Source organism: Carex rostrata, chromosome 2 (genome assembly GCF_964058835.1).
Source record: "Carex rostrata chromosome 2, lpCarRost1.2, whole genome shotgun sequence".
In the NCBI taxonomy this organism is placed as follows: domain Eukaryota; kingdom Viridiplantae; phylum Streptophyta; class Magnoliopsida; order Poales; family Cyperaceae; genus Carex; species Carex rostrata.
In genome coordinates, this window is record NC_135919.1 from 7,377,046 (window position 1) to 7,449,134 (window position 72,089).

Genomic DNA, 72,089 nt, shown 5'->3' on the forward strand with positions numbered 1-72,089 from the left:
ATATGTACATTCAATTTGAAATCCAAATGTAACTATCTAAAATAGCTCAAACTAAGCGTAATTTTGACTAGCCATAATTTTTTGTAGAAAACTCTGTTTTGAGTGTTCTACCACTTTTCAGAAAGCTTGAGAGGAGGAGATATGAATTTTGAAGATAAACTAGAGTTTATCTTACAAAATACCCCGCTCACTCATAATTAATGAAAATTATCGTTTAGGGCTTCAAATTCAATTGAAATTTCCAAAAAATATTGATAAGTTATAAAATTGATTTCAATAGAAAAATGAATGTTATATTTATAATAAAAATAAACAAATTTGAAGAGAAACATAAAAAAAAAATTGCAATAAGAAAGGAACTTGTACTTGATAGATTAAAAAAAAATCATGGAACTTGTACTTATAAAAAAAATTATTGCATAAATAACCAAATTGTATTTGATCAATAGACAATTTTCTCGTAACTCATGAATCGAGAGGAAGTAAGTACCAGATCTTAATTTTTTTTTTTAAAAGGATATTGCTCAAACCATTGAGATTCTTAATTGTTGGTCCACTTTCTTTTTGGACCGTCGAGAATTATGATTGTTTTGAAAGAAAGTGAACCGCCAAGAATATTAATTGGCAGTTAAAGCATTTTTAAAAATTCTGAAAAATTGTGGAAATTTGTAGGCATTTCTGTATTTTTCTATTTAATGTTGGATATTAATAAAAAAATGGGAACTTTTTGTAATAGCAGCTACTAGATGTTTATATGATATAAATATATTGGACTGTAATATGCCGATTTTTTTATTTTTATCCAAAATATAAATTGAATTTTAAAAATTAACCGAACCGGTTGTCAAATTTTAAATCTACCCAAACCGGTTAACCGTTAACCGGACCAAATTTCCGGTTAACGGTTAACCGGACCCTTTGAAATAGTCCGGTTAACCGTTAACTGGAAATTTGGTTTGGGTTCGCTTAACCGTTAACCGGATTCGTTGGTTCGCTTAACCGTTAACCGAACCCGATTTTTTTTTTTTTTTTTTAAAACAGAAAATTTTAAATGTTTTTTTTCTATTGAAAATATACATGAAAATTCGTATTTAGATTTATCAAATTTACACCAAAAAAATTTGTAAATCAAATTTGAAATTTAAAATTATAGAAAAATACACATACACATACACATATACATATACATATTATATATGAAATTTAAAATAATATGTATATGTATATGTATATGTGTATGTGTATGTGTATTTTTCTATAATTTTAAATTTCATATTTGATTTACAAATTTTTTTGGTGTAAATTTGATAAATATAAATACGAATTTTCATGTATATTTTCAATAGAAAAATAAAAAAATTTAAAATTTTCTGTTTTAAAAAAAAGTAAAAAAAAAAAAAAAATTGGTTACCATATATTATTTATGTATATGTATACGTATATGTATATGTGTATTTTTCTATAATTTTAAATTTCATATTTGATTTACAAAATTTTTTGGTGTAAATTTGATAAATCTAAATACGAATTTTCATGTATATTTTCAATAGAAAAATAAAAAAAATTTAAAATTTTCTGTTTTAAAAAAAAGTAAAAAAAGTAAAAAAAAAAAAAAAATTGGTAACAGTATATTATTTATGTATATGTATATGTATATGTGTATGTGTATGTGTATTTTTCTATAATTTTAAATTTCATATTTGATTTACAATTTTTTTTTGTGTAAATTTGATAAATCTAAATACGAATTTTCATGTATATTTTCAATAGAAAAAAAACATTTAAAATTTTCTGTTTTTAAAAAAAAAAAAAAAAAAAAATCGGGTTCGGTTAACGGTTAAGCGAACCAACGAATCCGGTTAACGGTTAAGCGAACCCAAACCAAATTTCTGGTTAACGGTTAACCGGACTCTTTTAAAGGGTCCGGTTAACCGTTAACCGGAAATTTGGTCCGGTTAACGGTTAACCGGTTTGGGTAGATTTAAAATTTGACAACCGGTTCGGTTAATTTTTAAAATTCAATTTATATTTTGGATAAAAATAAAAAAATCGGGTAATATGTAGTGGATAGGCCTTTTTGTAATAATTGATAGGTATATGATATTGTACTAAGCTTGGGTTATTTTGTAAAGAAGATTACATCGCTGGTGTATTTTTTTTCTAATTATTCTAATCCAATGGTTTCAATTAAATTGGTGGATATCCCTAGGGCTGCCAAAAAGCTCGTAGTTCGTGATTCAATTCACTTCGATTTGAATTTTTTTCTCAAGTAACTCGTTCAATTGAAATTTGGTCTAAAAAAAATCAAACTTTATAGTTCGGTTCCAATCTTATTCAAACTCAAACTCAAACTGGGTATAGTTCGTTTGAAATTGTTTCATGAACTATTTATATTCAAATATCAAATTAACATGTATCGTTCAAATTAGACCAACCCCAGTGAGTGACTCAGTGCAAAATCAAGGTTTCATTTCAAATAGGCACAAATAAGTACTTGATATGATCAGATAAGATCTAATGCAATGCTTAATTTAAGGTATCTAATTTTCAAAATAATAATTAAGGGCAGTAGCTGTAGGGCTGTCAAAAAAAGCTCGTAGTTCGTGATTCGATTGACTTTGATTCGAAAAAAATTTACAATTAACTCGTTCGATTAAAGTTTGTTTTAAAATAAATCAAACCAGTTCAGCTCAAATCTTATTTCAACTCAACCTCAAACAAGGGTAACTTTGATTCGTTTGCAGCCCTAGATATCCCCCACTTTATTAAAAAAATAAAAAATAAAATAAAACATTGTTTATCTCATAATAAACCAATTTTTATGCGCTCATATGCAACCTCCCCTGACCTCAGCCTCAATTTTTTTGACGATGTAATTCATAGAAACTACCAAACTATAAAATAAAACAAAAATAATAAAATTACATCCAGTCTCTTCTTACATCCCTTCATGCCTACGTCAATTTGTCCATCCAAAATTTCATCCACGAAATGCTCTCACTAATACTCAGTGTTTTAAAATGTGATTTTGTTTATGCATGCGGAAGGCCACTGCATACCACATGCGGTATGTGGCCGCATATGCGAATTTGTATACGGAAATACATATGCGGTTTTACTATACTTTGTTAAAAAATATATATATAAAATAAAACTAATTTATATCTAAAAACTTGTTTAGTCTAATAGTTTATGCGCTTTATTATATTATAAAGGTTATAGATTTTAATCTCCTTCACGGCAAAATAAATTTTAGGTTTTTTTCAAGTCCGAATAGACCGTATATGTGTCCGTATATTTCAAACTGCATAAACTTGACTGTATGAGATTCCGTGTGCGAAAGACCACTACATAAGCATATATGGCTGCATATGTGATCCATGTGACCGCATTTTAAAACCCCGCTAATACTATCAACAAAATTTATTGAAGACAACACCTTATCTCTAAAGAACTTCTCATTACTCTTTACTTCCACACAAACCACATGGTTAAGCTAAACCAAACTATCTATTCTCTTTCATTTTTCCTTCCAACAGCTACAGCCAATTGCTTGGACCTCATACAAGTCTGTTCAATTGTATCTCCTAACACCATTAATTAGTCTATAACCCAACCGATTCCCAACAGAACACGTACTACACCAATATATTTCTCAGATCAAATATCACCTATTAAAATTATTGAACTAATGAACTGAATTGACTAAACAAAAACACTTTATTAATATATATCTCATAATTTACAAGTACAATGTGATGCATTATATATATAAATTTATAAGCTATAAGCCATTAATGCGATATCCGAATTTATCTAAAATGCTGTTGCATTTTTGGCTATATTTCATAATATCAGAAAAAGAAGAGAAAAGCTAAAAGACCGTAAAATCGCAACACATTATGCTAAAAAGACCCATTGTTCCCAGATTGAATATAAGCGGGAGTACCAATCCAAATGACATGTACCCATATCTGGCAACATCGACTATTCTTCAAATCCAGGGCCATTGTCATCATTTTCATCTCGTCTTTCTTCAAGCATCGATGACGTCGGTCTATTTTCATTTGTTGCGCTTGCGCCTGTCAGCCTTTGCACAAGGTCACGGAAGTCGCGTGGATGTACTTGGTAGAATTGAGGTGATGATCTGTGTAATTGTCTCCAAGGTTTTGCTGGAACCCTCTGCACAGTGTGCAGAGATGCTAATGGCAGTTACTGTGGCGGTGAAAGCGGTGGTGGTGGTGGTGGGGGTGATGGTGTGGTGGTGAGGGAGGATTACGTAAGTACGGATCTAGAAGCTCGGAGAGTGTTGGGTTGGACTGCTTTCCTTTGTTATTCTTCATTCTTTGTTGGGGTTCAGTTGAAACTGGAAACTGTATTTGGAATTGGATTGCTTTGTTATGGTGTTCGTAGGATCATATATAGGCTTTGGTTGAGGAGATTGGGATCTTCTATGGCCCTTGATATATATTAGTCTTTTTTTTTTAGTATAGATATATATTGAAGTCACTCAAATAGAAAAGCGCAGGTGACCTTCTGGAAGTCGAATGCGTATCCTCTGCATTAACTCAAAAGAGAATGTTGGGAGTTAATCAATCTCAACCGTTTAATTTTAAATAGAGTCAATCGTCACCTGCCTATAATATAAGGCGTCTTTTAATATTAGTGCATATGAGCATATCTGGTCTGCATGAATTATTAAATAAATTGTACGGTTGAGATTAATTAAATCAAAAGATTCCATTTTGAGTTAATGCATAGGATATGGATTCCTGGAAGTCCCTGTGTTGCATGATTGTCTCTAATTGAAAATAGAAAAGCACAGCGAAAAGTCATCTTTCACCTCGTCTCTTCGTAACATATTACATATGAAAGCGACTAACGGTGAAAACGATATAATATTCGATCTGTATATTTGATCTGTATATGAAAAATTTTATATGAATATTTGTGTGAATATGAATATTGATATGATTTTATGTTTCAGTTATTTGTAGGGTTGTTCATTGGGTCTGGTTTAATCTATTTTGAACCGAACCAAAGTAGTTTGGATCAAAAGGTTTGGTTCGGTTCGGTTTGGAACTTTCAAAATCGAAATAACTGAATCGACCGAACTTTTATATATTATGAATTTGATTCAGACCGTCCCAGTATATTTCTTAATTAATTGCTTTAAATACTTCTATTTATTTCTTAATATCCCAATTTATTTCTTAATACCCCAGTTTTTATTTCTTAATATACTTTGGTTTATTATAAATCAATTGTTTTAAATAAAATAAATAAATATATTTCGGTTTGAACCGAACAAACCGAAATAAAACTTTGGTTCGGTTTGGTTCGGTTGCAATGCTAAATCGGTTCGGTACGGTTCTATTTTTCAAATCGAATTGTAACTTTGGTTTGCTTAGTTCGGTTCGGTTTCAACCTAACTGAACCGATGAACACCCCTAATTATCCGTATTCAAATAGTAGATATATATTATGAGAAGGGATCAAGTTACAACAATTTTTGAGTTACAACAAGTTACCACAACCATTTTCTACATTTTCAAAGTCCAAATCATCGATCCAAACCGTTAGATGTGATATCTACAATAAAATGTGCTTGGAGACCAAATTTTACAGTTTTTGAAATTTTTTTACTATTTATTAAGATGGGTAAAAAATTCAATGGTCTGAATTTGACTAGTTTTTGTACCCATCTTAATAAATAGTAAAATAATTCTAAAAAATATAAAATTTGGTCTCCAAGCACATTTTATTGTAGAGATCACATCTAACGATTTGAATCGACGATTGGAGCTTTGAAAATGTAAAAAATAGTTGTGGTAACTTGTTGTAACTTGATCCCTCCTCATATATTATATATTTTAATATATATTACGAAATAATTATGTTATTCATCATTATAATTAGATAAATATTATGAATTTTAGTATTTTTTAAATATTTTTTTATATTATTTGAATAAATATTCGATCTGATTTGTATTTGTATTCATATCCGGATAATATTCGATTTATATCCATATTCTAAATATATCTTCATTCTTATATTATGTACGTAGTTGTCCTGATCCGCCAACGGCTGGCATTGAAAGATGAATTTTCGAATTGAATATCAACCATTCAATCACATAATTTGTCTTCTTTAGATTAAATACATCTATCTTATGTGTAGAAGTTTAAATTTAGTTAAAAACATATTCGCCACACAGACTGCTAAATAGTTTATCACATTAAAATTGAATAAATCTCTGGTGATCCGTTTCCTTATTTTTCCTTACAGCTATTTTCGATTCTTGCAATTAAATTATTTCCTTATTTCTCCATTTTCCTGTTTCATTTCTCCTCTTCCTCTATAGTTTTGACAATAAAAATGGAAACAAAAATATCTTTTTGGATTTTATTTAGGGCAAATGTATATTTGTGAATAGATGAATAGTAGATCTTTTGCTGATGGAAACAACGGCCATTTTTATTAATATCCCTAAAAAAAAACTTAATTTTAAAAATGCCCCTGTGTGCAACTTTTTTTTAAATATGCCCTGACCGCCTGGACTTCGTGCGGCCCAAAAACCCTGTGAGGCGCCAGGCCCTGGGGCGCCCCATAAGGCAAGTGAGGCGCCAGTTCCCAGGGCGCCCCATGGTGTTTTTTTTTTTTTTATATATATATATAGATCTTAGTATTTTGATTTGAAGAATTTTGTGAAGAAAAATGGATTAATCTGGACCGCACATCTTAATGGATAATTTGACTAATCTGGACCGTCGGTTAAAGGATTTTCATGCAATTGACTTCTCTGAAAATAAAATTCTCCGGGATAAACAGAGCGGTGCTTCGTAGCCTCAGACACCGCTCGCAGGGGGCTGCCGCCCCCCTGCCACCCCCCGCATACATACACATACACACATACACATATACATATACACACATACATATACATATACATATACATACACACACACACACACACACACACACACACACACACACACACACACATACTCATACACTTTTGCTTTAGTCCATACTACAATTATAATTTGACATATACATATACATATACATATAATATATACATATAATATATACACATACACATACACATACACTTTTGCTTTAGTCCAAAAAAAAAAATAAGAAGTTAAATCAATTATGCACAATTCATTGAAGAAATATATTTTTTAACTGAATATTGAAAAAATGTACCACTGATTCAGTGAACCAGATATAATTTTTACAATTAACAAGAGCCAACAACCATTATATTATTTTTGTTGTTTTTATTTATAATAATGCAGCGCACATACCAAAGAATTAAAACAGAGCACATATGGATAGGATCGATGACGTGTCATGCGGATAAGGACGAATCTGAAAAGACCCGAATGTCCTCGGCCCGTATACAAATAATATTCGTATAATTATTCTGAACAATTATATTTCTTGCGGTTGTTGATTTCGGTAACTTATACAACGTGTCCTGCACATTTATAAATTAACCGGTTAACTTTTATACAACGTAACGTGTACGTTTATAAATTAACCTTTGTTTTTGCTTTGTCATCCGTATGACATTTATATATTAATTATAACAAGTATAATTAATTATAACCATCTTACTATTGATCATAACCAATTTATAATCAATCACAATAAGATTCTCCGATTAACTCCTATATGGTGTGACCCAATCACAATAAGATTCTCCGATTAACTTCTATAATCATGAGCGGCATCTGGCAGTATACATCATGACCATCCAATTACACAGATTCTCCGATTGTCAAATCTCTTGATTAGAGGAAAGTCGATTTCCCTTCTATATCTCTTGGAAACAACCTCTTCGATTGAAATGCCTCTCCACCTCTTGGTTCACCTTGAACCCAAACAACAAACTAGCACACATCTTAGATAGATGGATGTGAAGTTTAGAGCTTAGATCTAACCACCTAGCAAGAAGAGATGAGAGATGAGAGCCTGCCTTCAAAGTTTCGGCCAAAGGGAAGGGAAAAACGTGGCTGCTCAAAGGGGCTGATTTTGGCAAGTGTTATAGACAGAAAATTAGCATATTTTTCTCCCAAATGAGCCCCCTTAAATAGGCAAAGGTTAGGGCAACCCTTTGTGTAAGGTTTGAATCAATTACACAAATGCCACTAGCCTTGTTTAGCCATCTCATGCTCTCTTTAATCTCATCTTATGGTTGGTTCAATAAATTAATTTATGAACAAATAATATTATTCATATTATTATATTATACAATATTTATATTATTCTTATAATGTATTCAAACATTATACCAAATAATATTTGCATAACTTCATAAATTTATTTATGATCTAAGCATGTCATTTTATGATATTTTATTTTAGCATTTCATCACATGTATTTTATCTTATACATCATTATGAAATGTAAAATACTTATTGTTTCTCTTCAGTTGGTGTGACCGTATAGAGGATCTATGTCATCTTGGCAATAATATAAAAATTTGTATTATTGACTATAAGAGGTTCTATTATTACATTATAGTTATCCAAACGAGGTTCCATTCATTTATTGACTATAAGAGGTTCTATCATTAGGTCATGTTCAATATATAAAATACACATTTTATATATTCATGTAATTAAATGATAATCCTTTATCAACATTTATAGAACTTCAATGTACTTTAATCCACATGACAATCTTCCTCGGTAATTAATGTTCCTCCTTAATTACCATGATTGTGAACTTATTTAGTGATTAAATGTTTCTCATCTTAGGAATTCTATGATTCAAGACCAAGAGCATCTTCTTGAATACTTCCAAAGATATAACATATAAATCTCAAGGAACAAGAATAATAATATTCGTAATAAAATCATGAACAACACATAAATTATTATTAAAAGATAACTTTCAAAACACACATCCTTCAATCACGATCCAGTAAACAATTTACTTGTGTCAGTTCTTTTGTCTCATAGCTATCAGATTAGTTTCAAGGTAGATGTGTGTCATCCTTGCAAACTTAATTTTTTCTTGATCTTGATCAGATTATCAAATATAATTACTCTTGTAATTATACTGCTAGCAGATAATCTTACTCTATCAAGGGGCCCAGTGATGCTATAGCTCATATAAAATACGATGGACAAATAGTATTCTTGGTAAACTATCACTTCCTCAGCTAAGCTATACATATGAAAAAGCTACTGTTATGACTGCTTTTTACGGATAGCGCTAGATAACAATCACACATATATATTTCTCAGTGGGAACGATAAATACCTCATACTTTAGAACCTGACACTGAATGAAAACATAAATGACACCTGAATTTCACCTTTTATTCAAAAATTAATTAGAATAAGGCAAGAAACCAGCTGTCCTGGAAAAGCAATTTGAGTCTTTGAACATTCAACATTTTTTTGGGAAAAAGGCAAATAGCCCAGTTGCATTACCAGTAAAGTAGTACAGCTCTTACAACAAATTCAATGAAACTTAAACCCAAGAAAACTAGGTACTGAAACACATCTGGCTGAGAACATATGCAGCAGCAAGGTTTCTTATTTTATTTTATTTTTTATCATTTGGCTGAGCAAATACGCACTCAATCTCTAATCCCTCAAACTTATTTTATTTTTTATGTATATGTATATGTATGTGTGTGTGTGTGTATGTATATATTATATATATATATATATTATACATATATTATAAAAACCATAATAAATGCCAAGTTCTTAATGTTATGTATGTGGGCCTGATTCTAGGAGTATGCCGGGGTGGCAGGGGGGCGGCAGCCCCCTGCGAGCGGTGTCTGAGGCTACGAAGCACCGCTCTGTTTATCCCGGAGAATTTTATTTTCAGAGAAGTCAATTGCATGAAAATCCTTTAACCGACGGTCCATATTAGTCAAATTATCCATTAAGATGTGCGGTCCAGATTAATCTGTTTTTCTTCACAAAATTCTTCAAATCAAAATACTAAGATCTATATATATATAAAAAAAAAAAAAAAAAAAACACCATGGGGCGCCCTGGGGGCTGGCGCCTCACTTGCCTTATGGGGCGCCCCAGGGCCTGGCGCCTCACAGGGTTTTTGGGCCGCCCGAAGTGCAGGCGGTCAGGGCATATTTAAAAAAAAGTTGCACACAGAGGCATTTTTAAAATTAAGTTTTTTTTTAGGGATATTAATAAAAATGGCCGTGGAAACAATCATGTTTTTTTTATTTGGAGAAAAAATGAAGAATATCTAGAACTTTTGTGTAGAGAAATTTCCATTGTTAAAATAATTTTTATCAAGAATATATGTGTAGAAAAAATTCTTATTTGAATCATTTAATTATATATTTTCTAATTTTGTTTCTTTACAAATCATTTCTCCTCTAAATTGTTTAATGACCTATTTTGCTTGTAGAAAAAATTAGATATTAAATTGCAATGATACTTTAAGAATTTTTTCATGTTATATTTGATTTTTTTTTCATTTGTTGTTGTATCTTTTATTATTATTTATTATTTGTATTTTCTTTTTTTCATTTGTCTTTTATTTTCATTTAAATATATATATTTTTTATTTTGTGTGAATGGCAAACCAAAAAATCTTTTTATATTCCATTCAATCTTATAATATGTCTCCGTTGCAACGCACGTGCACAATACTAGTATATATATATAGAGGAGGGATCAAGTTACAACATTTTTTGAGTTACAACAAGTTACAACAAGCATTTTCTATATTTTGAAAGTCCAAATTGTCGATCCAAACCGTTAGATGTGATCTCTACAATAAAATGTGCTTGGAGACCAAATTTTACATTTTTTGAAATTTTTTTACTATTTATTACGATGGGTAGAAAATTCAATGGTATGAATTTTACTAGTTTTTGTACGGTGACGCAACACATGAAATAAACATGAATGACTGGGATGACATCATGAATTCAACGGGATGGAATTGGATTTGGGTTCGTCAGACTACTTTCACACGGGAATTGAATTGAATTGATCCTTCCTTTCTCCAGTCCTCGTCCTTTCGTGTTACGTAGGGGCAGACGTCGTGAGAGAGCAAGAGTTGTGTCAAACTGGAATTAAGTCAATAGTTGTGTGTCAAATTATTTCCTCCTCAATGCACCTGGTCACATCTTCCTCACCACTTTCACGTGTGATATCTGAGTGAGTCTATGGTACTATGCATATCACGGGTTGTTACCGTGCTACGGCTCTATATTCGAGTTTTCAAATTCTAACGGTCGTTCCGAACCGTTCATCTTGTTCTCCATATTAATATGTGTTTGGAGACCAAATTTTATATTTTTTGAAAAAATTTTACTATTTTTTTAGATATTTAGAAAATAACTTGATCTGAAAATTCTGGGCCATCCAAAAACAGTGATTTTTAATAAATCTAAAAAATAGTAAAAAAATTTCAAAAAATGTAAAATTTTAACGAGGTAATGTTGTTGACTATGTTGATTTGATTTTTTTTTTTTTTTTTGCAAGCTTGTCGACTTGATTTATCACAAATAAAGGGAAAGACTATGTTCACTTTAGTGACACTAGAAAAGTGCATGCGCTTTCGTTTTCCGAAATAAAGAATGAAAAGACTGAATTTTTATTTAGAAATAAAATTATTTTCTTTTAAGAGACCTTTTTGTATTATTGAAGCTCTCTTACACCAATAACAATAATGGTGCAATTATTTTTCTTATTTGTAGGGTGTGTAACCGGGTTGAAAAATAGTGGCACTGAAGACTGAACCAAGTCAACCAACGATGCAGTGTAAGAGAGCTTCTTATGTTGATACAGCACCCATAATACAATGTCATCTTTTTTTAAGAAATTAAAGAGTCTTTTCTCTTTCAAGCATAAAATAAAATTTTATTTCTATATACAAAAATCCAAAAAGCTGCACCAATGATGATACTGTGTATCTATTTTTAGAAAAATAAAAAAATATTTTCTCTTTCCAGCATAAAATAATTTTTTTATTTCTATATGAAATAATTCAAAAATCCGAAGAATTATCCGGATTAAATAACAGCGTTCTCTGCCACTCGATCTTTGGGAAGAGAGAAAGAACGAGGGAAAACAGAGATATAAATAAGATCATTTTGAAGTCCCTAAATCTAAATGAGCGAGAGAATTGGGATGGCAGAATCAAAAGAAATCAACAGAAGACAACCTCTTCTCCTTTTATTGATACTAATTGTATGTTGCTATTCTCCTTGGCAGATAACATCAGCTCAGAAGAGAATCACAACTCTCCCAGGATTTGATGGCCCACTGCCTTTCTCTTTAGAAACTGGGTAAGCAATTAATGCTTCTTTTCCTTTTCAATTTAATTCCTCTTTTCCTCTTAAATAGAAGCAGCAAAAAATAAAGTACTCATCAATTATAGTAACAGGATAATTAATCATATGCAACTGTACCAGACGGGACCTAATTTTTTATTTTATTTATTTCATCATATACATCAATTGTGCATGATTGATGTATGCATCTGTTAATATTCTTCCCAGAAATTCATTCATTTCAGAAAATCTCAAATTAGTTACTGTTAATTTTCTTAATGGGCACATGTAATTTTAAACTTTTTGTTAGGAAGAATTGGAATTTGTGGCTAAAACTTAAATGTAGGTATTTGGAGGTGGATGAGGAGAAAGGGGTGGAATTTTTTTACTACTTCATTGAATCCGAGAGCAACCCAGAGAAGGATCCTCTCATGCTTTGGTTAACAGGAGGACCTGGTTGTTCTGGCTTTTCTGGATTGGTCTTTGAGATAGGTATATTATATGGCTGCATAATATATATATTAGAACATTTTTGTGTACAATTTTTAAGTGTGCAATAGACCATACAAGAGAAACCTATCTCGTGTTTAGGATGAGTCAGACAATCACTACCACTTGTTTCTATTATCAGGTATGCCAGTCAATACATTTACAATACAAAACCACTGATACTTGATCTACCCTATTAACCAACAAACCAAATGGATGAGATATGTAGGAAACTTACCAACAGACCCCTCTCTTTTCTTATTTTTACAAAAAGAAAGAAGCGGACGAAGTAAGTCTTTTCAATTGCCGGATTACTGTAGTCTTGTTTTTTCCTTTAATTTAGGTAGTTTTTATCATTTCCTATTTAAGGTCCTTTTAGCTTTTCAATTGATTCAACTAGGACAAGTTTTAAATTTTCTTAAGGTTATTTAATATGTGAAACACTTTGTTTTCATTAATGCAATACCTACGGGTTTTTCTCAAAAAAAAAAAAAAAAACAGAGTTTGCAGCTTAGCTAGGATAGTGAAAAATAAATGACCCAAGTACTGTCATCAGCTGTACCACATCCAAACTCAGCCCTCAAACTGTACTTAATCCAAAAAAGCACACTTCTCAAAATGCATGCCATGAAAAAACCATGTACACAGAACATCTTTAAACTATGGAAAATTTACAATAAGGCCCTCCCAGTTTAGGAATTGTGCACCAAGAACAATCCCTCCGGGATCCATTTCCTCCATCTGCCACACCCACAAAGAATGATTTCATTTTCTGATGTTTATTGGATGAAATTGTTATGGCTGTGCAGGACCACTTAGTTTTGATCTACAAGGATATAGAGATGGCTTACCTTCCATCTTTTATAAGGCCGATTCTTGGACCCAGGTAACTCAACCACCCTGTCTGCTCCCAAAAAGCTCTTACATTCAATTTTGGCTATTGTCACAATTCTTTTACTGTCATGCTGGCATTCTGCATTTAAATGGTATACTCTTCATGTGGCAACTGGTAAAAGACAGGTCTGGTTAGTTTTGGGTCAAGTTCATGTCTAGGTCAAGGATTCGCAGGGCATTCGGACTAGGGACATTTATCATTGTAATTTTTGTGGTAAAGTCAAATTGTCCATTGGGTCTGGCAAAAGTGTGGTGAATTTTTGGGGATAGATTTACTCTTGTTCTTGGGTGATTAAGTGCAATTTAATTCGGATTCTAGGGGTTTTGGTTCATTCACTTTTTTTTTAAGCAACAGTTCATGGACATGTTTTAAATTTTTTAGGTCATGTAAAGTATGCCAATTTTCAATTATACCCCATCCACCGAACACAGAACACACATAAAAACACCAGGACAATGGTGAGAATATCTATTACATACATTTAAATACATTTAGTTAATGGATTTGTGGGTTGCATGTAAACACATAAATGTTGGGAATTTAAAATATCACTTGAGGAAAATGTCTATTGTGTAATCAACCAATGAGAGAGATGAGTAATATTAGCACAGTACCAGTTGGTATTGAAAAGTTCAAAGTTAAAGTGCACAAGCCAAATTAAGATAATATGAGATCAAGCATAATCACAAATGGCATCAAATTTACTTGAAAAACCCTCAACTTGGAGGGAAAAAAATCACGGGGCACACCGGCAAATTTCACTATACCAATAGAAACGGGTACAATTCTTCTTCTCAAATTTAAACCCTAAACTGAGGTATACACATAGTAATAAAGATAAAATACAAGAGATAACATGTTATGGAGAAATATCTCTTTCAAACTCCAATTCCATTCAAACCCAAGCAAACTCTAGATTTGAGAAAACAAGAAATTCCTTTCTTACAGACAAGGAGAAAGTTGATTAAGATAGTAAAATCGGAGAGACTAACTTGCTCTTCGTTTTCTTCTTCTTCACCACCTTCTATTTTTCTCTCCTTCTACTTCTCTCTCTCTTTTCCTCTTTCTGCCTCCTCTCTGTGTTTCTCACGAAGCACACAGCAGCACAACCACGCCCCCTTTTTTATTTTCTTTCTTTTCTTTTCTTTTTCTTTTTCTTTTTCTTTTTTGTTTCTTTCGTTTGCCAAATGGGCTGGACCCAACGGCCCAACAATCTCCCCCTCCAGCCCACAGAGAGAAGCACGTCGATCTTCAAGTCATCACTTAGTATTCATGCTGACAAGCCAGCAACAAAGTTCAAGTTTGTCTTTCGGAACTATTTTCGTCAACATGTCTGATGGGTTCTTATCCGTGTATCAACCAATGAAATCTCACATTAATATGCTTAGTTCTGGAATGATATGTAGCATTATTGCTCAAATCTATGGCACTCATGGCTATCACATAAAACAATTGCATCTTCCTGTTGCATACCAAGCTCCAGGAGAAATCTAACCAACCACAATAGCTCCTTACTAGCCTCAGTTGCTACAATGTATTCTGCTTCTGTAGTTGACAAAGCCACACATTTATACAATTTGGACTACCATGACACGGCTCCCCCGTACAAAAAGTAAACACATAACCCGAAGTGGATTTTCTGTGATCCAGATCTCCAGCCATATCAGCATCTGTGTAGCCTTTTAACACAGGTTCACCATTTTCAAACCTCAAACACAAATTGGAAGTGTCTTTTAGATATCTAAGGATCCACTTCACTGCTTCCCAATGTTGTTTTCTTGGATTGAGAGGAATCTGCTTACCACACCGACTACATGAGCTATATCTGGCTTGGTGCAAACTATCGCATACATCAAACTCTCTACAGCTGAGGAGTATGGTACACTTGACATTTCATCCTTTTCTTTCTCTGTTGATGGGCACAACTTCTTACCCAATTTCAAATGGCTAGGAAGTGGACAACTTACTTCCTTTGCTCCTTGCATGTTGAATCTCTCAAGCACCCTTTCAATGTACTTCTCCTGTGACAACCAAAGTCTCTTGGCCTTTCTGTCATGAGTAATCTGCATGTCCAGTATCTGACGTGCTTGGCCCATGTCCTTCATGTGGCCAAGGCGTTGAGAGAAATACCTATTGTGTAATCAACCAATGAGAGAGATGAGTAATATTAGTGATGTGATTTTTACTACTACACAAGTAATAAATCCTAATTTACCCTCAATTCGGTTGCAAGTGTACAACCTTGTCAAGTAGTATTTAGGGATCGTCTCCACAGGGACAATTCGGAATATTAAACCTAACCTAACTAATTTAATTTAGTAAAAGGAAATAAAGGAATTTGTTTGTTTTCTATGATGGTTTGGTTTGTTGCTGATCAAATTGAATTAACTAAATTCTAGGTCTAAATGTGGTTTTAAACAAGAATGAGAAATTAGGGTCTCTTAGGGTTCCTATCCACTAATGTCACGATTAATTGATTTATTAAGGTTGTTCTTATAAATATGAAGGCACAGTCTAATGTTATCGGTATAAAGTGATATTTCTATGTTAATACCGTCTTTAAATTAGTATAAATGTCACCTCTCGGTACTTGGTTACACTAACCCAAAGTTATTAAGTCTTTAACTGTCCCAATTGGTATAGAAAGTTATTCGTCACCTCTCGGTACTTGGTACAATTTTCTAACCTATCGGGTTAAGCCCGTATAAGATGAGCGTCTCCTCTCGGTACTTAGCCTATCAAATACTCTTTTCTTTGTGGTCAGGACTAAATATTCAATTTCTCAATTGTAAATACCGAATCCTAGGGTTTCATGCAATTTCGCTTAAGTCATCACAAACAAGTAATATAAAGAAAAGATCATACCAAGGAACAAGTAAATATAATATAAAATCAACTAATCCATGACATAAGTTTCAAGTTCTAACCCTAATCAACCCTAGAAATAGCCTTAGCCAATCATGGCTGCAGCACACAAGAGAAATAACAAGTAAAAGAGTTCTAAGAGAAAGAAATCAATGTAACCGCTCGAAGAATTCGCTATCTTCTTCTCCCTTCTTTTGTCTCTCCTTTTTCTCCTTATTCTCCTGTGCTTTTCTCTCTTTCTAATGTCTAAAATTCGTCCCCAAAACAGTTATCCCCCTTTCAGAAATAAAAACAACTAATAATAGCAAAAATCTCGCTCTGGAACTGTTTATTGCGGGCCGCAATAACTTCCATTGCGGGCCGCAATAATAATAAAAATTTTCTGTTCTGCAAATCAGTTCTGACTAGTTGGTTGCGGCCCGCAATAAAATAATTGCGGCCCGCAATAAAGGTGAAAATTCGCCAGATTTGTGCTTTCTTGCTCCAGATAGCTCGTCTTGCTCCGTTAAGCTCCAAGCACTTGATTGCCTACAAAATAAACACAACTAGGGCAGTAACTTGAACTTTTAAACATTTATAACCTAATTAAATTCTAATTTCAACAAAACTCGGTTTAATTTACACAACAAACCCTATGTTTCAACATATATCATTTTGGCTTATCAAATTCCCCCAAGCCTAGTCTTTGCTTGTCCCAAGCAAGTCTAAACCCTCACAGGGATTCCCGGGTTTTGTTTATGTATTTCAAACCAAGTTATCTAAACTATCCTAAAGACTTAAAAATAAAATTGGTCAGTCAAAGCAATTTAGGGTTCAAACAATTCAATTCAAAGCATGAGTATGATTATGCGGGTTTCTTTCAATGATCTTCTTCACCTCACAAACGCACGTTTTGATTTTAATTAAGCAAGTTTATATCTATATGACACTTCAGAATTAGTTAATCCTAAATTTTTCTCCCCCCGTTCTACAAGTGACAACCAATTCCAGAAAATCTTTTTTTTTTTAAAATTTAATTTTTGTTAGGGGTATAGACTGTGCCTGATGCTTCGACTTTTTTAACTTGTGCATCTGTCTGTTTTCGGCTCACTCATTTTTCCACTCATTTTTATTTATTATTACATCATTATTATTATTTTTCCTAAATTTTTTTTTTTTTTTTTTTTTTATTATGCGGATATATCTGTCCTAAGGACTTCAATCCAACATAGCTCACTTTTTTCAGCCTACACCTTTGTTCAATTAAGTCCAATTAGAAAAGAATTTCTGAGTCTCGCGCAAAGTTTCCTACGGGCACCAAGCCTTTCGGTAACTCTTGGCATTGCGCGTCTGAGACTTGATTTTCAACATGTAGAGAGGTTCTAATTTAAGACCACAGGTACTAAAGTGTCATAAAACATAAATTCCCTAATTATTATGCTAACTTGCGCCATGTGGTTATACCATTGAAATTCCCACTTGGATTGTGACATTCTCTTCAAAACATTCAAATTTAATTATTTTAACCCCTAAATAGCACAGAACCTACCATTAACTTAAACCTAAGGTAAACCTAAGATACAATTCCTACAATTTTACCCCCCCAAGCCTAAACATTGGCACCGACCCGGTGCAATAAAAAAACTAATGAAAGGTAAAAAGAGGAGATAAAGAAACTCACAATGAAATCAGGCTGGTGGAGGTGGTGGAGGTGGCTGCGCAGTCCCCTGAGAAGAAGATGTACCAGTCGCTGATGGTGCTGGACGTGTAGGTCTGCGGCGCCGCGGTATCGGATCAGCAGAAACAAAGCCAGAGTCAGACATATGCCCATAGATGCGGTCCGTCCTATAGTAGGTGGCATGCTGCTGCTCAGCTATCTCATCCACCGTCCTTGCAAGGTCCGTGTACTGGACATGCATACGCCCTATCTGATCGGTGAGCCGAGTCATGTCAGAGTGAGAAGTGCTGAACTGACCCGTCATGTAGGTCTGATGCTCAGTAAACTGCCCTCCTATGTGAGTACGGAGATCGGCAATCTGTCGATCGACAGAGTTGAACCGCTCATCCACATAGTCACGCAGCTTTGTGATGTTGGTGTTCATGGTCTGCATCAACTCGTACATTTGCTGCGGGGTCACTTGGTCAGCACCGGGAGCCCAAAATGGAGGAGGAGGCTGAGGCTGCTCAGGTCCAGGGATCCCAAATGGATCAACAGCGGCTTGTGCGGCAGGTGGTTGAGCCATATCGAGGGGCAGAATCCAAGTGGAGGGATCTGCCCTATCAACCAGTATCCGGAGAGGCATGGGAATCTGCCGACCGCTAGAGAGGAAGAAGAAAGAGTTGCCGACGCGAGTGAAGATGCCAGCCGTCTGAAGATATGCCATATCTATGAACTCGGTCTGCTTTTGGAGTTGATGGGCAAGGACTTTGAAAACTGGCCCTTCTGCAGGAATGACCCCATGGTAGATGGCAAGACGGGTCACAAAGCCCCCGCAGGAGATCATACCGCCCGGAGTGGCATTTGTCCTCACGTTCAGGAGATTGTCGATGAAGAAGCTGCCAACGTGGGGTAATTTCTCGGGATTGGTCAGGGCATGGATCATGGCATAGATGAAATACGACTCGCACTCGCCCAAGGTGCCCACTGTCTCACCGCGTGCAAAGATGGTGAAGGAGAGAGCACGCTGGATGTAGCGAAACACCGGGTGGTTGATTTGACTGGCCTTGTATGTTCGCCTCGGACCACCAATCAGTTGGCAGGAGAATTCATAGAAACTAGAGTCTGGCTCCCAATCTGGCACCGTCACTGCATTAGCCAGGAGAGGAAACCCCAGGAGGTTGCTGAGTTCCTCAATCGTAATCTAGTACTCTGCACCATCCAAATAATACTGCAATAGAGTGTCATCTTCCATGTGCAGAGTAGACAGAAATTCATAGGTCAGCGTGCGGTACGCAGGAAATGGTCTGGTACAGTAGTCCCAAATACCAAGGGAAGACATGAGGGAATGAACCTCATCTAGAATGCCCAACTGCTGAAGGGTAGGTATGTGAACATACTTGGGCTGGACAACCTTTTTGGTCTTAAGAATTTGAAAGTTTTCTCGTGCTTTTGGATGCACAAACCTAAGACCATAATCAGTGTCACGGTTTTCAGGCCACTAATCTTGAGGTAGAGTGGTCCAGTCAGGTTGGTCAGACATTTCGATATCAGCAGACCCACTGTTGTTACCGGCCCCTCTTCGATATTATTTGGACCGTTTTGAGGGGATGAAATCATCCTCTGCTACCGCCTTACCCTTGCCCCTTGGTTTTGGTGGCATGATTGGTGTTCAATTGGTTCAATTCAATTATAAATCACAATCAATTCAATTACCAAGTTGGTCGGTTGAATCGCAATTCACAATTTCACCAATTCAATTCAATTCAAACAATTGAAATTAAATAGAGTTAGAAATAGAACCAAAAGCGTGCAATCAAACCAATTTGAAGTGGAGATGCAACCGAGAAGTCCCAGCGCCGAGTCGATGCTCCAAATCAGCAAAGAAATGCTCTCTGTGTGTTTTATTGCGGGCCGCAATAAGGGTGGTTGCGGGCCGCAATTTGCTGCTTCAGCTGGCGCCTCCTCTGACTGGTTGGTTGCGGGCCGGAATAAACGGAATTGCGGGCCGCAATGGGTCTGCGTGAAAAGGTGTTCTTCTGGCTGGTGTCTTGCGGGCCGCAATGGTTGATGTTACGGGCCGCAATGCTCGCGGTGGAGAGGACAGAAAGGGGGCGGCTGTGGCGGATCGGTGGCGGCTGCGGGTTTAGGGTTGTGAGAGAGGGATTGCAGAGAGAGAATAGAGAGAAATGGGTGTAGTGAGAGGTGGAGAGGGAGATTGAGAGTTGAGAGAGAGGGAAGAGAGAAATTTAGAGAGATGGAGGGGTGTAGAGAGTAGAAGGTAGAGAGAGAGAGAAGAGAGAAGAGAATGGGAGATCGGGAGAGAGAAAAGTGGGGGAAAGGGTCAGAGAGAGAGAGATAGAGATTTGCGGAAAGGCCCCCCCTTTTATCACAAATTCGCGTCTGTTCGGCCTCCATTGCGGGCCGCAATAACTGTCATTGCGGGCCGCAATGGACTCTTTTTTTTTTTTTTTTTTTTTTTTTTTTTTTTAATATCTGACTCTCTGACTGCTTGGTTGCGGCCCGCAATAAAATTATTGCGGACCGTAATTAACTCAAAAACTAAAGCCTAACCTTCAGAAGTCTCTGACTGCTTGGTTGCGGCCCGCAATTAAAGTATTGCGGCCCGTAAAGGAGCCTGAAATCTTCTGAAAAACCTAAATTAACCTATCTAAATACAAATAAAATTTAAAAATACGAAATTTAAAATTGCAAAAAGGTAAAGTGCTTGGGTTGCCTCCTAAGAAGCGCTCTTTTAGGGTCTCGAGCTTGACCATTCTCCTCTTTTAGTTCATTTGTGCATCGGTAAGGGAGATGTTAATCTTCCCTTCAACCGGTTCTCCATGATTGTACACCTTGAGCCGCTGGCCATTTACTTTAAATGCGCCAGTTCGTTCGCTCCAGATTTCTACCGCCCCATGTTCAAACACGCGTTTCACCTGAAATGGGCCACTCCATTTGGACTTGAGTTTGCCTGCAAAGAGTTTAAAACGTGAATTGAACAATAAAACATAATCACCGATTTTAAACTCCCTTCGTATGATGTGCTTGTCATGCCATTGTTTTGTCTTCTCCTTGTAGATTTTGGCATTCTCATACGCGTTGAGACGGATCTCCTCAAGTTCATGCAAGTCGAGGATGCGTTTTTGACCGGCTTGGTGCATGTCGAAATTGAGGGACTTGATAGCCCAGAATGCCCTATGCTCCAATTCGACTGGCAAATGGCATGGCTTACCATAGACAAGCTTAAAAGGGGTCATGCCAATTGGTGTCTTGTAGGCCGTGCGGTATGCCCAAAGTGCATCATCTAGCCTCAGACTCCAGTCTTTTCGGGACAATCCTACAGCAGTTTGGAGGATGTGCTTGATTTCTCAGTTTGACACTTCAACTTGGCCACTTTGTTTGCGGATGGTACGGAGTTGCGACTTTGTGCCTTACACCATATTTCTCCATGAGAGCTTGAAATGAGCGGTTTATGAAGTGGGAGCCTCCATCACTAATCACCACCCGTGGAACACCAAATCTTGGGAAGATTATCTTTTGGAAGAGGCGTTTGACGGTCTTTGAATCGGCCCCTGGGCTTGGCATTTGTCACAAGAGACAACAAATTGCCTTGTATCCTTAAAAAGAGTTGGCCAAAAGAAACCTGCTTGCAGGACCTTGGCGGCGGTCTTGTTGGTTGAGGCATGTCCTCCATATGGTGATGAATGACAATGGTGGAGAATTGATTGAACCTCATCCTGTGGAATGCAACGCCTATGAATCCCATCAACACCAAGCTTGAAGAGATATGGGTCATCCCAAAAATAGTGCTTGGTATCCGCAAAGAATTTCTTCCGTTGTTGGTATGTGAGGTAGGGTGGTAGAACTCCGCATGCAAGATAATTTGCAATATCCGCGAACCATGGGTATTCGATTTTACCCACTTGGTAGAGCTGCTCATCGGCAAAAGAGTCATCAATGGGTAAGTCTTCATTTGGTTCAGGTTTGATGCGCGAAAGGTGGTCAGCTACAAGGTTCTCGGTACCCTTCTTGTCTCTAATCTCCAGGTCGAACTCTTGGAGTAAGAGAATCCAACGAATGAGACGGGGTTTGGCATCTTTTTTCGTGAGGAGATAGCGAACCGCGGCATGATCCGTGTAGACTATCACCTTGGAACCAACTAGGTAAGGTCTAAACTTGTTGATGGCGAAGACCACCGCGAGTAGCTCCTTTTCGGTAGTGGTGTAGTTGACTTGAGCCTCATCTAGAACTTTGCTTGCATAGTAGATGGTGCACGGCTTTTTGTCAATTCGTTGCCCTAACACCGCTCCAATGGCGTAATCGCTCGCATCACACATAATCTCGAAAGATTCGTTCCAATTTGGTGGTTGCAGGATGGGAGCGGAGATCAATGCTTCCTTTAACTTATTAAAAGCATCTAGACACTCTTGGGTAAAATCAAATGGAGCATCTTTTAACAAAAGATTGGTCAAGGGCTTGGCAATTTTAGAAAAGTCCTTGATGAACCTTCTATAAAACCCAGCGTGTCCTAAAATACTTCTAACCCCTTTAACATTTGTTGGTGGAGGTAATTTTTCAATTACCTCAATCTTTGCACGGTCAACCTCTAAACCCTTAGCAGAAATCACATGACCTAAAACAACACCCTCTTGTACCATAAAATGACATTTCTCCCAATTCAAAACAAGGTTTACCTCTTCACATCTTTGTAGGACTTTAGATAGGTTTAACAAACATCCATCAAAAGTGGTACCATAAACCGAAAAGTCATCCATGAAAACTTCCATAGACTTCTCAATTAGGTCAGAAAATATACCCATCATAGCCCTTTGAAATGTTGCAGGTGCATTGCACAAACCAAAGGGCATCCTACGGTATGCAAAGGTACCGTATGGACAAGTGAAAGTGATCTTTTCTTGGTCATCAGGGTGAATTGGTATTTGAAAGAATCCACTATAACCATCAAGATAACAAAAGAAAGAGTGCTTAGCTAACCGTTCAAGCAATTGATCAATGAAAGGAAGAGGGAAATGATCCTTGCGCGTGCCGGTATTGAGCTTTCGATAGTCGATGCACATGTGCCATCCCGTCACGAGTCGTGTTGCAATCGGTTCGCCATTCTCCCCTTCTATCACGGTTGTCCCTCCCTTCTTTGGCACCACATGGATTGGGCTCACCCATTTGCTGTCGGAAATTGAATAGATGATGCCGGCATCAAGAAGTTTCTGAATCTCCTTTCGCACCACCTCACTAAGGTTCGGGTTCAATCTTCGCTGTCCTTCAATGGTCGGCTTGTGTCCTTCCTCCATGAGAATGCGGTGCATGCAGATGGAAGGGTTGATTCCTTTGAGGTCATCAATGGTGTATCCAATGGCTTTTCGGTGCATCCTCAAGATTTGTAGAAGTTGTGAGGTTTGGTCTTGGTTTAGGGATGCGTTGACAATAACGGGATAGGTTTGGTTTGGACCGAGGTATTCGTATCGAAGGGTTGAAGGTAATGGCTTAAGTTCAACCTTGGGTGCGTCCTTCGAGGGTTCGGCAAAGTTGGGAAGAGTTTCGGTAGTTGAAACCTGAAGAATTGGGCTCAGAATAGGCTTTTTGTAAATCTGGGAAGGGTTATTGCGGGCCGCAATAAGGTTATTGCGGGCCGCAATAATTTCTGAATTCTGCAGGGTCTCTGTCTGGATTGGTTGCGGGCCGCAATAACTTCCATTGCGGGCCGCAATAATTTCTCGAATTTCTTCCTGCTCTGACTGGATTGGCTGCGGTCCGCAATAATCTCCATTGCGGGCCGCAATAAGGTCTCCAGAACTCGTTTGGTCAGATTTTTCGCACTCCTGATCCATCCAAGATTCAAAAGAACCCTTCTCCAAGCTGTTTATGAGTTCCTCATCTATCAACCTGTCAAGAATCTCAACACTACAAACACTTTGATCATTAGATGGATATTTCATTGATCTTTTGATGTCAAATGTTAATTTTTCTTCACCAATGTTCATTGTAATAATTCCATCATGAACATAAATCACAGCTTTTGCCGTATTGAGAAATGGTCTACCCAACAAAAGTGGTGTATGGATATCCTCATCCATGTCTACCACAACAAAGTCAATTGGTACAAAGAATTTACCAATTTGAATTGGTAAGTCCTCTACCACTCCTAGGGGTAACTTGACCGATTGGTCGGCCAATTGGAGAGAAATTCTAGTTGGCTTAAGTTCCCCTACACCCAACCTATCATAAACCGACTTTGGCATAAGACTTACACTAGCTCCTAGATCACATAGTGCACGTTTGAATTGGACATTTCCTATCGAACATGGTATGGAAAATTTACCCGGATCATCCAACTTTTTGGGCAATTCATTCATTACCATGGCACTACCGTTTGAGTCTAGGGACACCATTTGGACTTCTTCAAGTTTACGCCTATTCGAAAGGATATCCTTGAAAAATTTGATGTAAATCGGCATTTGGGTCATTACCTCAGTCAATGGTAGGTTTACATGCAATTGTTTCAACAATTCAAGGAATTTAGCAAATTGCCTATCAGTTCTCTCATTCTTAAAGCCTGCCAGGAAAAGGTGCAAATTTATGAGGAGGAATGTAGAGAGGTACCTGTGCACTTACCTTTGGTGGCTCATCTTGAGATGGATTCGCTTGAATAGCAGGGTCGCTTGGTGCAATTGGTGTAGCTTCCTTTGAGGCGGAGTCCTCGTGTGTGGAGATGTGCTCATCATTGGTCCTTGTCTCTTCGCTTTGCGGCTGCACATAGGCATGCTTTGGCATGGGTGGATCCTCATATTGCGCACCGCTACGAAGCATGTGTCTAACCGCCTTGACATCCCTGGGATTGTTCTCAGGTTTTGGTGGAAGGGAACCCGGTTGGCGGGAGGATTGGGTAGCTTGTTGTGCAACTTGGTTTTCAAGCATTTTGTTTTGGGTTGCCAACATGTCTACCTTTTTGGTCAATTCATCGAATTTTTGATTTTGACTTGCCATGAAAGTCTCCATCATTAATTCGAGATTGGACTTTGGTGGTGCATTAGAGCCATACCCTTGGTTACCATAACCTTGATTTGGCCGATTAAAGTTTGAGTTACCTTGGGTTGATTGGTCATTTTGTCTCCACGAAAAGTTTGGGTGATTCCTCCAACCGGGATTGTAAGTATTGGAGTAAGGGTTGTTATTTGGTTTGAAATTGCCTTGGTTTATGGCATTAACTTCCTCATGACTAACCTCATTATCTATACCACAATTTAGTGCTAAATGATCGGTCCCACCACAAATTGAACAAGGAAGAGAAGAAGGATAATTTACCGATTTTACGCTCATTTGATCAATCTTGCGATTTAAAGCGGCAATTTCTGCGGCCATGCTTGAATTCGAGTTCACCTCCTTCATTCCCCGTTGCAGGATGACCGGGGTCTCCCTAGGGTTGTGCCATTGGCTTTGGTTGAGAGCCATGTCATCAACCAACTTGTATCCGTCAACAGCCCCTTTGTTCATGAGACTACCTCCAACGGCTGCGTCTAGCATACCCTTGTCTTGTGGCAGAAGACTGTTGTAGAAGATTTGCAGCAGGTTCCATCCTTCAATGCCATGGTGAGGGCAGCACCTCTGCAGCTCTTGGAACCTCTCCCACGCTTCGCTCATGGTTTCATCCCCTCTTTGTCGGAAATTGTGGATTTGATGGCGCAAGGAGTTTGTTTTGGATGGTGGAAAGAACTTGTTGAGGAAAGCATTCGCCACCTTAGGCCAAGTGTTCATGTTCTCGGGCCGTTGTCCCCTTATCCACCCCTTAGCCTTATCTGCAAGAGAAAAAGTGAAAGCCATCACTTTAAGGTCATCAGGAGAAACAGTTTGTACCTTGATTGTACTGCAGATTTCTTCAAAGTTGGCTAAGTGTTGCGTGGCATCTTCATGAGGCAGACCATGGAAAAGATTTCGCTGCACCATGCTAACCCATGCAGGAGGAATTTGGTATTCCTCAGCATTGATAGTAGGTGCAGTGTACCCCAGGTGGATTTCCTCAGCCTTAGGCGCAGTAAAGTCCCTCAAAGGGCGGTTGGCATCGGCTGCTTCAAGATTTTCTCTCTCTTGGTTAGCTGCCCTCAACCGTTGGAGTTCATTTGCCATCCGATCCCTTTCTCTTTGGAGGTTTTGAAACCTAGCATCATCATTGCCGGACGACATGTCTAACCGGCGTAGATTCAAGGGAAAGAAAGGTCCCCTTCTCGGGTGCTTGTTTCTTCTCTGGTAAAAAAGATGAGTTGATCCTCTCCTCGAAAACCACTCTACCAAATCTGTGGCGTCCGGAGTAGGAGGTTCCTCTGCCAGATTTCAACCTAAATCAAAAGAGAAAGAAAATAAAAGAAAATTAAAAACAATTACTAACTAAATTACTTAGGTCAGAAATAATATTCACCGTTGTCCCCGGCAACGGCGCCAAAAACTTGATGTGATTTTTACTACTACACAAGTAATAAATCCTAATTTACCCTCAATTCGGTTGCAAGTGTACAACTGTCAAGTAGTATTTAGGGATCGTCTCCACAGGGACAATTCGGAATATTAAACCTAACCTAACTAATTTAATTTAGTAAAAGGAAATAAAGGAATTTGTTTGTTTTCTATGATGGTTTGGTTTGTTGCTGATCAAATTGAATTAACTAAATTCTAGGTCTAAATGTGGTTTTAAACAAGAATGAGAAATTAGGGTCTCTTAGGGTTCCTATCCACTAATGTCACGATTAATTGATTTATTAAGGTTGTTCTTATAAATATGAAGGCACAGTCTAATGTTATCGGTATAAAGTGATATTTCTATGTTAATACCGTCTTTAAATTAGTATAAATGTCACCTCTCGGTACTTGGTTACACTAACCCAAAGTTATTAAGTCTTTAACTGTCCCAATTGGTATAGAAAGTTATTCGTCACCTCTCGGTACTTGGTACAATTTTCTAACCTATCGGGTTAAGCCCGTATAAGATGAGCGTCTCCTCTCGGTACTTAGCCTATCAAATACTCTTTTCTTTGTGGTCAGGACTAAATATTCAATTTCTCAATTGTAAATACCGAATCCTAGGGTTTCATGCAATTTCACTTAAGTCATCACAAACAAGTAATATAAAGAAAAGATCATACCAAGGAACAAGTAAATATAATATAAAATCAACTAATCCATGACATAAGTTTCAAGTTCTAACCCTAATCAACCCTAGAAATAGCCTTAGCCAATCATGGCTGCAGCACACAAGAGAAATAACAAGTAAAAGAGTTCTAAGAGAAAGAAATCAATGTAACCGCTCGAAGAATTCGCTATCTTCTTCTCCCTTCTTTTGTCTCTCCTTTTTCTCCTTATTCTCCTGTGCTTTTCTCTCTTTCTAATGTCTAAAATTCGTCCCCAAAACAGTTATCCCCCTTTCAGAAATAAAAACAACTAATAATAGCAAAAATCTCGCTCTGGAACTGTTTATTGCGGGCCGCAATAACTTCCATTGCGGGCCGCAATAATAATAAAAATTTTCTGTTCTGCAAATCAGTTCTGACTAGTTGGTTGCGGCCCGCAATAAAATAATTGCGGCCCGCAATAAAGGTGAAAATTCGCCAGATTTGTGCTTTCTTGCTCCAGATAGCTCGTCTTGCTCCGTTAAGCTCCAAGCACTTGATTGCCTACAAAATAAACACAACTAGGGCAGTAACTTGAACTTTTAAACATTTATAACCTAATTAAATTCTAATTTCAACAAAACTCGGTTTAATTTACACAACAAACCCTATGTTTCAACATATATCATTTTGGCTTATCAATTAGCACCGTACCAGTTGGTACTAAAAAGTTCAAAGTTAAAGTGCACAAACCAAATTAAGATAATATGAGATCAAGCATAATCACAAATGACACTAAATTTATGTGGAAAACCCGCTCAACTTGAAGGGTAAAAAACCACAGAGCACACCAGCAAATTTCACTATACCAACAGAAACGGATACAATTGTTCTTCTCAAGTTTAAGTCCTAAACTGAGGTATACACAAAGTAATAAAGAGAAAATACAAGAGATAACATATTGCGGAGAAATATCTCTTTCAAACCCAAGCAAACTCTAGATTTGAGAAAACAAGAAATTCCTTTCTTACAAACAAGGAAAAAGTTGATCAAGATAGTGAAATCAGAGAGACTAACTTGTTTTTCGTTTTCTTCTTCTTCACCACCTTCTCTTTTTTCTCTCCATCTGCTTCTCTCACTCTTTTCCTCTTTCCGCCGCCTCTCTGTGTTTCTCACGAAGCACACAGCAGCACAGCCACGCCCCCTTTCTTTATTTTCTTTCTTTTCTTTTTCTTTTTCTTTTTTGTTTCTTTCTTTTGCCAAATGGGCTGGACTAGGACTGGCAAAAAAGCTTGTGGCCCGCTTGGTATTAGCCCGTGACTCGATCGGTAACAGCTTGTTCGTTAGTGGATCAAGTTAAAATTAGCTCGCTCGCTACATACTCGAGCCAGAATTAATGAGTTTGAGTTTGGCCTAGCTCGGCATGAGCCAGCTCGGTCGGTAACGAGCTATTTAATGTACATAGTTTAATAGTTTAATCGGATCTGTTCACTTCAGATTGAGGATATTATGGTCTATGGATGTTATAGCTAGTGTCATGACAATTGCACTTTGGACTGTGTTTAAGTTGATTGGTAATTTTATATGGAATATGTGTGAATTAATTATAAGCAATTAAGTTAATTTGTATGAATTTGTTTGATTTGGCATGCATGAATTTATTATGTGAATATATTTGTATGAATTTAGGATTTTGATATATTTGTATGTATGAATTTAGCTATAAACTTAATTTATAGTAGTTGATTTACTTAATTACAATTGAATTAAGAGCATTCCTCAGTAATTAGTCATATAAATATTATTTTGTTTTAGCCATAATTAATAAGATGTGTTATGAAAATTTAAGATATAGCAGGAAATAAAATATATAAATTTATAAATCTGCCAAGCTAATAACGAGCTAGCTCGGCTCGCTCGGACAAGTCACGAGTCGGTCTTGAGCAGTAGTTTTAGCTCGGGACCTAAAATCTAAACTCGCTCGCTCAGCTTGATACACTAACAAGCTGAGTACGAGTGTGGCCTAGCTCACTCTTTAACAGCTCGTTGCCACCCCTAGGCTGGACCCAACTGCCCAACAATAAAAACACTATGATCTCATCACCTCTTCCACACTTCTGTTAATTTGATTTTCTGTACTGCTTTGCATTGAAGAAGTTAATTAAGAACAAATTGGTTAAATAAGGGATAATGAAGCTTAAATGAGGGGTAAATATACAGTAGACTTAAATATTACAAACACTAAATAACAATACTGTTGCCATCTAATATCGTACAAGTCAATTCTTCACTGTTATCTGGCTGACAGTCCTCTATTCCTTTCACCACTGACTGTGTTGTAATTGTGTAATAATTAACAAATCTCGATTCCTTTTCAGACTGAGTGTGGAACTTTTTTAATAATTAACTTATCAGATTCTTTGCATTACTCGTTGAGTGTTGTAATGGTGTAGTAACAAACAAACAGGTTGGTAACATAATATTTGTCGATGCACCTGTGGGGACTGGATTCTCTTATTCAAGCACAGCGGAGGGTTATCAAACATCGGACTCCCAGACAGTTCCCCAGCTTAAAACATTCCTTTATAAGGTAATTTCCCATTTGGACATTGCTATAATCCAATATAATTTTGTACGCATCTTAATAAATAGTAAAAAAATTTCAAAAAATGTAAAATTTGGTCTCCAAGCACATTTTATTGTAGAGATCACATCTAACGGTTTGCATAGACGATTTGAAATTTGAAAATGTAGAAAATGCATGTTGTAACTTGATCCCTCCTCGTATATATATATATATATAGAGAGAGAGAGAGAGAGAGATGAGCTATGGAGAGCTATAGAGTAAAAGAGGTTTTTTACTCAATGGCAAAAAATTTTCATTTTTTGAAAATCCAAACAACCGATCCGAACCGCTCAACGTGATTTCCATATTGAAATGTGCTTGGAGACCAAATTTTACATTTTTTGAATTTTTTTTACTATTTATTAAGCTATTTTGAAAATCTGAAAATCCGGATGAAAATAAAAAAATAGTAAAAATTTCTGGACCACCGGATCGGCGCTTTTCAAAGTTAGATAAAAATTTTGGGGACATTGGCAAGGGACTATAGTTAGATAAACATTGGCTTCTTTCTAGACAGGACGTTATTGTAAACATCTTAATTGATTTGTAGAAACAAAAACTACAAAATTTATGTGATTATTTGCTCCTCCTTTAATCTAAGAATCACTAATGGAAGTGAATCAATATAAAACTACCCATAGAATATTCATATCTTGCTTCTTTTTATTTATCACACCTAACTGTTGCCTATACTGGGAATGCAAAATTCTGCTTTTTTAAAATTTTATGTTTTCTTAGTAATTTGATTTTAAGCAGAGCTCTCTGTTATGAAAGCAGTGGCTAGATAAGCATAAAAAATTCAAGTCGAATCCTTTGTATATATGTGGCGATTCCTATTCTGGGAAGATCATACCAATCTTAACTCTTGAGATTGCCATTGGTAATTTTTATTCTTTATTTTCTTTAATAAAACATTTTTTACTATGTCAAGTATTGTCTAGCTATTACCTTGCTGTCACTAAGATGGAACTTCCTCACTTGAACTCTCGATTTACATTTTGTTAATTTTTCTAATGACAGATCAAGAATCCAGTCATGCTCCATTTAATCTCAAGGTTTTCTCTTTAGTTGTTAGTTTAGTTCTCAATTTGTGAAATTTACGAATCCAGTGGATGTGTTGATTATGTTTTGGAACTTTTAGGGTTATTTAGCTGGCAACCCAGTAACTAGTTCGAGATATGATTTTGATTCCAGAGTGCCATTTGCTCATGGAAAAGGACTAATATCAGATGAACTATATGAGGTACAACAAGGGAGAAAAAAAATTAAAATTTTTGTTAATCTCAGTGTTATTTAAAGCATCCAATCAATACTGAACAGAGTGCACCTAAGCCAAAAAACCTAGCTGTTTATCCATAAATTTTGAAGATGACCTTAAAAGAGTATCTTAATCTAATGACAAACCATTAACTTTTAAATTGATGTATTTGAAAGATACTGGAATCAGCAAGATTATTTAATTTATCATAAGACATAATTACTGAGAAAAGTGCTTAGTCATATTAATTTTTTTGTACAGTCCACCAAGAAAAGCTGTGCTGGAAAGTATACAAATCCGACCAATGCTCAGTGTGCTAGTTATCTCAATGTTGTGGATGCAGTGAGAATTGCTATTTACTTTTCTCAGAACACATCAAAAACCATGGATGCCTAGTAAAAGCTGGCTGTAAATTAGATTAAATTGAGGCTAAATTGCTTATCTGAATGCTTACCTGACAAAACCTATATAGAGTCTCCTGTCTTATTTAATATCATTTTATCTACCAGTACTTGTCATAACAGTCACGTGCATGTACCGACCAAACTGTAACCCAAGGCCACCTCTGGATGTCTTTTTATTAAAAAAAAAAAAAAAAAAAAGGTGAAGGAAAGGCCCAGGTTGATCTTATAATTTAATGCATATATATAAGCAACAATGGTAACTTGAACAAGCACAAACTTCTCTTTTTAATTATCTTCCTCTGACTATTTAACAAGCACAGGTAACTAAAGATGTAAATATTGGACATATTTTGGAGCCTTCATGTGAATTTCATAGCCCGAGACCAGATTACATTCGTATTAAGAGAGATGAAAAAGGTTATTATGATGAAGTGCCTTTGTGTGATTCTGGCCTGCCTTTGGAGTGTAGAGTTATGCTTATGAGACCCTCATCACTTTCAATTTTTGTGTTTTAATTAATGGCTTAAACCGAGGCTCACAATCTGTTGTGATACTGTTGGTGAGGCCTTTGGGACAACTTGGTCATCTTTTCTCGAAACTATAGTTTCCTTTTGCTTTTTGTTAGCTATATTGAGTTAATTGCAAAGCTGACATCAAGTTGAGAGTGAGTCGTAAACAGCTCCAAAATTTAAGGCTTGTAATTACTTCTGGATCAAACCTTAGATAGTTGGAGCAGTTGTGGTAAACATAAATTGATTTAAATTATGTTATTACAGGAATCAAGATACCTGCTGTCAACATTTTGGGCAAATAATGAGACGGTCAGAAGTACTCTCGGCATACGTAAGGTAGTTTGATGTTTGGTTCATATCAATACAGGGGATTAAATATTTAGATCACAAAATAAAAGTACTGTCAGATGACTCGAGATCGATAATTGAATAGCAAACTACTATGCAGGGGACGATTGCCACTTGGCATAGATGCAACCTTGCTATACCTTACACATATGATATACCAAGTTCAGTACAATATCATCTGATGGTTACCAACAAAGGCTATCCAGCACTTATTTATAGGCAACTACTTTTTACTCTATCCATATTTTTGTTTTCTGTTTTCTTATTCTTTTCCTATATTACCTTACAGCTCATTAAATCATGTTTATTTTGGAGGAGGGACCGTTAGTAGGTCTCTGATTTTATAAACAGCTTGTGAAACCTCAGTCAATGATAGCCAAACTAGATGCCTAGCTTCTTCTTTTTTTGTGTTCATTATAGACTAACTATTCATGAAAATCAAATACAGCGGTGATCATGACTTTGATATACCTCATGTTGGCACGCAAGGTTGGATAAGATCACTGAACTTTTCAATTGTCGATGATTGGAGACCGTGGTATGTTAGTGGCCAAGTAGCAGGGTAGTGATCATCTTTACCCAAATACTCAGCTTCATGTATAATTTTCCTGAAGCAAGTTGAATTCTTTGAAAGATTATACATAATTTTGCTGTGTTGTAGGTTTACGAGGAGGTACTCCAATAACCTTACTTTTGCTACAGTGAAGGTATGATGATTTTAATTAGAATTAAGCAAATTTTAATCTTAAATATTGATTTGGTATTGCCGTTTTCCAATGTACTTTTGTAGCAAATAGATCAAATTTCAATTGCAATATTAATTTATCCCTTCTTTTTGCTCCTGTTTTGATTTACTATAGGGTGCTGGACACACTGCTCCAGAGTACAAGCCAAAGGAGTGTCTGGAAATGCTTCAAAGATGGATCTCTGGTGCTTCTCTATGAAACTGTTTGTATTACAAAATGATCAGGAAAAGAAAAAAAAAACAATGGAAGTTTTGGTTTTAGTCCATGAACTTCAATTATCAAATAAAAGCTTCCATCAGCATTATTGTAAAACAGAGGATTCTGAACCCAGCTTTAGTGGGATATAGTGAATAAAAAGTTAATTAATATAACTACATTAATACGACTAGCGTAATAGAAAAACAGGACTTATTTGTTATTGTATTGGTAATTAATACCACATTATTATCCTTATTACTAATCTTTCTGTTATTACTCGTATTAATTTGGGTTAATATATTTATTGTTCATTATCTTAAGTCATTACTCACTAGCATAGTCACAAGATTTATGAATTAAACCCGAATAATTTGGTCTTTTTGGTGATGCCAAACCAAATGCTGAATTATTCGGTTAACCAAACTTAGTCCAAATTAAACCCGAATAATTCGCAAATTTTACCATTTTTTCTTGAATTTTAACCAGAAATTTTTAACTTTTTTTTTGCTTTCTTGCAGGACTGAGATCTCTGATCCGGATAATTCCGAACCATTTCTGAATTATACCCGAATTATTCCCAAATCACGAATTTTTGACCTCTCCGAACCGAACCCAAATAATTCATTTGTCACTATGCTCACTAGAGTGTTTCTAGCGGGTATACAACTTTTACCATACATCTTTTTCAAATGTTCATTTAAATTACAACCGTCAATTTACAAGGATGAAAATGTCAATTTAACATCAGTATAAAATTGACAACGATTTATTTAAGGAATGTTTTGATCACAATTATTATTATTATCTTTGTTTTCTCTCCCATTAATCTGTTACTAATGGTGTGAAGAATCAAAATAAAGAAAACAAAAGATATGGTTTTACATTATTAAGAAACCCAAAACAAAATAGACTGACACTAAATCTGTTAATCTTTTCAGACCTCATCGCCTCTCTTTTATTGATCGGTTCGACCCAAATTTTAAAATTTATTATAAAAAAAAGTACAACTGATATATTTATTTTTTTGTATACTGTATACTTGATGGACAATAAAAATCAATTTCAAAATTTTCTTCACTAAAAGATAATGCAAGAAAACTTTGCCTGTGTAGTTTTTACACAGCCTATTCCAAGTCAGGAAAAAGAAGGAGAGTTTGTGATAGATTTGGTAGGCCAGCGGTAAAAAAAAATCAGCTTCTTTATGGAAATAAAATCCTCACGAATTGAGGTAGTAGTACAAGGATGGGTGATCTCTTGGGAAGCTCTTGTGTTGTTGATTCCGATTGGATTTCATTTCTAGCCTATCACAACTTGTTTGAGAATAAAGACTTTAAAGAAGAAGAAAAGTAATGCAAGAAAGTAAATATCTTGCGAAGTAAAACAATGCAAGCTGGTAATGTTAGTGTTCGCTTCTGACTGTTACAAAAGTCTGCTGTTGACTATGTTGACTTGATTTATCTCAAAGAAAAGAAAACTAGAAAAGAGACTGTGTTGTCTTTTTTATTTATTTATTTATTGAAACTGCGTTGTCTTTAATGACAACAGAAAAGTGTGCTTTCGTTTTCCTTCAGGTGTTATATATATATATCTATATTTGAGTTCCACTGTAAAAGAAGCACTGGACCCAATTTCCTTTATGCATAATAATAAAGGGAAATTATTTGTATAAATCAGTTAAAGGCCTCTGTATACGTATGGACAATATATGTGAAGGCCTATTAGTAACAATGGGTTAATTAAATATTATTAACACCATCAAAGAGGTTCAAAAGCAAGCCATCTCTCAAGCATAGACAGGCATTCCTTCGGCTTGTACTCTGGTGCAGTGTGACCCGCCCCCTACAAATTGTAAACATAATTTATTACACAGCATTACAAATCAATTGATTAATATTAGCATAGGCCACCTTTCAAAATGAGAAATATATTTTTATTAGGAGTCTATTTGAGGCTTAACTATTAGCAGTGTAGTAATGAGTAGGGTGTTCTTAAGCTCACCAAATATCCATCAAATCGGTTTCAAATGACGAATCCGAATCGTTGAAATCCGCCTACCTTACGAGTGATGCGTCTACATGTGAAAATTTTAAACATTCAAATTAATTTAGTATAAAGTCAAGCGGTCAAAATATGTTCAAAAAATGGATGCACTAAAATTAATTTATTAACCTTCTAATTTTGACCGATTGGCTTTATACTAAATTAATTCGAATGTTTAAAATTTTCACATGTAGACGCATCACTCGTAAGGTAGGCGGGTTTTAACAGTTCGGATTCCTCATTTGAAACGGATTTGATAGGTTTGGAGTTAAGCTCACCGAACACTTTGGTGAGCTTAAGAACACAGTTCTACTCGTGTAGTAATATTCGGTCTATTCGGCCGAATATTCGATTGAATATTTCTATTCAGTTGCAATTTAAATAGAAAATCTATATTCAGTCAGAATATGCGGTTTAGAGTATATTACCGATTTATAGTATAATAGTGATAAAAATACCAGTTTAGAGTATATAAACAGTGGTTTATACCACATATTACCATATACTTGTTTATATATATATATATATATATATATATATATATATATATATATATATGAATTCTCATTTAAAATCTGCATATGCGGTATGCGGTTGCTTTCCGCATACCGCATATAAACCGAATATTAAAACACTGACTATTAGGATGTCCAGGTTGGCTAGTACTAGTAGGTACTGATCGAACCTAGTGCTTCATTCTAGCCATAGTTCCAATAAAAAAAACCATTTGTTCTCTAATTTGTGTGAAATTGAAGCAGGTATATACCTTCACTGTTGCGAATGTAAGGTTATTGGAATAACTCCTGGTGAACCTGGTAATAAGTGATCAGTGAAATGGAATAATATTAGTGTTACACTATTTCAAGATAAAGGCCACAATGTTGTTTAATGAAATTAATTGGGGGCTCACCCGGCTACTTGACCACCAGAATACCAAGCTCTCCAATCGTCGACAATTGCAAAATTGAGAGATCGAACCCATGCCTCAGTGCCCAAATATGGCATATCCATGTCATGATCACCACTGGAAAAAATTTTAAAGCATTTTCGCATAAAAAAGAAGTGTAGATGAGAGCTCTCCCATTAGCTGTCAGGCCAAATCTAGTACCAAATTATACCGACACAAGAAATCATTATTTTACCTGTAGACGAGAGCTCGGTAACCGCTTGTAGTTAGGTTGTGATGGTATGGAAGCATACTGCCCACATCGTGCGTGGATTTTACACCGTAGTTGCAACGCTTCCAGGATCCAATAGATCCCTACATATGTTTCAGAATCACACTCAAACTTGGAAGAAATTAACTTCCCATGCATATTGTACACTGAATTGAACATTAGCTTACAAATGAAATGCACTCTTCTATATCACATTTCAAAGTTTTAAAATTAGAGGCAGCCAATATGTCTTATCTATTCTTAGGTTTCCTTCTTAATATTACACAGAATTTTGATTGCTTGCATGTGAAACCAATCATGCAAAACCGAAGGGAAGCAGCATTACATTGACAAGTTTGTTGAACCACAAATGAGATTTAAACAAGCATTACAGATTTTCACCCTATTTTACACTGCACTTACATTGCTTTTCTTAGTTCTTTTGCTGCCTTATTCACTGACAAATGTGCTAGTGGTGTTGTTTTTTTTACTCTATTTTTCTTACTTTTTCGCTCAAGATTTTTTTAGAATTGTTTGTATACTTTATTTTGACTTGTGTAATGTTTTTTAATGATAATATAAGTTGGGGCATATGACCCCTATCTGAACTTTAAAAAAAAAAAAATGTATACATCAGGGCTCTGTTCTTTAAACTTAGTTTTAAGTTTTAGATCATATTGAGGTAGTTTTATTGGAGGTTAAAAGAATTTGTGTCAATCTTATGTCATGTAAATATTACAAACTTCAATTACCTATATGGTTGATTGTTTCCACATTTATTGTGGCTTAATTATTAATTTAAATTAATAACTTCCATATGTGGTTTTGTTTACTCCATGAAAATAGTTTATGGTCTCTATTAGAAGATGCAAAAGAAAAAATTAAGGTGGAGTTACATATATAATGCAAACATACGTTACGAATGCCAAGTGTCGATCTAACATTATGATCATCAGCCCACAGATAAGAAAGCCTATATCCAGAGTCCTGTGTAAATCAAGTGTAAATGTCATTATGTATCAAATAAGAAAAACAAATGTATTTTTTTTTCTTTTTTCTTTTTTCTTTTCTTTTGTTGTCAAGTATTACTCTGCATTCTACTGGAAGTTTCAAGTTTGACAAAGGAAGCTCTCCGAGGTGATCTTCCACCAGCCGTCTCCTCAAATCTCCTGTTAATATATTGGTTTTTCGTATTGCAAACCCGCAAATAGGCTCTAGTGTATGCACAGGGTTTATTCCACTTACACACTGCATCCATTTATAAAGAAACAAACATGTAAACCACTCTTCAGCTCGAGTTCTACAAAACAAATTAAGTTTCAGCAGAGTTTTGAATTGCAAATTTCAGGACAACACAGGGATGATTGAAATCTTTCTGGGTTGTGCTTCAGTGAACCTTACTAAGCTGCATGTTTTGATCCATGCAGATACCATTAGTACTGTAATAGACCCAACTGATACCAGTACAGAGTGCCATATTTGAAACCTTGGGAGTTGGTAGTGGTCGAACCGGACTTTCAAGCTATGAGGGTCCAACACACATTGGACCTTACTAACCGGACTTTCAAGCTATCAAATTTTCATACTGAATGGGGGTCAATTTTACAGTGCTCATAGTATTATACTATAAATTATATAGAAAATCATGTACAAATACAAATGTTGAAAATGAATGGGGGTTAATTGACCCCCATTCAATACACATCCGCCTAGCCAATTTACCGTACTCAATGATAGTAGTTAACAACCTAACCAGCATGTACTTGAGAAACTTTACTTAATATTTAAGGAAGCATTTAATAGAAAATTTACCGAATCGATTGAATCGAGAACGAATGAGCATTGAGCATTCATGGGAGATATATAGTTTCCATTGCAACTCTGTTTTGCTGACTGTTTGGAAATAATGAAATATTCTATACTTCAGAAGAAGATAAGCACTGTAATATCATGCTATCATAATGTAAAATAGATTCTATGCAAAAATAAAAAATAAAAAAAAATAAAAAATCATGTAACATAGACTTTGTAGCAAGTACATTTCAGAACAGAAAGAAAAGGAAATAAAAAGGGCTTCTTCAGCTGACATGCACCTACAATTCATAAATCATAATACCTGAAATTGCTCATCAGAGATAAGGCCCATGCCATGCAAGAACGGTACACGTGCGTTACCATCGTACCACTCATCAGTTGCAGCATTGCCAACTAGGTAACCCTAGAGATTAGAATGACTGAAATTATAATCATATAAGAAGCAAGATTCTGATCTTTTCTAAAAATGTCATGAAACAACCTTATTGACTAACCTTGAGATTCAGTTGCATGCCCCCCTCTTGATTAGCTAAAAATGAATATATATATACGTAGAGGTTAAACTTACTTACCTCTGAAAGATAATTTTTCGAGCATTTTGAATATAAAATGGTTAAAATTTGATTTTATGAAATTACCATGTACAATTTCCAAGGCAGTAACTGGCACAGTTATACCAGAATAGGAATCACCACCTATGTATATTGGGTTTGAGCTGAACTCTGGATGATCCTCAAGCCACTACAAAAAGATGCAAATGTTCCAAAAAATTTGTTGCATTACAAACTTTTATCAAAATTAATATACTTATATGAGTGAGTCTATGGTACTATGCATATCACGGGTTGTTACCGTGCTACGGCTCTATCTTCGAGTTTTCAAATCTTAACGGTCGATCCGAACCGTTCATCTTGTTCTCCATATTAATATGTGTTTGGAGACCAAATTTTATATTTTTTGAAATTTTTTTACTATTTTTTTAGATTTATTGAAAATCACTGTTTTTGGATGGTCCAGAATTTTCAGATCAAGTGATTTTCTAAATATCTAAAAAAATAGTAAAAAATTTTCAAAAAATATAAAATTTGGTCTCCAAACACATATTAATATGGAGAACAAGATGAACGGTTCGGATCGACCGTTAAGATTTGAAAACTCGAAGATAGAGCCGTAGCACGGTAACAACCCGTGATATGCATAGTACCATAGACTCACTCTACTTATATCGTATTAATGCATGACAAAATTTGGTTGAAAATAAGTTGGTACCTTTCTGAGAAAAGTGACATGCTGGCGAGCTGACAAGATGTCACTTGTATAGAAGCCTTCCTCTGTTTTTGCATATGAAAAGCCAGTTCCCACAGGTGCATCCAAAAATATAATGTTGCTGACCTAAGCAATAATATCACTAAGTTATGTATGATAGAACTTGTTCTTTTGTAATGTAAATTAAACCACAATTGAGCAAAATAATAAATCATTTTTGGTCAAGAGTTTGCATGGATTTGTGTCTTTTGGTCAAAAGAGTTTATTGTATGGGGTCATCAATATGTTTAGTATAAAATTAAGTTGAGATTTAAATAAACAATTTTATAAATGTTGTATGGGGTCAATATGTCTTTTAATTTAGCACCACATAACTCAGGGCAACTTCTTATAAATGTTGTTTTATTCTATAAATGACCAATATTGTTTTCATCAAGCTTTATTTGTTGTGTCCTTTTCAAAACAAAAAGGAAAAAAAATAAATAAAGATATTCTTTACTTTGTATATGCAGAGCAGTTAGGATTGTGACTTATTGCATTTAAACAAAGACAACAAGAGATGCACACTTGAGCTTCTTTCTCAAGAAAAAAACAAGACATATACACCCAATGAAACCTACACTGCTTGACTAAAAATCAAGGTTCTAAATAGCTAGTTATAGCAGCGCTATAGCTTTTTCGGACCATAAACGCTAAGCTATGAGATAAAATTGCGCTAACTCAGCTACGACCGCTATAGCTATAATAGCTGGCCGCTATTACCGCTATATGAGACCCGCTATAGCTACCGCTATGCTACATGTTTTTTTTTTGCAATTTATATGGACTTCTGTACTTCTATTCTTATTTCTAATGCTACATGGTCTTCTACGATAAGTATACTAAATCAAACTATATGCTTCTATTTTTATTTGTGATTTATTCTATCATTCTATATCGAGAAATATTCAAATACTAATTCTTCATTTTGATTACTCTTTTTATAGTATTCATTTGTAAAATTATTATCGTTCATTTCAATTGAAAGCTAATTTTGATTATTGTTATAATTATAAAATGTTTAAATATGTATATTGACTTCATTTACCTTATAAAATTAATTGTTCTTTGTCTATTATAATATGTAATACCATGAAGTATAAACTATTAAATAATGTTACTTTTTGAATTTTTTTTTTCTTCTTATTTGCGTAATTGATAAAAAGTATAGACTTAGATTAGTTGTCATTTAGTTGTTACATCAATTCTCTAATATTGATTGTGTTGATAATTAGTAGAAATATAGAATATAAAGTTTGAAAAGGGAAAATCGCTATGTGTGATAGCTTCCGCTATAGCTACACTATTCGCAATAGCTTTTTTTTTTGGTCTCCCCGCTATCCCACTATAATCGCTATTTAGAACCTTGCTAAAAATAGAAAGAGGGGAGATGGATTTCAGAGCTTCTACCTTAGTCCATGAATCTGGAAAATAATATATGGTTGGTAGCCCTTCAGTGTATCCTCCTACATCAAATTTTAAAGGCCCTGCAAGTTTAAAAAAAAAAAATTAGTATCAGACATATGTTGATAAAATTTATTGTTTAGTGTCATTCATGTATGTCCCTCAAAATCTTGAAAATTATGTATTCCCCCTCTAAAATTCATAATATCATATTTACCCGTCTAAATTTAAAAAATCACAATTGAACCATTTTATTGTTTTTTCTGTTATAAATTACTTTAAACTTGAAGTAGGAATTTTACCCTTTATTAAATGTCAGATTTCTATTTAGTCAGTTTCCAAGAAAAAATAGCTCATTTTTTTACTTCTGACACGTACAAAGTGATATTTAGATATATGCTTGTGTAAGTGTCAAAAGTAAAGATATGAACAATTTGTTCTAAAAATTCGATCAAATAGAAGGTTGATATTTTTTTTAAACATATTACATATTTTAGTTTTATTTTGTAAAAGACAAAATGGATATTTTATAAAGTTAAAATAAATTTAAAATGACTTGTAATAGAAAAATGCAATAAAATTGGTAAATATGTGATTTTTTTTAATTTAGAAGTGTAATATGATATTATGATCTTTAGAGGGGAAATATGTAATTTTGAAATGAAAAAGTGTAATATGATCACACGGCTTCACCATCTTGCATCCAAATTTGGCAATTGATTATAAAAGGAGATGCAAAAGTGACCTTAATTTATACCGGTCTATAACTAACAAAAAAACAAAATCATATTTCATATGTTGAACTTAATCAATGAACAAACTCCTTGTCTTGACCAATTAAAATTTATTAATATATTTGTTTATGAAAAAAAAAATGTTAAAAGAATACCAATCTCGAAAACTAAGCCGGAGAAGGCCGAGCAGCCGGGCCCACCATTGATCCAAAGGATGAGTGGGTCCTTCTCCGGCGATTTCTCCGACTCGATGAAGTAATAGAACATCTCCACCCCTTTCTCTCCATCCACCTCCACATACCTTATTATTCAAATTCAATTAGATAATAAAAGATAAATTTTATTTATGAGAAAGATGTACATTGATTCCAAACCAACAAAAGAAATTCTTACCCCACTTTAAAAAATAAAACATCACAATAATAATAATAAATAATTTTAGTTCTTACCCAGTTTCTAAATAGAATGGAAGAGGCCCTTCAAAGCCAGGGAGATACTCAATTTTGTTGCCAGAAGAAATTCCCAATTGTGTAAATATTGAATTGTAAAATAAGATGATAAATAATGAAAATACAGTAGCTCTAGCCATGCTCTCTACTCTATCTCTATTTGGTTAGAACTTACAAGTGGAGAAAGAACAACTGAAGCAGAGAGGAGAAAGATCAGAGGCCGGGGTGGTTTTACAATTCAAAGTTTAACTTCCCTCGTGTCTAACTCTCCAGTTGAAACATCACTGGAGAGATCCTCATTTAAAATTATAAAAGATTGGTTGATTCTTTCCTGAATTTATTTAAAATCATCTCCTATATATCCGTTTTTGGTATGTTGGTACAAATTTTTATTTCTGAAGTTTTGAAAGTTAATTCAAGTTGCTCAATATGATTTACACTTTGAAAAAGTTACTCAAAGTAAATTCATTTTAACAAATTCCTATATAGTAGTGTTATGTTCAACCAGATAAAAAAAAAATACACTTGTATTGTCTGAATATACTGTGTTAAGGAATTAAAAAATGACAATAATTTGACTCACAATATATTGTGTGTTACATATGACTCACAGTTAAAAAAAAACTCACTTCAAATAATAAATATTATTATATTAATGCAGAATATTATTTATGGTAACACAATTAGAAAATTATTCAAAATTTTAAGACGTGGCTAGAGGTGTTATCGGATCGGAACTCATAAGCGAGCAATATTTATTGGAGGGATATAATTTTTGAAAAGTAAAATATTGAAGGTGGTGATTTTCTTTTCTCTAGTTCTAAAAATTAATGAATAGAATATTAATATCAATTTGTTTCAATCAACGAAGAGAGCAATAAATTTCAATGATATGTGCAGAAAGTTAGATATATGGTAAACATTATTTCATTCAACAAATTAATAGACAAAAAGTGAGTGTCGTGATATTTGAATTAAAACAAACAGAAGAATTAATTATTAAACTAGATAAATATATATTATAATTTGTTTCTTAAAAAAATGCTACAAATAATTGTCGATTATTCTATGTTTTTATATTAATTTTTTTCACTACAAATAATTGTCTATTAATCTATGTTTTATATTAAATAATTATAAAGAATGGTATTATCATTGTATCGGGTATTTATACGGGTATCGGATCGGGTTAGATTATGGGTCAAATAATTAATTTAAACCATATCTTATCTGTTACAATATTGATTCCTGATCAGATATTAAAGTATTAGTTTTGTTATCGTACTTATAATTTAACCAGTTATATTTTTTAGACCGTACTCTAACTAAATTAATCAAATCCGAATTAGTTATGATTTAGTTCCAGATCAAAACCGAAAAATCGGATAAAAGTAGCACCTCTAGGGCATGCTAATTATTTAAAACAAGAACATACAGAGTAAAGAAAATTGGAGATCGATTGACTTAATTTTATATATATATTTTTAAAATTTTATAGCAAGATGCATATTTTACATTAGAATACTACAAGACGCTTATTTGATTCTCATTAATTTTATGAATTTGCTAAACATGATTACTAAAACTTTTCATAAAATACAAATAAGTAATATTGTATTTGTATTGACCTCCATAATTCAAAATCATGCCTCCGTTCCTATCCTAGTATTACAATGGATGTCTCCTGTTCGTGAGGAATCGGAGAGGACCTAAAATTGGTTTTTGTTTGTTTTTGTTGGAAGAGAAATTTATGTCGTATGAAACTTGGATTTGTTACCTCCGGTAGAAAGGTACACACGATTCTACCGTCCAATCTCCTGAAATCTGTATAGTATGAACTGGAAGATTCTCAGGGGTCATTTTTTTTTTTGGGGTTCTTTCATTGCCCCTAAATTTTTATTAATACCATCTAAAAATAAAATAAAGTAACACACTGCTGAAATTGGAAATGGGAGAATCGAAAAATATCATAATCTTTAGTTCAATTGTGGCCACATATTTTTAGGAGGGCGCAGATTAAATTGGAGGTCCCCTAAAAAAAAATGCTAATAATATACTAATATTAAGGTTGTCAGGGACCTCCAATTCAATCTACAACTCCAAAAATGAAGCTGCGGATTGAATTGGAGGCCATGTTATTTTTTGAATTATCCATAATTTGTTTTTTTTTTAAAAAGTGGTATTATAAAAATTTTGGTTCATTGCCCTTAGGCCTCAAGGATAGAGTCGGCATCTTCTTTCATTGCCCTTGGGCAGAGTGAGAAAAATAGCACGGCGGAGTCGGCTCAGTCACGGAATGGTACAGGTACAGCACATAATGGCACGACACACATGTCGGTTATGTGACATGACTCACATGTTCCGTACCATGATCATATTTTGAAAATTTGACACGGCCGGCGTCACATGAAATATCTAGTTACGGTACGGCAGGCACGGCACGTGGTTATGCAAGTCACGTGTAATTAGGACCGTTAGATCTTGAAAAACTGGTGAATCTTAAGTAAACTAACTTAAATTATGATAATATGGTCACGCGAGTCACGTTTAGTCACAGCACGTTTGAACACGGCATAACTCACGTAGCGTGACCATTCGCGTGCCGTGACCATCCCTTGTCATTTTGGTCACAGTATAACACGGCACGTGAAAAATTAACTTGATCACAGTACGACACGATACGACGTGTTAATCACAGCATGGCACGCTCTGCCCTTGAGTTTTTCTTTGTCGAAGTTAATTGGCATCTTTTGAGTTTAATAAATCTCGACCATTTGATCAGAATCGGAGCTAATTCGGTCCATATCTGTGACTCACGAGGCCCTTTATTATTAGGGCCTGTTCGGCCGACAAATGGGAATGGGCACGGGCACGGGAATTGAACTGAAAATCACTGTTCCCATGGGAAAAAAAAAATTCAGTTGAACTGAATTTTTTTTTTCCCACGTGAATAGTGATTCGGCCGAACACGCCCTTAGTGTGAAATTTCAATAAGACAGTTCAGATCTATTAACACACGTTCAGTCAATACAGACGATAAGAATTCTCAAGGACAAGGGTCATTTGGAGGTTCTTAATTTCTGGTTCGTCCAACTTTATCTACGTGTCAGCAAGTGATTGGAGAAGTAACGTTTATTTTAGATAACGTTGTTTTAAGTCATGAAATTATTCAAAAGATGTGTTTTAGTTAAATATCGAAATTTTATAAATGCCCAAAAAAAATAACAAATTACGAAATCTACCACAATTTCGATTGAATTTCGAAATCTACTCAATCCGGTTACCAAATAACCGGATTTGACCCTTCTTTCCGCTGACTGGATGACCGGACTTAGAGAAATGGTCCGGTTATTGAATAACCGGAAATTGAGAATATGTTTGATGATTTACTAACCGGTTATAAGTCCAGTTATTGGATTACCGTAAGTTGGATATTTTGCCCCTTTTTTTTTCTTTTTTTTTATAAAACATAATTTTTTTTTAATTTTTTTTTGTATTGAAATAAATAATGTGAGATACATATACTTTAAATAATATAGTTCTTAGTCATAAAATTATTCATCATGTGAAAGATGCAGGTTCACCTAAAATAGTTATTAAAATTGATTTCGAGATAGAACCTTTTATAATTAATTGAAAATACTCAAGCCAATTAACATAAAGATAGGACTTTTTAAATACTTTTTGTTTATAATACAATTGTACATCAAGCCAACTAAGTTAACTAACCAAAAAAACAAAAATAAAATGATACAAGTGTATCTATCAAGGTGTCACAATCATTGTAAATAATAGTATGCGGTATGTGTTTGTCAAGCCTAAGGGCCTTCGACTCAAAAAGAAAAAAGAAAAAGTATGTGTTTCTCAGACGGAGAGAGGCGTTGAAACGTAAAATGACAAATATTTATTAATATGTAATTAGTGAGAGTACGGGAGGTTGCTATCCAAAGATCTTCTAGACTGGAGTTATTGAAAGGTAATGCGCACGTGGCAACTCGCATCCTCTCAGATATCTCATATTTTGCGTGACTTTTTGGAAAATCTCAACCGTTCAAATACATTCTACGCCAATCTCAAAGCTCAAATAATATTTGAAATACAAAATATAAAATATAAAAATATATATATATATATTGGTTCCCATCCCCAGCTGGCGCACTGAAAAATTTAGGCCCTGTTCGAAGGTCTTGGGATGAGTGGGAAATTAAATGGGATTGGGTAACAGATCCTTGACCTGTTCGGCAGGTCATTTTTCAGCTAAAATTTTTCCTTCATTTTTCCCGGTATCTTCCCATCAAAGGCTTAAATTATGGAAAAAAAAATTATTATGTCCGACTGAACCGTTTTTTTCCCAATCTTCTCTTTCTTCTTTTCTTCTGTCTTTAATCACGTGGATGGGGCCATAATTCACTTTTCTCTCTCTTTCTCTGCACAAACAAGCGTTAATGGACTACTCTCTATATAAAGGGTTTAATTTGTTCAACTTCACTTTACATTGTGGGACTAAATACTATTCTGATCCGGACAAACCAATTCTTTTTTTTTTTTTATAACAAATTGTATAGTAATTATTTGTACAAATCAAATTATTTGTTCATACTTTTTTTTTTTAATCTGGACTTGCTTTCATGATTGTGTCATTTAAATAAGTCTTATATCAAAATAATATATAGCATTGGAGCTATTCATAGCTGACAATATTTTGGAGCTATTTTTTTTTATCTAACATGCTAAATATTAAATAGAAGATACAATGATAATCAAAGAGAGTTCCATCTTATTAAATACTTCTCATTTAATTATAAAAAATATTTTTATAAAGAAATAATTAATAAGTAATGTTATGTTATTATTTAATCTATTTATTTAATTGTATTATTGATAATTTTGTTAATAAAAAAATTGTATAATATCAAACATTTTATAAAAAAATAGAATTTCCCACAATTAATCCCACGGTACAACCGAACACTCATTCTAGCGAATTTTCACAAAAATTCCTGTGTGTACCCGTATTGATGGGCTCCCACTTTTGAAAAAGTAGGTTCCCGCGCCTGTTAAATCTCATTCTGTGTAATCCCATGACATCCGAACAAGCCCTAGTGTGCGTCCCCAGAGTGCATGGCTGGTAAGATTTGAAATATGGAGTTTTTAGTGGTGGTTGTTTAATTTTGAATTATTGGAATGCTAACTAAAAGAATTTCAGATTGATACGTAGGGGCATCTATGAATTAGAAAATTACATTATTTTTCATATAAAGATATACTTTTTTTCAAGCACAATATTTTTGAACAAAATTGATCTTCTATCTAGTGACAAAAGTAATACTCTTTTTGAATTTTCTTACTCCTCTCATATTAGCGTCCATCTGTTTGTACATTTTTATTTTCTTTTTTTCTTGAAAAAAGATGGAGATTTTGTTTTTCAAATTTCAATATTTACTAAGGACTTCATTCTAACTTTTAATACGCTATCTTTCACATAAAAAAATATTATCTTTAATTACTACATAAGAAATTGGTAATTTCTTATTTATCCATGCGTGTTTTATTTATAGTGTGAGTCGTTGTCAAATAATTTTTATTATCTTGTCTACTTGTAACTTGTTCATTGTTTTGAAGTGATGATATGATAGACTAGAGTATAATGTACGTAAAATCATTTTGTAGTCAAACTTTTTATTAATTCAATTGTTTTGTTTTTTTTTTGTCCTAAAAAATTTACAAAAAGAAGTTGAAAAGTACACTCAGAATACGTAAAGCACATGGAACCGGCGTTACAACAAAAACAACAATCCTAAAATAAAGGTCGTATATAGAGACTAAGAGTGGCCGATTTTTTTTAAAATACCCAAAAAAATAAATAAATTATTAATAATAACTAGTTTTTTGAAAAAAATTTAAAAATGCCCAAACCGCCTCAAAATTCGGCGGTCCTGAGCTTTTATTCCGAACCGCGGTCAGTCCGAGTTTTTTTTTTCTTTTTTCTTTTTTTTTTTTTTTTTGCAAATCAAATTTGCACCTCTGGTTAACATAGCAAAACACCTTCAAAATAGTGAAAATTGACCGACATGCAGTCTTGACATCGTAGAACAGGACTGTGAAGTTTCATACAAAATCTCCGAACAGGTCGTGAGATATCAGCTCTCAAAAATTGCCCGAACTGCTGAATATTTCATTATGAGCCCAACTTTGCATATCTGCTTAACATAGCAAAAGACCTTCAAAAATCGTGAAAATTGACCGACATGCAGTCTTGACATCGTAGAATAGGACTGTGAAGTTTCATACAAAATCTTCAAACAGATCGTGAGATATCGGCTCTCAAAAATTGCTCAAACTGCTGAATATTTCATTATGAGCCCAACTTTGCACATCTGCTTAACATAGCAAAACACCTTCAAAAATCGTGAAAATTGACCGACATACAGTCTTGACATCATAGAACAGGACTGTGAAGTTTTATACAAAATCTCAGAACAGATGTGGAAATTTGGGATCATAATGAAATATTCAGCAGTTCGGGCAATTATTGAGAGCTGATATCGCACGACCTGTTCGGAGATTTTGTATGAAACTTCACAGTCCTGTTCTACGATGTCAAGACTGCATGTCGGTCAATTTTCACTATTTTTGAAGGTGTTTTGCTATGTTAACCAGAGGTGCAAATTTGATTTGCAAAAAAATGCAAAAAAAAAAAAAAAAAAAGAATTTCTCGGACCGCCGATAAATTCGGCGGTTTTGAACAAAAAAAAAAAAAAAAAAAAAAAAACTCGGACTGACCGCGGTTCGGAATAAAAGCTCAGGACCGCCGAATTTTGAAGCGGTTTGGGCATTTTTAAATTTTTTTCAAAAAACTGGTTATTATTAATAATTTATTTATTTTTTTGGGTATTTTAAAAAAAATCGGCACGTATGGAAAAAGAAAGAAGCGAAGACAATTAAATAACCTCCACAGTTTTGTCCTTTCTTCATTATTCACCGTACGCAATGAAAAAAGAACTAGGGCCTAGTTGGGACTCTTCCAAACCTAGTTACTCTAATACTTTTAAAACAATTTTTTCTCTGAAACGCTTTTGATTACGACTACAAAATTGTCTTGCCAAGATAAGGACTAAATATGAGGGATTGCGACTCCAAAAATTGTCTTGCCAAACATATATGATGAGCAAAGCTAGAGTGTGATGTGCTCATCAAGAGAGTTTGGTGAGCACAACTCCAAAAGTATATTGAATCGACTTCAAATATCAAATTCAAACTGTTAAAATTCATGTATTTAATTAGTGATTATGCATGTACATGCAAAATTTTGAAAGTTAGTTTATTTGCTACAAAGTCAAGTAATCAAAGAAATAAACATTTTATAAGTTGTTTTATATAGTCAATTTTTATTATTTCTTTGACCGCTTGATCTTGTAGCAAATAACTCGAAATTTTCAAATTTTTGCATGTATATACATCACCAATGAAGTAAATAAATTTCAACGATTTTGATTCGACATTTAAAGTCGATCCGATATACTTTTAGAGTTGTGCTCACCAAACTTTATTGGTGAGCACATCATTTTGCTCATATATGATTGGGAGGGATATACAAACAATTTGATGAGGGGTATTCATTTCTGTGTGGCCAAATTTGGAAAAGATTTTGCAATTGAGTTTTGTACAAACAATTTTGAACGAAGTTTATTTAAAGTAGGATCTAGATTGTTTGTTCTATTTTGAGATTTATATATGTGAATAATTTAAAACTTAATATATTTAAACAGTTCCGTGACTCTAAATTTTTCATACGAATATTGATACTGATTGAATGATTTTTTACTCGGTTTTAGATAACATATTGTCCGAAGTTCTAAAAATTTTCTGACAAAAATAAAAGGGATAAAAGAATAAAATAACATTAGTACAAATTTAAGTTCTCCAAAGTAATCAGTGAAGTTAATATTTAAAAATCTATTAAATCAGCTTCAAAATAACAACTAAAATCATTTTGAAAACGATCAATTATTCAATGATGAGATACGTACACAATGGGGGCAATTGATATTTTCTACTTTTTTTTTTCTCTTCTCAAAAACTGATAATGAAATATACTATTGTTATCTAATTTATAGTAAAATGCAGTGTTCTAAATAGCGCGCTATAGTATTTTTGGACTCTAAACGCTAAGCTATAGCATTAATACACGTTATTTGAGCTACGGACGTTATAGCAGTAATAGCGGTCCGCTATAGCGCATAGCGTGTAACGCAAATAGCGCGCGCTATGCAACATGAGCTGTTTTTTTTTTTTTTCAATTTATATGGGCTTTAAAATAAAGAAATGGTGGAGATATTGTTTAATTTTGATGAATATTATATTATATCAAATTTAGGTCCGCTATAATAAATTTTTCATTTTGCCCTTGATTTTTTTTAACTGATGATAAATCAAATAAATAATTGCTAAATTATGAAAAATTTAGGGACTAACAAGAATTTCTTCAAGGATCATCTGTTTATTTTACTAGAAGTATGAATTTTTTTTTTTTCAATTTCTAGGTTATTTTGAAATTTAAATAGAAAAAAGATAAATTATGTTATGATGTTGAAGATATTTTGAATAGAAAAAGATCGATAGTTTATGATATTGTATTACTATGGACATTTTGAGTCGCAATTTAGACTTTGTATTAGTTCAATATGAATATTATAATTTTTTAATCAATTTAGTATTATTTATTGTTCTATGAGACTAAATAATGTTGATATTTAGTACAAATATATAATATAATTTTTATAAAAATAAAAAAACGCTATGTGGCACAGCTTTCGCTATAGCGACGCTATTCGCTATAGCTTTTTTTGGAGGCTCCCCTCTATGACGCGATAAACGTTATTTAGAACCTTGATAAAATGTTACGGATATAAGAAAATGAGAAGGGTTCCAATGCCTCATGTCTTTCATACCTCATCATACCTCATATTTTATATCTTTGTTTTCAACATGATATATACTAAAATATTGTTAGGGATGAAATTTTTTATTTTTTGAATTTTTTTTACTATTTTTTAAGATGGGTAGAAAATCATTGTTTTTTGAACGGTTCAAAAACAATGATTTTGTACCTATCTTAAAAAATAGTAAAAAAAATTTCAAAAAATATAAAATTTCAATTCCATGCATATTTTAGTATAAATATTATTTTGAACTGTTCAAATCGACAATTTGGACTTTGATAACGAAGATATAAAATATGAGATATGATGAGGTATGAAAAATATGAGGCATTGGAACCCTCCTCTAAGAAAATTGACTCTTATATATTTTGTGAAAAAAATTATATGATTGATCCTCATTTTTTTTCAAGAAAAAAGTGACATGTGTATAATTTGAGGGACTTCTAGCATTTTAGAATTATTTTTAATTAAAAAAATCAGCTCCATGGAGGATAGATTTTTTTTCAAGGTTAATGAGCATATACAAGGCTCCTCACATCAGGGACGGAACTCAATTTTGAGTATAGGGGGGCTAATGGACTAAACATCATATACTCAAAAAATATTATAATAAAAATCAAAATCTATAAAATACAAAATAATATGATTTTTCACTATTTGATTTTATTAAACTTACAATAATTAACAAACACCAGTAAATGACATGTTTAACAAAATAAAAAAATAGTATATTCAAATATCATATTTTTTATATTAATTTAATTTAGACCTACGCTTTTCTAAAAGATCAAATTCGGCAATAATCTCATCTAAGCTATTCTTATTAACTATTTCTTTTTCGATATAAACAAGCATGTAATCTCTAAGAAATTTTCTAACTTCAAAAATTAATTTGCTACTTTCGAAATATATAGAATGATTATTGATGGGACACTAATTTTATCTTTCTTATTTTAAATTTTTTTCTAACATGAAAGCTAATTTGTTGCTTTCTTCTCTGTCATTGCTTTCTATTTTTACAACTTAGTTTTTTCGCTCATCTAAATTTACAATACTTTTTTTTCGGTAACCTGTGTATGTTGTCTTTTCTCTATTCTAGTTTGTGCCTTTTTATACTATAATATTAAACAACTCTTAAAAGTTTTCAAATGAGTCTAATTGGTCACGGATCATGTGAAACTATACCAAAATAGTTGATGTTACTTTTACACATGAACCCTTGAAATTTTCTATATCATCGTAGAGGGGGCGGAGGCATACAAAATATAAATTTTAGTAAATTTTCTAGGTACTTGTTAAAAAAATTAAAAATATTGGAGTTTACTCAGCCACCTTTCAATAGTACTACCTTCCGCCCCTGCCTCACATTACTCATCTTCATCAGTATTGAGTAGATATATTTTTTGACACTATATATACACAACTACAAGAGCTCAATAGCATATTTGATGAGATAAATTAGAACTTCTTTGTGTGGCTTGTTTGAATCCAAAAGATTCATTTTGAGCTTTCAACAAAGAAAAATTAGTAAAGTTGGCTTTATTCTATCCTAAAGAACTTTTCAAATTGATCTTCGAGCTCTCCTAATCAACTAGAGAATATCATTGTAGATGTGCACACAATGGACAAATTCTCAAATTTGAATTGGTTAGGTGAACTAGTTAGTGTTATGATACAAACCAACAACAAGCATAGAGTACATCCTCAGTTTTTTCTTCTGTTAAAGTTGACAATGATTTTATCGGTGGCTATAACTTCTGTAAAGATAGTATTTTGAGGAATAAATGTGTAATTAATTGATGGATGATTTCTTAATAATATATGTTGAGAAAGAATTTTTTTTAGATAGTCAATGATGGTGTCATCTTACTTAGTTTTTAAACAATGAGAAGAATACAATTGATTGTTTTTTTTTAGGGTAAGGTAGCAACTTGTTATCTTACGAATTTTCATTGATAAAAAAATATTTACAAGCCAAAGGAGGCCGTTCAATTATCAAAAAGAAAAAGTGAAATTTATTTACACCTCAGTGGTCTACTATTGTAAATTTACATCTCGTCTTCAACAATTTTTATTCCATTGGTGAACTTCGCCAACAGTCTCTCGAGCCAGTATCAATGTCGGCTTGGATTGTTGGAAAAATATCCTTCTGTTTCGTTCGCGCCATAAGGCCCAAAGGCCCGCCCAAGCAGTGTCCCACTGTTTTGGTGTATTATGGGGCCACAAGTGCCATAGCTGAATGTGATTTAATGCGATGGAGGGAATGGGTCCGAGCTGAATCAACAGGAATAAAGTCCACCAGAGGCCCTGAGCGTAAGGGCATTCCCATAGGAGATGATCCGCAGTCTCCATAATATCTCGTCCGCATAGAGCACAACCCGATGGATATGCCACCTCTCTTTAATAAAATATCTCTCGTCAAAAGCTTATTTTGCAACATTACCCAAAGAAACACTTTAACCTTGGACGGGGCCTTGATCTTCCATAATCTGGTGTGGAAGGGGCACGTGACTCCACTATTGTGTAGAGTTTTGTATGCTGAAGAGAATACAATTGGTTGATAATAAATGTAAACTCTGAAGTGATAAGAAGTGTTGTTTATTTTTATTTTTTTTTGTTTATGTAAGAAATGTTCTACAGCCCAAATGATTTGAGCCAAATTAATATATTAAAATATTGGGCTGGATGTATTATGAACCTAATGATCTAATATTTGTCTTTGGATAAGTCTCTTTGAATTGGTGCGATTAAATTGGTGTATATGTTTTATAAATATGCAGTGATATGTTCATTTTTGCACCTATATTCAGTTTTACACTATTTTACAGAAAACGAAAGAGAGAAATAGAGAAAGGAAAGGAAGTGTCTATTGATACTAACATACTGACTTACAGTAGTTTATCAATATATTTGTGTGGATATTATAGAGACGAAACTGTTGTCGCTGGTGTGTATATCTGACACGGAGAAGGAATAGAAGAGGCTAACTGCTCCTACGATTAGACGAAGATATCTGCTGCGCATCTAGTGGTAAACTCTATTTATTTTAGAATTAAATTTTATACATGAATTCTAGCTTTCGTGTAATGAACAAATCATTAACTGAATCAAATTATTGCACATATAACCTACCCAAAAATTCTACAGTTTATTAATAGATACTATATTTTCCTTCTTTTTTGGAGATTTCTCTTTTCTTTTCTTTTTCTTTTTTTGCATAGATCATGGCCGTAGGCCGAATCATACACCATTACAAACATCCTTCTTTTGCCAGAAATACAAAACATAAATTCCTTACTAAGAAAACAGACTAACCCTATTAAAATTGGGAGGCCTATTGATTGAAGATAGGGTAAGTAAACCTCTGATAGTCCCCTCCACCTTTCTTTCCCTGTTTAGCTAACAGGTCTGCCAAATTATTTTGGTATCTTGGTACATAAACACATTAATTTATAGGATGAGTTTTGTTTGAGCTTCATCCAGATTTCGAAAGACTCCGTAAATGCCCTCAATCCACCTTTGTAGGAAGCCCGTGTCCCCCAGGTACGTACCTGAGGTGCAATTAATAAAAATGGATGGCCCAGATTAATTTCATTCATACCAAACTCAATTCAGTAGATATTGAGGTTGTGGGGGTCTGCTTTGAGATTCATGCCAAGTGAAATGAACGGTCCAGATTCACCGCTTGCACCTCAGGTACCTGGGGTGATACAGATTCCTTTGTAGGGGCAGGCGCAAACTGGTACATGCTTGTACCAATATCAGACTGTTTGTGCAAAAAGTGCAGGGCCTCCAATTTCTAAAAATAGCGTGGTTCATTGCCTCTAGCAGCGCTTTTGCCTCAGCTTGTAAGGGACTACACACCCTCTAACTTCCTTGCTGATCTGTATAATTGTAACAGGCCCTTTTCTTTTACTTCTGGCGATGCTCGTATGGAGTTTTTATTTCTTCTCATCCCTTTCAAGTAAATTATATGTACTCTTGCATTTTTTTTTTATTTAATGAAAGTTAGTAGGAAAAATTTCAAGAAAAAAATATACTGTGCCACAAGGGTCACAATTACTTATAATTGAAAATTGAAAACGTTCAAAAAAAAGACCACTTCGGTCGTTTTCTTGCTTTCTATAAGAAATGAAAACGAATCCGTAATTGGTAATTGGTAATTGGTTGCGAGAAATTGGCTTAGTTTCTTTAAAGCATTTGGGCCGAAACCATAGAACAATTGGGCTTGATTCCATGGTTGACAATTTGAGAGTCCAAAACCAAGTCATTACCTCAGCAATAGGCGACCAACTTCAAACCATAACTTCCGGACTGCCTTTGATTCAGCATTCCTCATCTCACCATTTATAATCACAGTAAAAAGGGAGTAGTATTGTTAATGAGCCAAGCCGAACCGAACCGAGCCGAATTAGACAAAGCTTGAACTCACTCGTTTCAAAGCGAACCGAGTCAACTCATTAATAGCAATGAGAACAGAACTGAGTCAAGTCCAAACTCGTTAATAACAAATTGAATTATATTTTGTGAATTGGAGGACCTATTACAGGTCTCCTCCCATTTTGTGAACTGTGTAAGTTTCATTCTGATTAATGAAACTGGGCTACTGCCTTTTTAACCAAAAAAAAAAAAACAAATTGAATTATAATCGAGCGAGCTAATTATGATTTTTTTTTTGCCAGCCCTAAAAAAGAGCACCCCTACATTTGATGTTATGATATATTTTTTTATTACATTTTACTTGTACATGAGGTTCATTAGCATCTGCCGTAGAATATGAAAATATGATTGATTATCTAAATTAATTAAAATTGGCAAACGCACACTAAATACTTAAGTCAATGAAGAGAGATTTCCTCTACAGGTCTTCATAATTTAAAATCTTTGCATAATTATTTCATCATCGACACGTTAAACAACTCCTTCTCAATGAAAGTAATTAACAAATTATTCATCTATTCATCTCCCGTGATACATCTTAAGTTTGTTTTCATCTGTTGAGCCCTATAAAAATGGGAGAATAAAATAAGAAAGTGCAAAAATAAAAAAAAATGAAGAAGAAAGAAAGAGAAATAAAAAGAAAGGGCCTAGAAATGGTGCCATCTATTAATGCACGAAATGGTGAAGGAAACTAGAAGAAAAAAAAAATACAAATGGACGGCTTCATCCTGTAGATGAAATGGAGAGGAGAAGAAAATGGATTGCTCTCCTTATGTGTCTCATAATCATTAGATCTTATAAGTGGTCCCATCTACTAATTTCTTTTTATTTTAGACATGGTCCACAAAATTCATACCCAAATTCTCCTATATGATCTATATAAAGCCAATCCAAATGAAAGGAAGAGTATTTCTTCCTCAACAGCAAAGAAAAAAGAGAGAGAAGAAAAAAAGGGCATTCCAATTAATGCTAATTTTTTGCAGCCTCTAGAAGAAAGATGAGAATCGAAAGGAAAACTTATTACAGATCCAGAGTAGTGCAAACGCCCAAAACCAAGTTTCTGTAAATTAGTTTTAAATTTCCAATATAGAGCATGCTATGAATTGGATCCGCTCTTGATTATATATATATATATTCACAAAATCAAGAAAATTGAACAAAAAAATATCCATGTGCAGTTTGTACACCTGCAGTTATGTGTGCGTTGTTCGAATTAGGATCCCCCGGCCCCGGCTACTTGAGGTGCACCAAGTAAATATAGATATATAGTTCTTTTAGGTCATGTTTGGTTGTGGAATAAGAGGTGGAGTAAGTCTCTTACTCCACGCTTAAGGAGCCAAACGAGAAGTAACATAGGCGGTTTAAGATGGAGTAAGATTTGAGCTAAATCAGAGTAACTTATACCATCTAGAGAGGTGGTTTAGCTTACTCCACCAAACATGATTAACTTATTCCGGTTTAGCTTGGAGTAAAAAATTTAATCCGGTTTAACTTTACTCCACAACCAAACATGACCTTAAGTTTTAACTTGGCACAAATTTAAAAGTAAACCCACTATAATTTCTACAGGTACCAAATTGAATGTGATATAACTAGAAAATCTGAGATGTTTTTTTTTTTTTTAAATTGCAATATGAAGCCCCCAAATTGTTGTGTTTATGTTTTTATTTGTAGAATCATGATTAAATTTTTATAGCATTAACTTTATCTGAAAGAAGTTAAAGAATTTTAATATTTTTTTCAAAATTTAAGGATTTATTTGGTGCAACTAAAATTTAGCAATCAACTTAGCTTTTAAAAATATATATATATATATATATATATATATATATATGCACGGCTGCAAATTTATTGACAAATTTTATTGTTTTAAAAAATATATATCTCCATTTCTCTATTCTATTATTAAGCACGTTGGGTATCCGATCCGCCAACGGCTACGATTGAGATATGAAACTTCGGATTTGATCTCAATTCTCCAATTATATAATTTATCTTCTTTTGATTAAATCCACCTCTTTTATGTATAGAAGTCTAAATTTAGTTAAAAACATACCCACCACATGTGCTGCCACACGATACGTTACAATTTAAAATGAACAAATTCTGAAATTTAGCGATATATTTATTTGTTTCCTTATTCATTTATTTCCATATTTCTCCTCTTCAATTGAGAAAACTCAAACTTTCATTTTCTTATTTATTGTTTCTTTACTTCTTCGTTTCTATACGAATCACAATGGAAATCATTTTTTTTTTAATTTCCTTATTGTTCTTTCTTTGTTTCTATACATATTGGTGTGGGTAATTTAGAATATATTTCTAATATATAATATATCAATGTGTATATGTGTGTGTGTATTCTAAATTGAAAACAAAGAAGAATATAAATTAGAACGTGTGTGTGAATATATATTTTTCTTATAATATGTGTTTTTGTGTGTGTGTGTGTATATATCCTATACACACAAATGATAACACTTTTTATTTATGTTTTTTTATATCATATTATATGTTGATATTGAATTGTTGTATGATATTTGATATTTGATATTAGATTCGAATCGAGCTATTAATTATTTGATATCATTGGTACTTAAAAATAAAGAATCATCACATCATCAAATTATTATCAGAGATCACGATTAAAGTTAATTAAAAATACATAATCATATAAATTTTCTATTAACATGTGTTTTAATTTTTAGATAATTATTATTTTAATTGATATATTTGTTTCTTATAATATGTCCCCGTTGCAACGTACGGGTATGATACTAGTATTGTACTAAAAAGCTCATTCATTTCTATTTCTCTCTCCACCAGTAAAATTAAGATGGTATCTAACCTATCAAGATCATATTGAACCCTAACCTGATCACATAATCAGTTTCCGACACCACAAATCAGCAAAAACCATCATACAATATCAAATGTACAAAAAATTCAATCAAAATCAACACGCACAAAATCTGAACCAAAGCTCGGATCCTTTCAAGCAGTATCAAATCAAGCTGGTTGGGCCCACTTGAGTTGTATTTTATCATCACTGCTCAAAATCACAGCAACACCAGAAATTTGGAAAAAATCAATCCAAAACCATTACAAATGATGAAAAATATTCAATACAAAAGTCACATGAAGATAAGGTCACTCTATGAGCTAGGGGTGCAAACGGGTTGGATATTATCCGATCATATCCGCATTCATATCCAAAAATTAGATATTAGATATTAGATAAAATACCAAAAGATAAAAGAAGTATGAGTGAGGCTATGGTAATATGCATATCACTCTCAATTGCAATTCGAAATCTGAATCCTTGAATCTGTGTTAAAATTAACACTGCGATTTTTACTGGATCAAGCACAAACGGAGCGACTCCGTTAAATTTTCTGTGCGCAAAGTAGGACAAATTTTGTTTTGTTAAAAGATCAAGGCTGACGCCATTACCTGCTGGACTTGTTGTTAATTTAAGTAAAATTCAGGGTTAATTTACCTAATCGCCGCTCAATTGCCCAATTGAATTTTGACTTCACAAGCCAAGGCAAAACTGAGCCCAAAACAATTTTAGGCCTTGCTTGACCAGTTGACATTCCAAATGCAACCCCCTGGTCTTAAAACTCTCTTTTCACCAAAAAGAAATTGGTGATAAAAAATAGCACAATGTGCTTATATAAAATAGCACATTGTGCTTATATAAAATATTCAAAATCCAAAATAGCACATCGCCGCTCAAATTGTGACTTTTTGATATAAAATAGCACAATGTGCTTATATAAAATATTCAAAATCCAAACAAAAATGATCTTCTATATACTTGCTTTGATTAACTTCTGATCTATAAGGTATCAGATTATATCATTAGAACTTGAAATTAAGAGACTTCGGAAAGAATATCATTCAACATTTGGCACTATTTCCAAAAAAAATATATATATATATATCCATAAGGTTTTAAATTTTGAATGAGCACTATGACGCATAATTCTAAAAATTACTACACAATCATGATAATATTTTCATTAGAGCAACTAAACCCATCTCATTTACAATTCCAATCTTTACCAAAACTCTGATTATTTACTAGAATTTAGTAAAGAACTAAAAGAGGTGCACTACACTAGCAACCTTCAAGGTCTCTCCACTTGAGATAGACCAAACCGGCATGATAGTGCGTGTACGCACCGGCCACCACCAGCACATGAAACAACTGGTGGCTGTGTCCTGCTAAGTCAAATTTACCCGGCATCCATCTTTCGGGTATTCTTGTTGCATAAACCAGTGCTCCAAGTCCATACAAAAGCCCCATTAATACTTCATACCTATCATAACCAAACCAAAAATGCATTTTAATCATCGAAGTAAATTTTGGACTTGTCAACGGAATAACAATCGAACAAAAAAAATAATTAAGTAAATTTCTGTTTGTTTGGTTGAACCGAAATAAGAGAGATCCAATTTCAAAAGATCAAAACTCAATACATACATAAATACATTTAATAATTTAATAATAATAGAATAAGTACAAGATATATATCAATCGAACCGAATAAGAGAGATTAAACCAAACCAAATATAAAAAAAAACCGAAGTAATTCAAGTAAATATGAAGTAAATTTCGGTGTGTTTGATTCAAGTAATTCAAGTAAAAAATTCAACCGAACCGAACCATTTGAACTGAAAAACCAAACCATTTAATCCAAAATTTATCGGTTCAATTGAAAACCAAATAAACCAAATCCAATGAACACCCCTACGTAGGTAGCTGGTTGAGGCTCTTTTTAGCCTTAAACCCCAATAAAAATGAATCCTTAGGCAGTGTGGTGCACCCTTAGCCCAGAACCCCAGATTCCCAAGCATTAAAAAGCCTTATCATAAATTTTACTACCCCCCCTACACTTTAAAATCGAAATGCTAAAATCTAAACACTGAAAGCACATCAATACATCATAACTGTAACAGAAATACTTAATGGTTCTTCAATGACAAATTGCCAGTAAGTACTTTAATTGAGGAGTGTGGTACCCCTTTCCAGTACAATCCTTGTACTGGTATATGTCCCAATTGAATGCAGTGCCCCAAACCAGCTAATGTTAATTCCACAAGTGAGCCAAACTGCTACTCAATTCAGCATTTAGGTGGTTTGGTTGAGGCCTAAGTTGGTTAGGCCAGCCTAAGCTATTTATATTTGGTTGAAGTCTAAAGGTATGTAATGGCCTAAGCTATTAAGATGTACTATCTACCATAGAACAGAGAAGATAAAAAAAAATAGATAGTCGCTAATAGTGGAGTTGTTGGGGGACTAACTCTTAATATTAAGCCATTTGGAGAGGTGGTTTAAATTCATAGGTCTAATTTTAGAATTACGCCTAGTTAGACCACTCTAGTTAACCCACATTTGAGGCCTCAACCAAACACAACCTTTAACCTTAGACCTAAATGACTCCCCTTGGCAGTGATCATACATCCAGGACCAAATCCCCATATTTTAGTGTGGAAAAACTCGCATCCTTGCCGAGCTCCGCACATTAAAAAAATAGAGATTATAAAAGCTAAACCCTAATCTTGTACCAGGCAATTTCCATCTATATATAAGAAATTTTTTCCCTCTAAATGAATAAATTTTCATCAGTTCTTTGTAAAACAACTCTATTTCATGAAAGAAACATGCACTTTTTTTCAAAAGAAAAAAAAAAGGACTCACCCAGTTGTGTGCAATGCTTCAGGTCGGTGCCAGAAAAGCACGAGCTTGTGCAATACCGGGATTACCCCTGATAACCCCATTCCAAAAAAAAGAGAAGCACGCAAGGTACGGAACTCAGGGCTCTGAAACACCGGCAACAAAGAGAATGCCACAGTTGCAACCCCCAGGATAGTGATCATTGTAAGGTACAGGTTGCAAAACACAGGGTGGCACATGAAGGAGTAGTAGACAGGAGGATAGAATGAGGTGGAGATGAGAGCAGCAATGCCGGCATAGTCAAGCCGAAGCATAATGTAGGCCACCCGCCGCGAGTGGCATGATAGGAGGTGGCAGGTACTACTGGCCAGTAGGCAAAACATAGCGCCACCTAGGAAGGCATAAAATGGCCACCGTGCAATTGGTCGCACCATCGCCGGGGCTATCATATTTTCCATGTCATCCTTCATGCTCCTGATCTGCGTCATAAAAAAGGTTTAATATCTCTCATTTGTTTAACCAAAAAAAAAAAATTTACTGAGTTCAATATCTGTACATACAATTATCTATGTAGTTGCTCAAAAAGATACAATCAAATAGTATGTACCAGTTTTCCCAAATGTCCAAATAATTGATTGAATGTGTGCAGTTAAAAAACTAACTAGCAATGAAACCCAAAAGAAATAGGAGAATTCAAAATGGACCAAGTGATGATTGTCTAATACTGTGTGAAACCTGATATAGCAGCAATCCCTGAACAATACAACAAGAGTGAGACTATGGTAATATGCATGTTACGAATCGACCCGTTTTATGCATCCATATCTCTATTTCTAAAGTTGAAACAGTCAATCCAAACTGTTAAACAAGATCTTCATATGAAAATGTATTTACATGCCAAATTTTACATTATTGAATTTTTTTTACCATTTTTCAGATAGATAAAAAATCACTACTTCAGGATGGTCAAGAATTTTTAGATCAAGTGATTTTCTACATATCTAGAAAAATAGCAAAAAGATTATAAAAAATATAAAATTTGATCTCCAAGTACAGTTTCATATGGAGATCATGTTTAACGGTTCGGATCGGTATTTGAATTTTAAAAATAGATATATGAATCCAAAAAATGGTTTGATCCATAATATGCAAATTACCATAGTCTCACTCATACAACAAATATAAAATCCTTGCTTACCGTGTTCTTTTGCTTGACATAATCCACCATCAATCAGTAACAAATCTGTAAAGAAAAAACAACTCACCAGAACATTAATATTAGTGTGGTTAGAATTGGACGTGAATCGATGCGGCATGCAACTGGAAAGGAGCTCCAACAGCCGCCAGCGTGAGATAGAAGGCAACATATCAATTGAAGATAGAGAGTTCCTTATTTCTTCCTTAAGCTTATTCAAGTCTGACAGGTGGGGCAGAGAGGGGAGGCATGCCATCAGCTCAGATTGGACCCATTGTAGGTCAGCCTTTCTAAGAACATCAGGCACCTTCGGTACCTGTGTTGCTGTGTATATAGTCAATGCGAGGAAGAGGAAGAATCCTATCAAGTGTCTGAAGAAACATGGGAAGTTGGTATTAGCAAGTTACAACAGTGGTATTTTAAAAAAAAATTGTCCTTACACATGATTTTCTATATAGTTTACAGTAAAATGCTATGGGTTGACGAACAAGTATCCTCTCAGGTATTGAAAAGTGGGACCCACAACTTTACAGCCAAGATTTACTCCCAGTCGGGCCTAACTAAATCCGGTGCCTATTCAAGATGTAGGGGTCCCCTTTAAGATTTGTGCCAGGTTAAAAGAACGGTCCGGATCTACTAATTCTAATAGAGTCTCTTTTATGGTACCAGGATGATCCGAATTCATGTGTTGACCCATACTCAACATGAAAATTTTATATGATTAACTTTCTGGCAAAGTTGGTTACTTTAGACAAATACTGTCCCTTGATACCAGTAAATTTCAAAGAAAACATGGTTAAATACCTTGGGCAACATTTTGATTTGATAACAAAATTTGGAATATTTATAACAGGAATTACTTCAAAAATGAAATTATTATAAGAGGAATGATCAATGCTCACCAACTTGGGCAATATCAGTGATTCACTAGCGCAACATTTCAATGGAATAACAATTAGACTAAACCAACAAATAATTTCAGAATTAAAAAAAAAAAAAGGCAATTTCATTCTTGTAGCTGTTCATAAAGGCAGCCACGCCATGATTGGGATTGAAGCAAATAAAAGAAAATTTGTACAATTAGGAACCGAAAAGGAAATGAGAATTAGACGTACGTCCAGACATTGAGAGTCTCGTTGTGAATCGTGAAAATACTGAGCAAAGTCTGGCGAATCGGCCACTCGGATCGGTAATACCTCAATATGTACTCGTTATCTTTCAAATAAGCTGGTAGAGAATTGTATTCGACGAGCTGATAGTAATTCTTCACGCTTCTACTACACCACCTCCACCTACCTCGCCAAAACCACGGTCTCCTCTTTCCTTCTCTCTCTTCCAACTGTACGACCTTAGCTGATTCGTCTGTCGCCATTGATTCCCTTCTCTTCTCTCTTGGTTTCTTTCTTACCCCTCTCTCACCGTTTCCGTAAAATTATGTTGATTTGCTACGTTCATTTGCCTTGCCACGTGAGATTACTAATTATGGAAGGAAGAACGAGCGAGAGAGGAAGATGTTTTTAGATCACCTGAGGTTAAAGAAATTTTGAGTTTAGATCCTGACCGTTAAATCTGCTTTGGCACGAATATTAAAGAACTTCCTTCATTCCACCTCGGACAGGATGGGCTCGGATTCTGATCGGACGGTCCAAATATAAGCTCAAATTTTATGTTACCTCAGAGGAATCAAGTTGGAGTCCGTACAGGGCGAAAATATTTTATCAATATCAAGCGCAAAACCCCATGAAGTAACCCAAATTTTGTGTTCGATCTGTACCGTCCATCTGTCATATTACCTTAAGGAATTCGATCGTACGGTGTAGACACAAAATCAAAATTTGTGTTACTTTAGGGAATCGGGATCACGGACGAAATCTAGTCCCGGAATCGTAAAGAAAAAGATGCCTTCCAGTTGGTTTCATACGAGTGATAACGTGGCATAATGATAGGCGTCGGCTCAATGCTCAATGTGAATAGCATTGAGTGGGGTTTACCATTTACGAATTGGAATCAACATATTTTGTGCTGATAACTGATAACGAAAGGTGTTTTCGTTTAAGGTTGCCGACCATAGAGAGAAAGAGAGCCTGTCATGAAACTTGTCACTTTGTTCCTCTTATTCGTATATTCGTATATTCGTTTTGTATTCGGATATAAATGAAAATATATTTTTTAACTTCGAATTAGCAAAACAATTTAGCTTATCAGACAAAGATAAGGATAGAAATTATATTTTGTATCTGTTACTCAAAGATAATGAATAAAATAAAATTAGATATGATATATTTTTATTTTTTATTATATATAAATGTATAAATTTTATTATTATGATGAGATTGATTAATAGCATATTTTACATTTTGTAAATAATAAACTCAATTATTACAATTCTATATACTTCAAGATATTACGTACATGATATGTTTCATATTTTCATTTTTATTATATTTCATTTCACTAAATTATGTAAGTTATCAATTTTACTCATTCGATCTTTACTTTTAAGATAACTAAAACAATATATGCAGAAATTATCCACATTAGTATATATTTTGTAAACTTTTGGTGTCAATTAAAATAAAGCTGTAATATATAGATCATATATAATAATTTATTTTAACATTTGAGTTTTATATTTTAAGTTATAAAATTTTAAAAATAAAAATGTTTAAACATTTTTATTTTTTAATAAAGATTAAAAATCAAGTCACTCAACTAATATTCACAAAAAATTACCAAAAAAATTACCACTAGATCAAAGTTTGATTTTCAAAATATCACTATTTTTCAAATAAGTACACTGGACGAGTCAAAATCCATTCAAAATATGATTAAAAATTTCCTCAAAAGTCATTTATATATTTATAAATATAAAAAACAACCTTTGAACGCCCTTTTTTCCGAGTTTTTTAAAAATATCCAAATTTATTAATATTTTATTATAAATAACCAGAAGTTTGGCAAAATTATATTTTTGCCCAAACCGTAAGATTTCTTTACGGTTTGAAATTTTTTTTTTTTTTTTTGCTTTTTTTTTTAAGCCCAACTTTGCACCTCTGGTTAACATATCAAAACACCTTCAAAAATCATAAAAATTTACCGACATGCATTGTTGACTTCATAGAATAAGACTGTAAAGTTTCATACAAAATCTCAAAACAGATCGTGAGACATCGGCTCTCAAAAATTGCCTGAACTGCTGAAAGAGTGTTTCTGAGCCCAACTTTGCACCTATGGTTAACATATCAAAACACCTTCAAAGATCATGAAAATTTACCGACATGCATTGTTGACTTCATAGAATAAGACTGTGAAGTTTCATACAAAATCTCAAAACAGATCGTGAAATATCGGCTCTCAAAAATTACCCGAATTGCTGAAAGAGTATTTCCGAGCCCAACTTTTCATGATTTTTCATGATTTCTGAGCCCAACTTAATCAAGAATGTATGTCGGTAAATTTTCATGATTTTTGAAGGTGTTTTGATATGTTAATCAGCGGTGCAAATTTGGGCTCAGAAGCACTCTTTCAGCAGTTCGGGCAATTTTTTAGAGCCGATATCTCACGATCTGTTTTGAGATTTTGTATGAAACTTTACAGTCTTATTCTATGAAATCAACAATGCATGTCGATAAATTTTTATGATTTTTGAAGGTGTTTTGATATGTTAACCAGAGGTGCAAAGTTGGGCTAAAAAAAAAAAAAAAAAAAAAATTCAAACCGTAAGGAAATCTTACGGTTTGAATTTTTAATTCAAACCGTAAAATTTCTATATGGTTTGGGCAAAAATATAATTTTGTCAAACTTCTGATTATTTATAAGAAAATATTAATAAATTTGGGTATTTTTAAAAAACTCGGCCCTTTTTTGGAGAATCTTTCACAGAGGCTGCCTTTTTTTTCTCTCTCTCTCTCTCTCTTTTGAAGGCTTTCTATATTTTTATTTCGTTGATGCATGCCTTTGAAGAATCATTAATAATTAATATTTATGGGCTACTATAATTCAATTAGCAATCTATATTTGAAATTAGGAAGCAGAAAGATGTAGCCCATTATAATTGATTGGGTCAAGTCAATTGATATGATGCTCCAGTATTTATTTCTTTGTTGGGCTTTTATAGCCTAAAATCTCGAGAAAACTAAATCCATAATTTGTTTTAATTGGGTAACTTAAATTTAATTTGTCAGTCTATGGTCAAAAAACTACTTAAGTTCTTCTGTAATAATATTTTTAACATGTACTAAGTCATACATTTTGTAGTACATGAAACGTGCAAACAACTATTTTTCTTAAATAATTTCAAATTTATATAGTGATCAACATTTTTTACAGCTTTTTTTTTTTTTCTAAAGAGATGCAAGTATATGAACCTAATTTTTTTCTAACAAATAACAAATTGCCTCTAGAGAATAATCCTTTTAACATGCATCTTAGCACGCCTCCATTAATATAAACTATATTTATATAATTTTTGCAAATCTAAAGCTGAAATAAAAATTGGCTCAGTTTAAATAAAATTGAAAGTTATATTGCCACGTGAGCAAAAATATATCTCTCTCTATTACATGAGACCAACGTGATGTAGGGGTGTCAATGGCACCCTTTTATCCGTTTATCAGACCTGTATCGTATCTGAAAATACGAGTAAGAGTAAGATTTTTTTTTAGCTTTAAGGATAACAGTTTTTCCATTTTGCGTTATCCGTTATCGTATAAGATAATTTTTAAAAATAAAAATATAGATATAGATATTTGTATGAAAATGATACATGGTACATAAAGTTTTGTATGTTATTAAATATTCATAATACAAATTAGCTGTATTCATTATTTTTGTTCCTTTTTTTCTTGTTTTGAAAAATATTTTATCGAAAACATAAATCAAGATGTCAATGTCACTATTTTATCCGTTTATCCGACCTGTACTGTATTAAAAAAGATGAGTAAAGGTAAATATTATTTTTCGTTAACATAATAGGTATGAGTATAAAAATATTTTCACCCGATCCGTATCATACCCGTCGATACCCCTAACGTGATGTTTGGTACCTGAATTCTCGCCAATACCCATATGAATTTTATTGTTAAAATAAACCATAAAAAAATGTTAAGAAGACTAAGGGTGTATTCAAGAAAATTTACAAAGTCTATTTAAAAGATTGTAAAAACCCTGGTTGTTAGTGAAATCACTTGTCATCCAATTAGCTTTTCTTTTCTTTCAGTAAAGTGCTAATTTCTCTTTACGCAGTAAGTCTAAAGTCCTTGGTAAAAAATTAATATAACAATTAATTTACAAATCAACTTAATTTAATCATTATTTTGTCATCATACACATAAGTTATCTAGTCATACTCCTTGATTAGATAAAAAATTAGAGCAAAATTAGGGTGTGATATGCTCACCAAGAAAGGTTGATGAGCACATTTCCAAAAGACTATCGGAATAAATTCAAACTACGAATTTAAATTGTTGAAATTCAAGTACTACGTGAGTGATGTATGTACGTGTAAAAAATTTCAAGTTTCAAATTTTTTTAGCACATAGTTAAGCGGTCAAAACAATGAACATTTTATAAGTTAATTTTTTAATTGCTTTATGTATTATTTTTTATCATTTTTTTGACCACTTGACTATGTACTAAATGAATTCGAAACTTTAAAAAATTTACATGCACATACATCACTCACGAAGTACTTGGATTTCAGCAGTTTGAATTCGTAGTTCGAAATCAATCTAATAGTCTTTTGGAGGTGTGCTCACCAATCCCTCTTAGTGAGCACATCACACCCTAGTTTTGCTCAAAAAAATTAAGCATGAGCAATGTGTGTTATGTTTTAAAATTTTCCTTCATTAAGTATCTCTCTCTGATCTGTCCTTTTAAATTAATCATTTTTATATTTATATTTTCTACAGTTGGAAATTAATTTTAATAAAAATGAGATTTGTACTGTGTACACGTCTTTAGTATTTAAATCGTGTATCTCCTTTATTTGAACTGTGTACACGTCTTTTTTTGAAGACTAGCTAAGTGTCCGTGCGTTGCAACGGGATTGAAATATTATTTTGATTACTTTTTTTATATGTGATTAATATTTATTTGATTTTATCATAATGTATTAATTAATAATGAGAGAAACAAAAATTAATGAATTGTTAATAAATGGAAACACAAACAACCACATCAAACAGGCCACGGAAGATCCGGAAATGTATCCTCTGAGATATCTCAACTTTTGCGTATCCCGCTGAGATATTCCAACTTTTGCGTGACGCGTGTCCGGTGCCTATTCGTGGAGAGAAGAAAAACGCGTGGAGATTTTGTTGAATTATTATGCGGCTTTTCATGTAATGGATACGGTTTTAATTAAATTTAGATTTCTACATATTTGACAACATGAAACAGATACATAAAATCTAAATTTATTAATTAAAGGCTGAGATTGAAATGCATTTTGATGAGTGGCTCAGATCTATTAAATGAACGGCTCAGATCTTGTTTGGGTGAATAGAGCTTTGAATTCCAAAAAAATTTGCGTGCTATTTAGTAGCGAGGATAAGTAGATAACAAAAAGCACCTGACAACTAGTGTGAGTGTGTGTACTGAACTTGTAGGATTATAAACATGTGAGTACTAAACTTCTATAGGTTCTTATATGCAAATAAAATAATATTTGAGTAGCCATCGGTGAATCAGTGTGTACTGTGTAGGGGACGGAAAGAAAAATATTTTTAATCCAAAAAGTCGATCCAAACCGTTAGATGTGATCTCTATATTAAAGTGTGGTTGGAGATCAAATTTTACATTTTTTTTAATTTTCTTACTATTTATTAAGAGACATTGAAAATCGCTGATTTAATAGTGACTTAACAAAATAGTAAAATTAGAATGGACCATTGGACCAACGATTTTCAATGTGGCTTAATAAATTGTAAAAAAGTTCAAAAAAAATGTAAAATTTGGTCTCAAAGCATATTTTGATATAGAGATCACATCTAACTGTTTGGATCGACTTTTTGGACTTTGAAAATTAAAAAACGACTTAGTTGCATGGGACCTCAAGAACAATCAATTTGATATTAGTCAACATATATATATATAGAGAGAGAGAGAGAGAGTTAGGCTGGGGTGCTATGGATAGCATAGTGGCCTCTATGCTACGGCTCAATATTTGAGTTTTCAAAATCCAAACGGTCGATCCGAACCGTTCATCTTATTCTCCATATTAATATCTGCTTGGAGACCAAATTTTATAATTTTCTGAATTTTTTTACTATTTATTAAGTCACTTTGAAAATCGCTAATCCAACGGTTTTACTGTTTTGTGCAGCCACCGTTGGATCAACAATTTTGTAAAATACTTAATAAATAGTAAAAAAAGTCAGAAAAATGTAAAATTTGGTCTCCAAGCAGATATTAATATGGAGAATAAGATGAACGGTTCGGATCGACTGTTTGGATTTTGAAAACTCGAATATTGAGCCGTAGCACGGGAGGCCACTATGCTATCCATAGCATCCCAACCTAACTATATATATATATATATATATATAGTAAGGCTACCATACATTGCAATGCATAAGCATTTTTGTACATTGGACTATAAATCACTGGACTCAAAGGCCAACAATTTTCGATAAATCTAGAGAGAGAGAGGGGGTTGGCTACTCTACTTCTATAAGCATATGATGGCATATGCTTATAAGTATTTTTTGCGTTTTTAATGTCCAAATGGTCGATCTGAAGCACTCAAACATATTCTCCATATTATAATGTGTTTCGAGACCGAATTTTACATTTTTTGGAAAAAATTTTACTATTTTTTCAGAATTTTTCAAAAATTTTATTACTGTTTTGAAAATTTCTGAAAAAATAGTAAAAAAGTTTCAAAAAATATAAAATTTGGTCTCCAAGCACATTCTAGTATGGAGAACATGTTGAGTACTTCAGATCGACCATTTGGATATTAAAAACACAAAAATAACTTATAAGCATATGCTCTCATATGCTTATAGAAGTAGAGTAGTCAACCTCTCTCTCTATATAAACTAGTTTTTTATATAGTGACAAAGACAAATATTATATAAGGGAGAGGTTATAAGTTTAAAATTCGAATGAAAAAATATTTCGTAATAATAAAAGTATTAATTTAAAAGACAGAGACCTATAATATAAGCTATATTAAAGTAGTTCCATAGAAAATCCTTCGGTGTACACTTAGTACAGTCACAGAATGGTGATGATTTACGGAGAGACATTTTAAATTGAAAAAGAAACCAAATTAAAGAGCACCCATAAATACTCCAAAAGAAGTAGTAACATAAAATCCTGATAAGATGGTTTCTCACTGGTGGCAGTGGCACTAGTGGTTTGAAAAAATCCGACCGGGTCAGACCCGACCCGGTAGAACCGTGGACCGCTCCCGAATCGACCCGACCCTAGCTAGACCTCCGGACCAACCCGGACTAATTTTAGAGTCGGATCTAGCAAGGGTTTGGACCGGTTTTTTGAACTAGACTCTCATAAACCCGACCCGCCTCCCAAAACCCCCATAACCCCCCCCCCCCCCCCCCCCCCCCCTCGAAACCCCTAGCCCCGACCCATGCTAATTTTGGATTAAGGATCTAGCACGAATTTGGTCCAACTCTTTCAAATGAGATCCGTCGAACCTGTAGACCCGCCGGACCTGAAGACTGCAGGACCCGTGACCTGGACAAGTTCGGATCGAGGGAACCCGAGCTGACCCGTTTTCACAACACTAGGTGGCACCACTCATTTCTTAACAACGATGTTGTTGCTTTAATTAATTGTGTTTGTTACCATCATTGTTTATTATTATAAAATATGAATCAACACCATATAGATAAAAATCTGTTGCTATTATTTGGGAAAAATAAAAATCTATTATTTTGATTCTAACCGTTCAAGTTTTTTCATATCTGAATCTCAATACAATATTTTTTTATTCACAAATTTCAATAAAGACTAATGGTTAAAATCAGAATAACAACTTTATGTTATTCTAAAGGTATGTTCAGCACTGAGTAGAACAGTGAAAAAATAGAAAAATTATGTTATTGAAAATTGACCACTCTTTTTTTTCTATTCCAATTGTGTTCGATAAACTCAATAATTTAAATAGTAAAAGTGAATATTTTTAAATATAAAAATAGTAGGAAGTGACTCTTTTTCCCTTGTTGATTATTTTTTTTTTTTTTGGTTTTCAAAGGCTCGTGGACTTCAATTGAACAAAAAGATTACAAGAAAATGGGGTGGTGCATGGCGGCAATAAATAGTTCCAAAAACGCCAAACCACACAGAGAAAAGGTTGAAAGCAAATTCATATTCAATGAAATATTGAATGCAAATTCAATAGATAAAATTATGAAACCAAAATGATATTATAGTTACAGTATTCTAATTAAATGTTAAAATGATATTTTATTTTTTTAGGGTCAATTGGCAAAGTTGCTGACTGACAATTGTATTAGATATAAAAAAAAGTTTTACATCTACTATCTCTACATATATTTACCAGTAAAAGTAAAA

At 33.9% G+C, this 72,089-nt stretch overlaps 3 protein-coding genes across 6 annotated transcripts; 1 reads left to right on the forward strand and 2 right to left on the reverse strand.

Annotated features, from left to right (window-relative positions):
• Nucleotides 1–12,010: 12,010 nt before the first annotated feature.
• Nucleotides 12,011–33,427, forward strand: LOC144572015 (serine carboxypeptidase-like 2). Of its 2 annotated transcripts, XM_078321412.1 has the most exons (14): nucleotides 12,011–12,304; nucleotides 12,636–12,781; nucleotides 13,588–13,664; nucleotides 29,758–29,880; nucleotides 30,694–30,796; nucleotides 30,937–30,971; nucleotides 31,058–31,159; nucleotides 31,436–31,516; nucleotides 31,899–32,048; nucleotides 32,355–32,426; nucleotides 32,539–32,657; nucleotides 32,887–33,000; nucleotides 33,100–33,145; nucleotides 33,299–33,427. In XM_078321412.1, the coding sequence occupies exons 1-14, from the start codon at nucleotides 12,129–12,131 to the stop codon at nucleotides 33,380–33,382; spliced, it is 1,428 nt and encodes a 475-aa protein (XP_078177538.1). In that variant the 5' UTR covers nucleotides 12,011–12,128; the 3' UTR covers nucleotides 33,383–33,427. The 2 variants fall into 2 exon arrangements, with proteins under 2 accessions (XP_078177538.1, XP_078177543.1); XM_078321417.1 differs by lacking the exon at nucleotides 31,436–31,516.
• A 1,562-nt stretch (nucleotides 33,428–34,989) lies between these two features.
• LOC144572033 (serine carboxypeptidase-like 3) lies at nucleotides 34,990–42,495 on the reverse strand. 2 transcript variants are annotated; one of them, XM_078321424.1, is made up of 14 exons: nucleotides 42,287–42,495; nucleotides 41,993–42,138; nucleotides 41,110–41,186; nucleotides 39,664–39,786; nucleotides 39,033–39,135; nucleotides 38,889–38,923; nucleotides 38,696–38,797; nucleotides 38,392–38,472; nucleotides 37,669–37,827; nucleotides 37,495–37,566; nucleotides 36,565–36,683; nucleotides 36,333–36,446; nucleotides 36,189–36,234; nucleotides 34,990–35,221 (listed from the first exon to the last, which is right to left on the reverse strand). In XM_078321424.1, exons 1-14 carry the CDS (start codon nucleotides 42,424–42,426, stop codon nucleotides 35,138–35,140), a joined length of 1,401 nt encoding a protein of 466 aa, XP_078177550.1. In that variant the 5' UTR covers nucleotides 42,427–42,495; the 3' UTR covers nucleotides 34,990–35,137. The 2 variants fall into 2 exon arrangements, with proteins under 2 accessions (XP_078177550.1, XP_078177558.1); XM_078321432.1 differs by lacking the exons at nucleotides 37,495–37,566; nucleotides 37,669–37,827 and having other exon boundaries at nucleotides 42,287–42,450.
• A 17,158-nt stretch (nucleotides 42,496–59,653) lies between these two features.
• LOC144572043 (heptahelical transmembrane protein ADIPOR3-like) lies at nucleotides 59,654–64,031 on the reverse strand. Of its 2 annotated transcripts, none has more exons than XM_078321442.1 (4): nucleotides 63,662–64,031; nucleotides 62,617–62,917; nucleotides 61,376–61,830; nucleotides 59,654–59,993 (listed from the first exon to the last, which is right to left on the reverse strand). In XM_078321442.1, the coding sequence occupies exons 1-4, from the start codon at nucleotides 63,916–63,918 to the stop codon at nucleotides 59,792–59,794; spliced, it is 1,215 nt and encodes a 404-aa protein (XP_078177568.1). In that variant the 5' UTR covers nucleotides 63,919–64,031; the 3' UTR covers nucleotides 59,654–59,791. The 2 variants fall into 2 exon arrangements, with proteins under 2 accessions (XP_078177568.1, XP_078177575.1); XM_078321449.1 differs by having other exon boundaries at nucleotides 62,623–62,917; nucleotides 63,662–64,030.
• Nucleotides 64,032–72,089: the final 8,058 nt, after the last annotated feature.

Bases quoted from the DNA above. Each gene is read 5' to 3' on its own strand.
- LOC144572043 (XM_078321442.1), bottom strand. From the start codon at position 63,918: ATGGCGACAGACGAATCAGCTAAGGTCGTACAGTTGGAAGAGAGAGAA. The intron at 62,918-63,661 runs GTACGTCTAATT...ATGTTTCTTCAG, and splicing joins GAGACTCTCAATGTCTGGAC to ACACTTGATAGGATTCTTCC. The intron at 59,994-61,375 runs GTGAGTCCTTTT...TGGTTATGATAG, and splicing joins GAAGCATTGCACACAACTGG to GTATGAAGTATTAATGGGGC.
- LOC144572015 (XM_078321412.1), top strand. From the start codon at position 12,129: ATGAGCGAGAGAATTGGGATGGCAGAATCAAAAGAAATCAACAGAAGA. The intron at 29,881-30,693 runs GTAATTTCCCAT...TTATGAAAGCAG, and splicing joins TTAAAACATTCCTTTATAAG to TGGCTAGATAAGCATAAAAA. The intron at 30,797-30,936 runs GTAATTTTTATT...TTCTAATGACAG, and splicing joins AACTCTTGAGATTGCCATTG to ATCAAGAATCCAGTCATGCT.
- LOC144572033 (XM_078321424.1), bottom strand. From the start codon at position 42,426: ATGGCTAGAGCTACTGTATTTTCATTATTTATCATCTTATTTTACAAT. The intron at 37,828-38,391 runs GTAAATTTTCTA...AAATGGATGCAG, and splicing joins TTCTCGATTCAATCGATTCG to TGTGTAAGTGGAATAAACCC. The intron at 35,222-36,188 runs GTATATACCTGC...TACAATTTGTAG, and splicing joins TTACATTCGCAACAGTGAAG to GGGGCGGGTCACACTGCACC.